This window comes from Papaver somniferum, unplaced genomic scaffold (assembly GCF_003573695.1).
Source record: "Papaver somniferum cultivar HN1 unplaced genomic scaffold, ASM357369v1 unplaced-scaffold_21, whole genome shotgun sequence".
NCBI lineage: Eukaryota > Viridiplantae > Streptophyta > Magnoliopsida > Ranunculales > Papaveraceae > Papaver > Papaver somniferum.
In genome coordinates, this window is record NW_020631041.1 from 6,330,440 (window position 1) to 6,402,528 (window position 72,089).

General features: G+C 35.1%; 6 protein-coding genes and 1 long non-coding RNA gene across 7 annotated transcripts; 2 read left to right on the plus strand and 5 right to left on the minus strand.

The window, feature by feature from the left end:
• Nucleotides 1–13,090: 13,090 nt before the first annotated feature.
• On the minus strand, nucleotides 13,091–15,138 carry LOC113340157 (protein WHAT'S THIS FACTOR 1 homolog). The gene has a single exon (XM_026585359.1). The coding sequence runs from the start codon at nucleotides 14,937–14,939 to the stop codon at nucleotides 13,410–13,412; it is 1,530 nt and encodes a 509-aa protein (XP_026441144.1). The 5' UTR covers nucleotides 14,940–15,138; the 3' UTR covers nucleotides 13,091–13,409.
• Nucleotides 15,139–15,542: 404 nt separating this feature from the next.
• LOC113340343 (crossover junction endonuclease MUS81-like) lies at nucleotides 15,543–21,979 on the minus strand. The gene is made up of 14 exons (XM_026585550.1): nucleotides 21,669–21,979; nucleotides 21,462–21,571; nucleotides 21,284–21,362; nucleotides 21,098–21,184; nucleotides 20,873–20,998; nucleotides 20,161–20,336; nucleotides 19,942–20,021; nucleotides 19,682–19,824; nucleotides 19,471–19,528; nucleotides 18,630–18,788; nucleotides 17,722–17,801; nucleotides 16,658–16,895; nucleotides 16,185–16,271; nucleotides 15,543–15,980 (listed from the first exon to the last, which is right to left on the minus strand). The coding sequence occupies exons 1-14, from the start codon at nucleotides 21,884–21,886 to the stop codon at nucleotides 15,876–15,878; spliced, it is 1,746 nt and encodes a 581-aa protein (XP_026441335.1). The 5' UTR covers nucleotides 21,887–21,979; the 3' UTR covers nucleotides 15,543–15,875.
• Nucleotides 21,980–22,536: 557 nt separating this feature from the next.
• Nucleotides 22,537–25,909, minus strand: LOC113339297 (histone H3.3-like). Its single transcript, XM_026584594.1, has 6 exons — nucleotides 25,710–25,909; nucleotides 25,543–25,589; nucleotides 25,339–25,452; nucleotides 25,029–25,103; nucleotides 24,175–24,250; nucleotides 22,537–22,923 (listed from the first exon to the last, which is right to left on the minus strand). Exons 1-6 carry the CDS (start codon nucleotides 25,750–25,752, stop codon nucleotides 22,856–22,858), a joined length of 423 nt encoding a protein of 140 aa, XP_026440379.1. The 5' UTR covers nucleotides 25,753–25,909; the 3' UTR covers nucleotides 22,537–22,855.
• Nucleotides 25,910–46,864: 20,955 nt separating this feature from the next.
• Nucleotides 46,865–49,032, plus strand: LOC113339744. Its single transcript, XR_003355110.1, has 2 exons — nucleotides 46,865–48,563; nucleotides 48,800–49,032. It is a non-coding gene; the product is annotated as an uncharacterized LOC113339744 (long non-coding RNA).
• A 5,201-nt stretch (nucleotides 49,033–54,233) lies between these two features.
• On the plus strand, nucleotides 54,234–56,731 carry LOC113339923 (subtilisin-like protease SBT1.4). Its single transcript, XM_026585145.1, has one exon. It carries the CDS (start codon nucleotides 54,296–54,298, stop codon nucleotides 56,636–56,638), a length of 2,343 nt encoding a protein of 780 aa, XP_026440930.1. The 5' UTR covers nucleotides 54,234–54,295; the 3' UTR covers nucleotides 56,639–56,731.
• A 2,460-nt stretch (nucleotides 56,732–59,191) lies between these two features.
• Nucleotides 59,192–60,208, minus strand: LOC113339498 (histone H3-like centromeric protein HTR12). Its single transcript, XM_026584758.1, has 4 exons — nucleotides 60,056–60,208; nucleotides 59,845–59,916; nucleotides 59,570–59,645; nucleotides 59,192–59,268 (listed from the first exon to the last, which is right to left on the minus strand). The coding sequence occupies exons 1-4, from the start codon at nucleotides 60,206–60,208 to the stop codon at nucleotides 59,192–59,194; spliced, it is 378 nt and encodes a 125-aa protein (XP_026440543.1).
• Nucleotides 60,209–66,465: 6,257 nt separating this feature from the next.
• LOC113339312 (chitinase domain-containing protein 1-like) lies at nucleotides 66,466–69,819 on the minus strand. Its single transcript, XM_026584605.1, has 7 exons — nucleotides 69,520–69,819; nucleotides 69,261–69,418; nucleotides 69,069–69,153; nucleotides 68,027–68,124; nucleotides 67,586–67,673; nucleotides 67,120–67,474; nucleotides 66,466–66,863 (listed from the first exon to the last, which is right to left on the minus strand). Exons 1-7 carry the CDS (start codon nucleotides 69,766–69,768, stop codon nucleotides 66,613–66,615), a joined length of 1,284 nt encoding a protein of 427 aa, XP_026440390.1. The 5' UTR covers nucleotides 69,769–69,819; the 3' UTR covers nucleotides 66,466–66,612.
• Between the last annotated feature and the right edge of the window lie 2,270 nt (nucleotides 69,820–72,089).

The following is a 72,089-nucleotide window of genomic DNA, read 5'->3' on the forward strand; positions in this document are numbered from 1 at the left end:
AGGTGAACAGGAACCAATTTATAATCCGGTATTATATTCCCGAAGAACAACCTAGAGTTATCAATAACCTCATAATAATTTTAATCGTATGGTAGCGAAACAAGATGTTGCTGAATCACAAACAATGAGATGAAGATGTTTGTGATTACTTTTTATATCTTTCCTATCGGAGATATCAATCTCAAGCCAATCAATCTGATTGTACTCGTACGATAGAAGATGCAAGATCAGATCACACAACTACGATAAAAGTAGTATCGGTCTGGCTTCACAATCCTAATGAAGTCTTTAAGTCGTTAACCTGGTTTTAGAAGAAGAAAACCAAAATTTAAAGGAGCATCGACTCTATCATGCAAACTAGTATCACACGTAAGGTGTGGGGATTAGTTTTGCACAATACTAGATGTCTCCTTTATATAGTCTTTCAAATCAGGGTTTGCAATCAATGTTAGATTAGTAACAAAGAAGTCACCGTTAGATGAAAACCTTATTTAGATTCAAGCTAATATTTCTCAACCGTTAGATCGAAAAATTAGCTTGTTACACACACTTGACAATGCACGCTTATAGGTTTGTTAACCGTACCCAAACGTATGCACTTGTTGGTTCAACAATAGTTATCCAAAAGGTTAGCCATATGAGAATTTCATATCAACCATGTTCTTCTTCACCATAACTATTTCAAATGACTTTAAATGAACTAGTTAGAGAGTTGTTCAATTGCAAGGAAATCTAATGTACTACACACGACACAATTGAAGCAAAGATGATTTGATTCACTTGAATCGGTTCATGAATTTTTATAGCCACGGTTTGCAAACTGCATTCCTTAGTCTTTTTAAGTTTAAGTTCAGAAATCATCTTCAGATATATAACCTTCTCAAGTTCGCAGACTAGGTTCGCGGACTTAAGTTACCGGGCAGAGTTTACAAACTCCAGCAGAAATTCTCGGGTTTGAGAACTTCGTCGGTTCGCGGACTTAGCTTCACGCAAGTAGTTTGTCAACTCCAGCAGAAATTCTCGGGTTTGAGAACTTCGGCAGTTCGCGGACTGAGTTCGCAGACTTGGCTCACGCCATTCTTCCGGTTCTCTTGATCAACAAAGTTCGCAAACTTTGTTTCAAGGAATAAGACTTATACATAAATGTGTTTCCACAACAATGCTTATGTCCACCATTGGTTATATAATCTAAACTCTCATTTCAATCATTGAAACGTTCTTAGAGGACGTTATATAGTTGTTACACCATTTCTCGTCAAAGAAATTCTCAAGATGATTGAAACATATCATGAATTTCGTCATATGGTAAAGATAAACTTGATCGAAGCGAAAAGATTACCAACACATATTTCGAGATATAGATAGGCGAGGTATACTCGGCTCGAAATACCAAATGTGTATAATCCAAGTCTATATATATAGCATACGACTTCTTGTCTGAAAGAGTAGGAGATAGAGTAGATAGACTTTTGAGTGATAGATAAGTTCAAGTCTTCACATACCTTTTTTTCAAGAAGTTCCACCGGTTCCTCGAGTAGTTCTTATACTTGTATGATGAATCTCCATGAAGTCCTTGGGATCAAGTACACTTTCTATCCTAGTCCGAGACTTAGCTATAATAGACTAGAAATCAAGACTTATAGTTTTGATCACTAACATTGAAAAACATGCTTGAGATAGCAACGCATGCGAGTTCGACCGAGCGATGCTCTAAAAATACTCATCATCATCGGAAGTATCATAGTCATCCTCATCATAAGTCATTAGTATACAAGGCGCATCCCTCGACAACTGCAATGCTTTCCACAATTCAAATCTTTCTTCGAACCTAGCACACCAACCCAATGATATTTCGTTGTCACCACCATCTCCCCTCCTTAATGAGGTAATGGGCATTCTTCTTTCAATTGGAGGCCGATAAAATGGCTCATGTTCACGAACCCCATGGTTACTATCCTTGTTGATTCATCTTTGGTAAAAGTACGTCTTGTTGGTGCGTATGTAGCACTATCACTATAGGAGATGGAATGAATAACGCATTGGAATGCGTGGAGAGTAGATAGCCACATATTGGCATGCTCATCCAAAATTCACTTGTAAATTTATCATTTCCCCTTAAACGCTATTCAAATGCTTCGAACATCTCTTTTAGCACCGCATCCGTTTCATTTCTTTCAAATCTCATCATCGGCTTGTAGAAATCAGGGTAAAATCGTAACTCAAGCAAACATTTTTCCCTTACATAAGTAATTTGGTCTACATTCCAATCTCTTGCATCCTCCCAAAAGGGTCCAAGTTGATCTACGAACACATGGTAACCACAATTTCCGTCCCCCGCAACATCGTCAGTGGACTTGACGAATTCATGAATAAAATATGGTAAAAAATGCATGTAATTTTTGTATACTGTGTACGTAATTCGTATATAATTACCTTCCTCATCTATAGTGGGTGATATACCTGATCCTACGTCTATATAAACCGTCTCTTTCTCACCACGAGCAACTACTTGTGGGGTGATTTGCGATGGTTCGATCAATGGTGTTTTTCCTTTGACATTATTACCTCGGTTTCTCGCTAATTTTTTCATACTAATTGCACTACCAACTTTCCTTTGGATACTACTACTGTTTTTTGTTGAACCTTGTTGGGATGGAACAACCGGTTCTTTAATTTTGACTCCACTATTAACTTTTCTTTTTGAACCTTCTTGAGATGCCACAACCACCTTCTTCTTGGGGCCTTTTAACTTCATTTCACTAGTTCGACTTGGTCCGCCTTTTTTATTTCCTTTATCTTTTTTGAACCTTCTTGGGATGCAACAACCACCTTCTTCGTGGGGCCTTTTACCTTGATTTCACTAGCTCAGCTTGGTCCGCCTTTTTCCATTTCCTTTCTCTTACCTTTGTTTGTATCCGTATCTTTCGACTCCTTGTACAACTCGTTCAACTTTTCAAAAACCGAAAGATCTCTATGCATTGAAGGAGTCAATTATGGACCCTCTTAAACCTTTCTCTTAGATTCTACCCCTACCCTTTCCCTTCACCTTTATAGGTTCAAAAATATCATCTTTAGTGAATGGACTATTGAATTTCCGCAATTCATACAACCAAAGTTGCCTTTGCGCAGGTAATAAAGAAGCATACTTCTCAAAAAGTTCCTTGTGTGCGTCGGTGTCGCAAAACATGTACCCAAGACCTTGATTGGGTAATGGATCGCTGAATGTTAGTTGTTTCCAGAATGGATCTATATCTTCGATCGAAATCATCCTTGTGGAGTAATTGGATACCATATGCTTACATGGGAGGCCCAAAGCCGACTTCATGGGACAATTACATGTCACTCCCGGTGGAATATTAGCATTCTTCCAAGCCTCCACTTTCTCCATAATTTTTAGGATTGCCCATTGGGAAACACATAAATATATTCCCCGAAGCCAAGGGTTTTCCATGTAATCGACAAGCCTTCTAGATCGGCTCTTTTGAAATTCCTCTTTGATTCTATCAAGTTCACGCTTGAAATATTCAACCATAGCTTCAAAAACAACAACAAATCCACCATCACAACCATTTAACTTGCTTTTGAATGAGTCCGCTTACGGCTCAGAAAATGAGCCGTAAAACTATTTACGGATGGGTTACCCAGCCGGCATTAAATAGCATTTAAAACTTTCGTCCAGGAAACCTAACCGCGCCGACAGTATTAAATGCTTCCCATGCACGTAGAAAATTCCTGGCCGTAATTGTTCAGTTACGGCCGGGTTATTTTTATCGTTCCATCCATAAGGTTAAATAACGGTTGGGAGTTCATAAAATTTGATCCCTATAGTAAAATAACGTCCAGGAGTTCATGAGTTCCCAGCCGTAAAAGTACCTGGCGGCTGGAAACCTAAGGTTTTCGGGACGAAAAAATCGAAACTCCTAGCCACTCTGAGCTTAAAAACTGAAATTAGAGCTAGAATAGAGGTATACCTGGTAATCTTGAGCATTTGTTTCTTTGATTTGTTATTCTTGTTGGGTTGGTCCTTCGAAATCATAGTAAGGTTCATAAGGGTTATTTTGAGTTTGAGAAAAAATTTCATGATTTTCTGAAAAATCAGTAAAGAACTGATCGTTGTTGATGGGTGTTAATATGTTATCATATTTTGAAAATGAAGGGGGTCACCTACATCAAAATTTTTGCTTGAATCACTCATTTCCAAAAAAATCCCCAAATTTTTTTTCCTCTTCTTCTTCTTCGTCTTCTTCTTCTTCTCTTCCCTCTGATTTTTTCTGTTTTGATTTCATCTACATCACCTAAATGAAAGAGATGAATTAGTCTTAATTGATATGCTAATCATGATTAATAATGTTAATCAAATGCTTTATCTAAAATCATATGGGATCATATTAGTCCTTATATAAAATATTTGATGGGGTGTCCCGGTTATTATTTCATGATCCCATTAAACCCCCAAAAGACCAAGACTTTTTAAGCTCCAATAATAGAGCTCTTTTTTTGTTCAATGTCGTTCTCAATGACAACATTTCAATTACAAATCAAAGTATTCAGAAAGTGTCCCTCAAAAAAATTAGTGTCTTCAGACCGATTGAGCAATGTACGTTTGACATAGATTATTTGTTGAGCCAAGGTTCTTCTAAGATTTCTAACTGGTAATGAAGATTATTCAGGATTTCTCCCGGATTATGATTTCCTCTCATTCCACGTTGTATATACCATACCTAGTAATAAGTTGGTGATGAGTCGTCCTTTTAGTGAAATCAAGCTCGAAATGGCCGATTGAGAGAGCTTTTTTTCTTCTTCTTTTACTATGACCATAATTATTAATCATGGGTCTAGGCCCCAAAAATCCACACAATCATGTAAGTACTAAGTACCCTTTATTTTATCCTGTAATTAGCGATCAGTCCACCTACAGAGTCTTCTAGCTCCGCCACTTACTATGATGATATAAAATTAATAAATTAACATTGGTGCTGAGAAAACATATAAGTGCATGTGAAATTTATCGAAACTATCGATTAATAATACATCAAAATGTAATGATCAGTGTAAGATGTTGAAGTTTTACTGCGAATGAGAGTACTTTGGCCGTCGTTCTACAAATGTATGTTTTAGTCGAAGTGCCAACTCTACAGCTACAACTTCAAGCCTCAGATATCAAAGATCATTTTTTTTGGTAAACTACAATTGCAATACCAATCTAAAAGGAACAAATTTGGTGGTTTTGAGCATTTTTGATCTACCAATAGCCGGACTAAATTTTCACACTCTGAAATCATGGCAACTGAAAGTTCTTTTTCTCATTTCTCATAGAGTTTACTTTTCCTAGATTTGATGGCTTTCATCTCAGGATAACTACTTCGTTGGTTGCTGCACTGCTCGCTTTTTTTTGTTGCAATTTTTTCTTTTCTTTGCTTTTCCTTATGATTTACTTGATTTTGCCAAGACGAAAGAGGTGCAAGTGCTCAAAAATGCACCCGAGAAAGTCTTGGAACTAATAAGACTTTCAACGACTGTGTTATGGAGTGATCTTCAAGTTGTTCTATCGATTGGTCTTATACGTGGGACGCCAATTCGTTAACTCAACAAAAAGAATGCATTCCTCCGTGGTTCCTTTTTTTATATAAGAAAAAAAAGAAGACTGCAGAGGGCGCAACCATCTCAATAAACTGTTTGATGTCCTGTAGAGCTAAAGATAGCACCATGCATATGAACATTATTAGAGTACACAACTTTTGTGGTGTCTCTAAGATCACAAATGTCAACTGACTGCAGCAACTTAAACAAACTTAAGAGATTTGGACCTCTCCAATTAAAATTGTCCAAGTACAAAGACTGAATAGAAAGTTTCTCTAGACTGATTGCCGACTTCTTTTTGATCATAGCCTACTTTGGTAACGTTACCAAGGTTAAAATTAATTTCTTCAAAATTTCCACCCTTCATTTGGTGAAAGCCTGGGTGAAATATACCTTGAACTTCTTTGTTGTATGCCTCCTCAGTTCCAAACCGGGTTGCTTCCTCTTGGGCTTGAAAGTGGATGCTGGCTTTTTGAAACTTCTTCCCCATTCTAAAGCTAGTTCGGCTCCTCTAGCAGCTATGTGTTCTCCACCTATGTAGACTTTGTAGTTTCTTTCTCCGACAGAGTTCCATGGAAAGGATATCTCAGTGAGAGCAAAATTAGTATATTAATATACATGACCTTCAATATTGTTGGATACGATATCCATAACACTGATGCTAATTGTGATTCCAAACTTTTCTTTGTGTTTCTTGGTTAGTCTATTTTTGACATTTTCAAGATGCCTTTGGTAATGAAGATTATTCCAGATGTGTCTTGGATTATGATTTACTCTATCATAAGAGCGTAGGTGCTAGGTGGTATTGTTTACTGTAGAATGAGCTGAGTGGGAGATCTTTTTGAAAATGAAGTCACATCTCGCTTTCCAGATGAACCAACACATTGTAGCAAAGGTGGACTTTCAACTACCAAGATGATTATCCTGAGAGAATCTTGCTCAGCCCATCATGAAAAGAGGTAAAGTCACCAAATATTTGATCATGATCACCAAACAACTTAATCCAGATAAAGCAAATGGACAAATCATCAAGACATAAGTTATATCTTTTTTAGCATTTTTATAAAGACTGCAGATAGGATCAATATAGTTGAGGATGCGATTCTTTGGGAATATTGGTGGGATGAATACCATGAGCACATTGCCATATAAACAACTAAATGGATGGAGAGGTATCCAATTTCCATATTTTCTTCCAAGCTGGGTTGACAGGGTCATTCTCATACTTAATGGATATTTTCTTATTATAGAGAGATTTTACTGTGAAGTTGCCACTTTTGTGACTCTTCATTGCCGTTGTGGTAGGTATGCTGAATATCAAGTTGATCTTCATGATAAAACCATAGAGATAAAGTGGTTAAGTCTCATTCTCCCCTAGAATTGAGAAGTTGATTTACATTTACAATAGAACCTATCTATATTAATATTCTTGGGCATTCAAAAAATTATTAATATATGGAGGTTGTTAATATAAAGAGGTACACATAATGAATCTAAAATTTAGAGTTTGGCGTATGTTCAATGTATTTATAGTTGTGTACATACATTTTCATTGCTCCATACACCAATAAATGTATATATACTAGAAATAACCCGCATCGTAACGGTACTGTTTGAGACCAAATCAATATTACGTGTAACATGATTCTCTCTACTTTGTGTCTCCTTCTCTCGGTCTCTATTTCACAAGACGTTATTACGCACATTGCTCTACTAGTTAACATCAAGCTCTTTATCGAACCATCAAAGAATTATTAGAGAATACAGAGAGATTTCTTAACCTTTCATACTAAGTTTATTTCACAAAGATTGTGCCATTAGTTAGTGTTTCACGTTTGATATGGGTACTAACATTATTTTAATCTTTTGTAGATTCAGTTGGATCAAGATACATGTTATCTCGAACAGTACACAATGAGCACAAGGACGATCACCAAAACGCAACATACAATGACTGACGTGTATGTTTATTTCTTTTAGATAATTGTAATGTTTTGTTTTATTTACTTGATTAATCGTTAACAGTCGATGATGCTTTTCCTTTTCTACGAGCATCATGTTGTATTTTCCCGTGGAGGATTTTATATCTCTAAATCTATTTAAGGGGTGTTGGTGATTAACTTACCAAATAAGTTTGATCTTTCCTTCTATTTTTTTAATCTCCTTTACATAGAAAGGAAAAAAAAATCCATCAATATATGATTTATAGTTTCCATCCTTCTAAAAGAAACTACAATCACCAAAATTAGTGTTGTCGCAATTGAAATACCTTTACGGTAATTAATCATGTGCAAGGTTGAAAAACCTACGACCAATTAAGTTTGGTATCTTCTTCCATTGGTGGAAGATCATGTGATTTTTATATATTATTTCTATTTATTTACAAGAAATTATCCGTAACCATAAAATAGATTTTCCATATGCGATGACTAAAACGGAATTTTTTTTCCCGTTGTCATTGAAATGATTTTGGTATATCGTATAAACCAATTGATATTGTTTTTCTCTCCTCCGTCAATATTAGGAGATGAGATGTAGATAAATTGGCAGTCTAAATTATTTTTAGGCCAGTATAGTTTCATTTCTTGCAAGGAACATTGATTGGTTTCTATTATTCCCTATGAGAAACCATCGTTAATCTACCACTAAGTGGATATTTCTCTACAAAGAATAACGATGATGATTTATTTATTTATTTTTCAAAAATAAACATACAAACCAACTAGATTTGTTTTTTCCCTGTCGATCATAAAGGGACAAAATATCGTTATTATGGTATTCTCAATTGCAAACACCGATGAAACTAAGAATTGTTGCATTCCCGAGGATATTAAACAATGTTTATTTTACTTTTTCGTCTTCATAGTCTCCAAAATTTGAAACAGTTCCACTTGTAATTAGAATTGGACACTAAAAGTCAAAGGGTGTGTGCCCGGCTTGTTACCCTATATCACTAGTCCTTGTGGTTACTATATTGATCTTGGTTTAATCTTATTTTGATAAAAAAAAGTTGTCTGTAATTTCATTCTAAATCAACATCTCCTTGGCCCTTGAGGTCACGAAGTTATCGGAGATTTGTTTGCATATCTTTAATGCTTTTGGTTTTGACATATCATTTTTGTTTTTTTTTATTTTTATTTGTCGTGCCAAAAGTAATCCATGGTTGATGGTAATTATGTATGTCTATTAAGACTACATTTTTTTTATGTCGAATTACATATTTCATAATAAGTATATGTCTCGAATTAATCGGATAATACTTTACGAAACTTGAAGTTTTCGTATACGAGATGAAAAACATATTTCCGCCATAATCAGGGGAGACTATACACTTAATTAACTTCAATGTTATTTCAATTTCTCTCCAATCATGATCAAATCGATAAAGCATTTATACACTAGTGGAAAATGGGCTATCTGAGACATTATGAAACGACACAAATTAAATATTACGATATAAGCTCGTATGAAAAGTGCCCTTGACTAAAATCAAAATGTCGTTTTGTTCAGACTTTTGTTGACTTAAGCAACGATACTAAGATACTGGTCGTTGACTAAAGTCAAAGTGCCTTTGTGTGAGGACTTTAGTTGACTTATGCAACGACGCATAAATCGTATTGTTTCAGTGGTAGATATTTTTAATTCAATTGTTAGGATTTGCTCTAAAAACGAGCCTCGGCCTTATCCATCCCAACAGAGAGAGAAAGAAAAGATATTTTCACCGCCTTTTCACTACTCTCTTAGAGCATCTCCAACAGTGGGTGCTAAAAATCCTACGTGGAGTTTTTTGTTTAGGCCCTTATTTATGAGGTTTTATATATGTGGGAAAAATAACAATGTTTTTTCTCATGTACCATCTTCAATGGTGTATGGTCTTATTTTTATGATTAGTTTTTTTGGATAAAGAATAAAAGTGATTTCTTTTTTCCTATTGGTTTAAAAAAAATTATTTGGAAATAATAATTAAAAAAGTTGTTAAATTGATGATATGAAGGTCATTCTCAAGGTCTAAACAAGACTTTTAATAAGACCTTCTTATTTATTTTGAAACCCTTCCTTTGTCGTAGGACCTACTACTGGAGATGGATTTATGGAAAATAGGGGTGTAAAATCCTACATGTCATGAAAAACAAATAACTTCACCCTCTATTGGAGATGCTCTTAGGCTTAGTTTGGTATCGCTGCGGCTTTTGTAAAGACACTTTTCTGTTGTGCGTTGCTGTGCTGTGAGAAAAAAGCAGTTAGGCGTTTGGTAAAAAATTAATTAAAGCTAAAGCTGATTAAAAAAGTTATTAAAGTATGTTTGGTAAAATATAAAATTCAACTATTGTTGTGTAGCAAATGACAAAAATAGACATATCTCTGAAAATAGTTTTACTTAATTTTATTATTTATTAGGCTTAAAAATAATTAGTTTGTTTTAGGCTACCAACCAAAAGTTCTGGTTGATTTACAATTTATTACATTATCGAGAAAAGTTATTAAAAAATGAAAATTAAATATAAATATAAATATATATAATATTAAAATTACTAATAATCACTATTATTATGATTGTTAATTATTTTTTTTTTTACTTAACCACTTTTTCATATATATATAATTTTCAAACAAAAAATCAAAGGTAAATTAGATATTTAATTAATCTTTACTTTTTATATTAAAAGAATTGGTATATAAAATAACTTGAATATAAGAAAAAAAAAGAATAAAATACAAGAAATAAAAAATGATTGTATATAAACTTAAGGGTAATTTTTGTTATTTTTCAAAATAAATTAGGGATAAAAATGATAAATCAATCATTGAATTTAGGTGAGACCATAGCTTATGCTTTTGTAGCTTTTAAAAGCTCCTCCTCCCCAGATTTAAAAGGTAACCCGTTATAGGGGTGGCATTCTAATAGGACAAAAAGGGTCATTACATGATCATTCAAGGTGTCCCTTATAAAAAAATACTGGAAATGACAAATTAACCCTCATAATTGATAACCTAGTTTAGTGTTAATGATTAATTTCACTTATATTAACTCAAAATCAAAACCAAAATCAGATTTTTAGAGTTAAAAAAAAAGTTTAGAGGAGAAGGTCAATCTCAATCAACTGAAGAAATTAACCAACAAAATGAAGAACCAGGACCTGAAAATGACCGGGTATATTCTGAATTAGTCCCAACTAGCTTTTTGTTGCTCAAAGTTATCTAAAGTAAGTAAAAAATTCAATTTTTTTACATTTTCAGAGCTAATTACGGTTGGAATTGTGTTCATAACCAACCGTAAATCGAAGTTACGGTTCGTAAAAGATGAACTACCAACCGTAACTGGTTAAATTTGAAGAAAACCCAATCGTAAAACCAGTTACGGTTGGTAACTAAATGCTCGATACGAACCGTAACTCAGTTACGGTTGCTAACCAAATGCTCGATATCAACCGTAACTGAGTTACGGTTCTTAACCAAATGCTCGATATCAACCGTAACTGAAGAAAATTCTCATATATAAGAACATACGGTTGGTAATTGAACTATTACCAACCGTAACAACATCAAAATATCCAGTTACGGTTCGTAATTGAGTTAAAATCAACCGCAACTCACATAAACCCAGAAATTTCAATTTTCATCTAAAACACTAGTTTTTGATAGAAATTAAACTTAAATCGAACAAAATAAACCAAATCGTAACTGGGTTTTCAAAACATACCTCATATAAGTCATTACACTACACTTTATTAATTTTCGAATCGTCGATTAATCGAGGACGATGAAATTTTAATTTTCGAATCGTCGATTAATCGAAGACGATGAAATTTTGAGTTTTAATGGAGGTTACGGTTGATGGAGGAGGAAATGAGAGAGAAGAAAGAAAACAAATTTTCAATTTAGCTTTGATTTAGGTTAAAAAATGGGGAGGGTAATCTAGTTAATTTACACCTCCTATAGAACATCCCCTAACCAACTAGAGGGACATTACTATCACACTGCCACCCCTCTAATAAACCATGTCGCTCCTGTAACAGGAATTTGACTTTGATTTTTTTTTTTTACCAAACACTAAATTTTAGAAATTATTAACATATATAAATTTTAAAAGTGCTTTTAAAAAAATAAAAGCATTACCAAACACTTAGTCTCTCTATCATTCTCCCTCACCTTGTTTACAGTATGGAGATGATGTTCTCAATTCTTAGAATGCTAAATCTCAAAGGGTGTAGCGGTGTTTTTTTTTCTTTATCCTTCTCTCGATCTCCTCCCCAGTTTCTCCGATCTCCTTATTTTCATCTCTCTATTAAGAACCAGAAAGAAAAACCATTTCTTCTCGTGCCCTTCTTCATCTCTCCGGATCCACTTGATAATTACTAAACTGAATCGACCTTCATCAACCTAAGAATTAACTCTATGAACCAGAAAGAAAGACCCTACCATGAAATCTGAAACCATTTCTTTGAAACCCTTACCTTGTAAACAAACCCATTTTCTGTTAGCAACTATATGGACGTTTGGGTCAATACGAGAGAATATCTCTCTCTATGAAGAATATCTTTTTGTGTTACATAACGGAGTTTTATGTAACAACAAAAAATTATTATGAAGAATCATGGATGTAGATCACATTGATCGAACCATGTAAAAAATCCTTGTGACCATTTTATATTTTTAACATTTCATCTTCATTTTCAAGTTTAACATGGTTAGATCTACAAATTGTTAAGGGGTGTTAGTTGTGGGATTTCCTGCAACTAGACAAGAAATCATTCTTGGTTTTTGTGGTGGCAGATGCCATAGTGTTCTTCTCCTCGATTACTTCAGCTATGATGTTTATAACAGTCCTTACAACTCGCTATACAGAAACACAGTTCTTAAAATCATTACCACAAAAGATTATCATAAATTCTTTAACACTTTGCATATCCATATTCACCATGATGATAACTTTTGCTGCTGCACTTGTTATAATACTTGGACGCCAGTTTACAGGGGCTCCGGTTATCATAACATTGTTGGCTTCAGTGACAGTTACCTTGTTTGGTTTTTTGGTACTTCCATCACTTATCCAAATGGTTTTCCAGGTATATGGGCCAAAACTTGCAATAGACAACTAGGAGTCTAGGAAGAAGAAAGCCAGTTTATAACCAGAAAATCCATTTGCCGTTTCTCCAACAGCAAGAATACCTAAAATTTCATCTGTGCATCCGTACCTGTTTGCTGTGACATCGTGCTTGTAGTTGTAGGCAGATATAAGTTTCCTGTTGCTGTTTTGCAATTGATCCAACCTTGAAACTGATGATGATCTTTATATAATTGTACTGTTTGCTAATTGTGAAATTAATTTCGTTTTGCCAAGCTAATTAATTGTACTGTTTTCCATCTAGTCATGGTATTGTATAAGAAACCCTGAAGCCTTACCAAGGACAGTTACATTATAAGACAGTGATGGCTTGAGCTTTTATTAGGGGGATCAGTCACCTTTGCCAAGATGAATAAAGAGCAACAGAGACAAAAACATGCACAATGAAACTGCTGAAAATGAAAGATTAACAACACTGGAAACTCTATTTCATACACACATCCAAAGAGATTACCATGTAATTCAAATGGAGTTGAATCGATCGTTCACACAGGTTTTATCATCATAATAACACAAAGAATGATTCCAATCATCTGACATACAAAGAGATTACATACTTGTTTTCCCTCTTGAGAACAGATTTCTAGGTTGTTTTCCGAATAGATAACAAGAAAGAGAGACTTCTTGATTCACAGGAGGTACTGATTGCTCCTGGCTTTCAGAGTTCATCAGCTGAGTGCAAAATTTCAAACTACTTCTTTACTTACCACCGTTCTCTTGCCCGACCATCTGGGTACATTGGCTCAAGGGGTTTATCATCCGTATTTCGTCTTTCAACTTGTCTAATCTTTCCAAGACTTACATTTCCATCACCATCATCAAAATCTGGTGGTGTTTCATCGTCATCTTCTTCATCACTCCAATCATCGTCATTGTCATCATCCTCATTTGCCAACAGATTATCAACATCAGACCAATCCTCCTCACCTTCTTCATCCTCCTCACTATCTTCTTCATCTTCGTCCTCATCACCGTCACCTTTATCAACCCTCCGCCCACCTCTCTTTGTAAAACGAGGAACAGCAACAAGTGAACGAAGCTTCTCCTTGATAAGCAACAACCGGTCTTTTTCTATCAATTGAGAATCACGGTAAGCTTCTCGGAGAAAAACTGAATCCCTTTCTCCTTTCAAAGACACATAAAACATATCCGGATGCCTAATCAACATTCCCCTAAGCTGTTGCGAAAACCTGAACTCTTCTCTAAAATGCGTCAAGTGATCTACCAATGTCCTTTTCTCGACACAGAAACTCAACATTTCATGAATAACAGCACAAGCGTGCCTCTCTTTCTCAATAGTACCAGCCTTCAAACCCGAGAAGTCTGCGTACGGAGATATGTAAGGAACTTCCTTAAACTTCAATATCCTTCTCAGCTCACCTTTCGATAGATTCAAACCCTTTGGCAGCTTCACCTTATTGAACTTCGGTGTTCTATCAATAATCAAATTCCTCTCTTCTATCTCTCTAGCTTCATTCTCCTCTGCAGCAATCTCAGCTGCAGATATCGCCAACTCCGGATCCCAGTGCGTCAACTCCAACGCAGGACCACGTTCCGTATCAACCACCCTAAAATACTGAGGATACCGATTACAAATCGTATCTCTAAATTCCGTAGGCAACCCGAAATCCGCCTTCAAATGTGTAATCTTCTCAATCAAAACCCGTTTCTCTAACGACATCATCAACAATTTACGCAACTTAATAACTAGCAATCCTTCCATTTCATTTCTAACTTTCAATTCTTCTAAGTAAATTCTATCAGCTTCTGGTGTTAATCTAAACCTCAACGAAAAACAACCTTCTTCAACAATCTCAAAAACACCAGGAAACCGCTTCAACAAAGCGATGAAACGACGTTTACGCGTAAGACCTAATTCTCTTCTATACCTACCCAAATCTCTAAGTGACATGATTCTATCAGGTTGACCAGTTAATATCTTCCTAATCTTCAATACAAGTTTAAGTTTCTTTTCTCTTTGGATAACATTATCAAAAGGTAACTCCTTTCTTCTCTTAACAACAGCAGTAATCACTTGCCTGAATTGAGGTTTTCTTAAACTTAAAAACCCAATCTTTTTTTCCAGACTCTGACCCAAAAATTGTGACTTTGAAGTGTTGTTTAGTGAAATTGAAACATGGGTTTTTACAGAAAGTCTGGGTTTTAGTGATGGGTATGATAGAACAAGTGATAATGGTGTTGATGATGAAGAAAATATGATTTTTGAATCCATTTTTTTTAATGAAATTACTGAGATGAATACATGAAGAGAAGATTAAGAAACATAGATTAAAAGTGAAGGGATTAAATTGACTTACCTTCTTCGATGATGATTTTAATCGAGAAGACTTAGAACTGAAAAGGGAACCCTGGTAAGGGTTTTGGGAGCAGAGGAGAAGAAGAAAAGAAGATGGTTCAAGGGTTTTAGGAGGAAGGAGGAGGAAATGTTATCCTCTGCTGGTGGGACTTAGATTTGTTTTTGTGAGATATTATGAGGGTAAAGTCGGTATAAATTTTTGAAAGGTGCCTAAGATATTTAGTGAGTGCCCAGAGTAAAAAGTACTGCCAGAAGTGGCAAACAGGGGAGATGCAGGCTAACTTCCGATAAAGGTTTTAACCGATTACTACCACGGTTTAAGGAAAAGTGATACTTTTAATTTTTCAATTTGGTCTAAAAATAAGTCAGACTTAAATGGTGAAAATTATCATTTTCCTGAAACATATGCCAGATTTAAATAGTGAAAGTATCACTTTTCCTGAAACCGAGGGAATATAAGATACTGCTGAAGCATTGGAGGAAAAATTTTGAACATAGAGTGAACTTGACAATCAATGATGCTAGTTTAAGTAGGATGGAATTGTTATACGAAGAGATGAAAATGATAAGGATAGGGTCCCCAATCCAGTTTTCAGCTATAACGCGCTGGTCTTCCTACTCCAGCACTGAAGCCAGGCTTTTGCAATTACATTTGGACAACTCTACCTTGTATAGCATGTCACAGTACAAGGCACGACAGTGGCACATTTCTGAGGCACTCTTGGCCTATATTATTCACTGCCATGAAGCTTCTAAGCAAACATTGACAGGATTTAACTAGAACATATCTATGTGATCATTTTTATATAAACGATATATACATCCTAAATAAGAACAGAAAATCACGCTCCTTTAATCACCCCAAATTAGTCGATATATGTTCCTGCTAGCAGGTCCACTGATCAGGTTGTTACTCTGCTTCTTCAGCATCTCCTCTTGTGCCTCAACATTACCATCCTTCAATAATGATGTACAAGAAAGACAAATTAGAATGTTGCAATAACGTCAGATTACAATGCTTCAAAAAAAAAAAACGTCAGATAACACGGAGATGAAAGCAAGTATTATCCTTCATGTCAACAAAGAACGCAACATAGTGCATCGTAAGAAAATGATGATTCTACAGACGCATTAAGAAGCAGAAATAAGATGAGCACTCACAAGAACGGAGTATGCACGAGCAAGTGACAGTACTGTTGGATACAAACCCAGGACACTAAGAGCAATCTCTTCAGTAACCTGAGGGACCTGCATCAGTGAAAACTCAACTAAGATAAATCCCTTCACTCCACAACCCAGGGATCCAGACAATCCAGTAGGATTCCAGTCAGCAAGGGGAGGATGTTCCTGCATCATATTCCCCGCCAGACAAGCCTGGCACTCGAGGTATGTTGCTCTGACACAACTTAATGAAGGGTGACTGGACTATTTACAAGAAATGACTTATGGGAACCACCAGATCAATTGCTCGATTCTAAAGTCCTTAGGTCCCCATCAGTCGAATGCAGTCAACAAGGGAAATATACTCTTGCATCACATTGTAGGGGAAGAGGAAGGATAATAACTCTTCGAATGCAGAATTTACATGTTCCACAATCTACACTTCTACTAAAGTCTGTAAAGGGAGTAAATACCTGCATGAGTTGGGTACCGAATAAGTCACTGACAGTTACTTTTTCCAGATCTTCACACTTCTTAATGAATTCACTGTACGAAGGGCAAGTTCCACTTTTTCTTGCCGTGTCATCGCGAGTTTTCTCCATGTAATAATGTGCTATTGCTTGTGTAAGATAACCATATTTTCTTAGCGTTTCTGGTCCATTGGCCGTTCTGTGAACATCAAAACCTTCCAGAATTTCCGTTGTGAAACAACTGCAAGCAACACAGAGTCTCATTCATTAAAAAACAAAAAGCTGCAACATATTGGTAAGGTTAAACTGGAAATAAAAAGAAGTCAATAGAAACTAGTCATGTGTCAGATCGACTGAGTTCTTTTGGGTAAGTCAATATTAGGAAACTGGGTAATACTAATAATAGTAAACTTGCACATTGATCATTAACACAGTGGAGAATGCAATGATCTACATACTAGCTTCATTGACGTTTAGAATTCCTGGTAACCTTTTTAAGCAAACAAATCCAAAATCCAGAAAGCCACTTTGACTTAAATATACCTTTGCTTCTTTTATGGTAACTCTAGCCTTTTAATTTTGGTGGCAATTATATCTTAAGGCATTCAAAAATTCATAAGATCTCAGTATATCTCAAAGAACGCATACCTTGTTGAGACAGATGAAGGAAAACAGATAACTGAAAGAGGCCTACTTCTACGTGTAAATGCTATGCTTTTGTACCAAATGCATATTAGAAACTACAACTACTTATAGATGATTTCGTAGCACCTTATCATTCCGATAAACATATAAGCTTACAGTTCAATCAACACTCTGCCACTTGCAGTACTAGTCAGTCTGTTACATGGACCTGGAGAGCTCAGAGCCCCATTGAACTCAAGTAGGAGGAGAAGAAGGAAATACAGCGACGAGTGAAACTACCTTACACCTTCGTTGAGCACATCATACTGCTCATCAGTCAGTCTCATGTAAATAATAATCTACTGAACATGCTTGATAAATATAAACACAATCATCAAATGCCGCAACCTGCAAACGTTATAAAGAATCTAATAAACACTTACGCGGTTTTGATGGCTTCAGCTGCTTCTATAAAATTTAGATCGCCTTCCACCAGATATATAAGCTTTTTAACTCCACATCTCTAGAAAATAACTTTTACATGTTAAAAGTACATATAGTAGAAACAAAGTTCGCTAATGCAAAGAATGGATAAGTAAATACAAATACAACGACAGGTAGAACTCAAGCCACCCATCATTGAACTTCTAACCCCACAAACAAAACTAAAATACAAATACAATTTATTGTCAACCTAGGCTAACCTTCAGAGACTACAAAATCCTGAATGAATTTATCGAACTTTAACTTTAAGTAACTAGCCTAACATCTTGAAGGTTGTGAGCACTCGTTACATTTTAGTTGTTTTATCAGTTGTCATTTTTCAATTTAGTTGTAATTCCGCGATCATTATGTAAATGGCTATCGAAAATTTACGCCATCAGATTTCAGATTTCCTCAATCATTATCAGTTTTTAGATATATAATAGTTGCAGTTATATTATTGTCTTCAATATGTAATACCTCTACAGTGTTTATCACCATATTTTTAAAATATATAAGGTTAGGCAGGATATCTTGTTTACCACAGATGCATTTCTACAACTGTCTCCATACATATTGTAGGATGTAATAGACATTTGAGGTATTACACTGTGACATGACTAGTGCGATCTAGGTTAAGGAACCACTGTTAAGAATTTTCCTCAAACAACAAACTACTCTGGATGACGCCATTTTTCTTTTTCTTTCAATGATAATGATTGTTAAGATTGACTTTCGAAAGACCAACACTAAGGACTTGTTAACATCACTGAGGGTGTTCTAAAATATACTACGATCATCAGCACCAAAAGTTAAACACTGACTCCACAAGAAAAAAGGTACACACAGTTCAAACAAAGACTCATACCAGGATCCTCAGTTTCTGATCTTTATATCGACTGTCTCTTATTGACATGCGTAAATCATCAATTTCCTTCCTCTCTACAATAAAGTCAAGGACAAATTCATTTTCAAGGTTCTTATCCTGAGCTATCCATATTGCATCACCAACAGGTAACCGTCTAACCTGAAGTAGCATAAGAAACAATCATCAGCGACAACCAAAGCCACACTGCACAATTTGCTGGATACCAACTACAGAAGGTAAAGAAACATTTCTACAACTAGAAAACCGGACAGATAAAATGGAAGTATAAACAGACACTGATACCAGCTCGGGTGGCTCAGTGAACAACTTAAAGAGGGCGTCAACAGCAACAAGATAACAATCTCAATAAGTGATAAATGCAACAATGGAAAAGGAAATTAGGTTACTTTGCAAAGTACGAAAAACCATGACTTAATAGTTGCAGATGAGGCATCTTTATTATATTCAGGTGGACGTGGATGATTTTAACGAAGAAGTTGAAGAAGTTAAATTTCATTTGCCGTTATACACATGGTACTAAGAATCACCAAGTTAAGTTTTGTTAACAATAACATAGTATAATCCACTTTCCCGAAAATCTAAAATTATGCAACTACGCACACGAATCCAAGTCCTTGTGAATATCTGATTTATTTAGTTTTATAATCACACTAACATCTAATTCGCCACATGCACACTGTTCCCCATTTAATCTATCAAGTCCATATTTAAGATATCCCGTTACATATTTAAGAAAGTTCAAACTGACAGAAAGTTTGCGACCTTTATATAAGAAACATTCAGTCAAACCTGAGTGATCCTAAAGTTCATCATGACTTACCTCTACTTGAATTTTGTACTCAGAGCTTACATTCTGAATAGTCTTTTTCGACCTAGCCCTGCAAATCAGAGAAAGAAGAAAATTTAGTAGTAAACAAACTCACAAGCTTAACTCATACACACTTAAAATGCAACAGACATGGTTTGCAGAATAACAAATATCAAATTGACAAAGATATGTCAAATCACAAGACGAGAGTCAGATAACTAACCAATTGTTATTCTTAGTGAAATGCTCTCGATCATCCAATATCAAGATCACATTATAGACATCCTTAAATCTCTCCCCAAATTTTAAAGGAGGCGTCATTAAGGAACTCATATTGCCACCCAGACCATCAAAACTGAATGATTTCTGCACATAAACAATATTAGTGTCTATGGGGGGAACTAGTCAACAATGAGTCATATTGAAACAAGTGCGCATCTAATTGACTGCTCTCAACATGTATTATTACTTCTTTACACATACAGAAGATGAGCAAGCTTGTGAGGCTGAACCATGCAGTGCTGAATCAACGCGGCATGAATAATCTGGAACACGTGCTACACCTGCACAAGAATATTGTTTCATTATTTCCAGCTAAACATGAGTCTAATTGACTGTAAAGCAGCAGCTACCATACGCCCATATGAATATTTTTAGTAAATAAGTGTTTTAAACTTCATTAAAACTATGACGAAAGCGTACCCATATCTTCAACAATGCAGGTGCTTGAGTATGGATGAGAAACCTTTCCCAATCTAACTGATTTCTCTTGAGAGTCTTGACTGCTTGAATCCAATGTAACTTCTTCACTAGAAAAGGGGATGGTTTTTGATTGGCATTCCTGGGCAGCTTTCACGCCTTCCGGGGTTAACATGTACCTAGACAAAAGGAAAAATCAAGAGCTTTAACGGATGCTTCTTTATCAAAAAGTAAACAAACAACCACAGCTTGCTCATTTTATTTACGATCTTGTATACTGAAGATAATAAATTATAGTTTCTTCTCATATCTTGAATCTATAGGTTGAATCAATATACAGCAATAACCAATCTTAACAATCTTCAACCTTCGAATGAATTCTATTTAAAAATTAATAAGTCGGGAGATTCAATTCAGCATCAAACACCAAGCAGCATTAACTCAAGTTTTTTAAAACTCTAAGACAGAAATTGGAATTGTCAGTTTATAGAAAGTCCGAGACACCTACAATTTTAAAAACAAGACATAACTGACATTGTTGAGTCAGTTTCAAAGTAACAAGTGTCGTAATCCTTTTAAGGTAACTCTAATCAATTCCGCCACACAGGATGGAAAGACAATTGGGAACTCTAGCAGACAAGTACAGGTTCAAAAAAGATTGAAACAAACTCTGCCGATAAACAAGTAAGAAGAAGGCAAAGCTGAGATTTCATACTTCGCTGGATTACTAGCCTTGATAACCAATCCTTTGGTTATCAGTCCGCCCATACAGCTCCATCCAGTATACCACTGGTTACCTGAATTTCCACCTTGCATAGGTTTGCCTTTTCCCCTCTCTGGCCTACAAGTCAAGTAATTCAATTTCAAAATCATTTGTTTCCAACCAAACTCATCTTTCAAGCAACAAACAGATAACCAACAATACGCTGCTAGTACATACATAATCGGCACCCTTGAAAGTCCACTCGCCTCAGTCGCATCAATAAGTTCTTGTTTCTTCATGTATTCTTTCCCATTTAAAGTTTCCCTGCCGCATATCAAAAATCATTCATCGGAATCATTCTTAGACAACTTTACATCATAAGAAACTTAAATAAAATGAGAAATTTCAATTTGGTACACTTACTTATAAAGGGTAATCAACAAAGCATAAGCCACCGAGTTCTTCTGTGGCAAATACCTCTTTTTTCCTTTACTTCTCTTTCCTAGAAACAATTCCATGAACCCAATTTCAAACAAGATAACTAGAAATTCACAAATGCTAATGCCATTTCCAATAACAATTTTAATAATCATAAACACACCTTTCTGGGAGGAACCCACTTCTTCTTCATCATCATCTTCTTGCTCAGAACAATCCGAATCCGTCTTGAAAAATTCTTTGCACAGCTTCAGAGTCCACTGTCCTATACCCCTACAAAAAAAAAAAAAAAACATTTACATTATTATTACCAACAAATCAATCTAAGAATGAGGAAAAATTAAATACAAGATAGGCATTCAATCTATACTTAATCTTGATGAATTCCAGTTGGGTTCTAACAGGTTTTTTCTTTTTGCAGATGCTTGTATATGCTGTGTAAAGAGTAGAATCTGTATATTCAGAAATCCCTTTTGCTGTTTCCTTCATTTCTTGCCTCTTCTTTTTGAAGAATAACACCAGAGGTTCATTTTCAGGGTTCAGGATTGGTTTATCATCCCACTCCCAAGGAGCAAGCAAACCGCCCATCACCTTCGATCAAACCCTAGAACAGTAGTGTAATAGTCGGGAGAGAAGAGAGTGGTTTAAATGTTGAGATCCTGGTTATTCTAGGGACTTCATTTGTTGTTGTGAGTTATTATGAGGGTAAACACGGTATTAAATATTTTAAGAGTCCGTAGGATGTTTTAGTGAGTGCCCAAATATTTTAATGAAAAGTTTTTGCTTAGTTTCATTTCAGAAAAAGTGATATTTCCGTTTTTTTTCTTTTTTTTTTGCCTAAATTGATAAGGTAAAAGTATCATTTTTTCTGAAAAAGATTCATTTTTATCTAAGTTGTAAAGGTAAAAATACCACTTTTCATGAAACAGATTCATTTGCATGTCCGCGATTTCTCTTTTCTTTCTGGCCTTTGTGAAAGCAATTTAGGGAGCATGGAAGGAGAGAGTTTCTTGTAACCTTTTACAAACAGATGCAAACTTTTAAGGTTGGGCCAAAGTTCGCATCCATTCTGGTTTACAGGCATAACATGCTGGTCTTCCTGGCACTGGAGTACAATGTTCTAAAACTGAAGTTCTAAAACCATAGTGCTGAGTGAGACCTTGTCAAACAAGGAGTCACATTTTTTGGTGCACAATATTTGTTTGGCGAAAATCCAAATAAACAACCAGATACCGAAATCATTGAATAGCAATTGCACAAAAACTAAAAAGATAATCTGAAATTCTCAACCGTTCAAACTAGTTTCGCTCTTCAATAACAGGTAAGGGCTACTACTGCATCAATGAATCAGAGAGACATTTCAAGCATCTTCTGTTACACACAGTAAAATCTTAATCTGACTACCTACCAGCTTCTTAAGACATTTCGACTGAATCCTAGTTAAGTTAGACATACACACATGAGGGGTTTACTACCAATATGATACCAACAACACAATACTAATGTCAGAGCTTGAAAACTGCACATAGGTGTTAGACTGTGGCTGATGCAGCTCTCTCACCATGGCTGAGAGCCATAGTGACCTCTCCCACCGAGCCTTCTTGCTAGCTGCCAATCTTTTTGCACTGCAACAAAAGCAAAGTAAATATCAAATAATGCCAGCTATATTCTTCAAGATCAGAATTTTCTTATTGAACGGAAGCAGCAAATATCAATTGCAAGAACGGTATTAAGAGAATAATAACAGGGACAAATGCGTTACACAAAAGAAGTAGGATTATATTAGAAACTTGAATAGGATATCATGATCGAAGCTTATCCCTAAATCTAAATTAGGTATTCGTCCCATTCTAAATATCACATGATTGAGCTTTACTAGAGACCTCAGATATAGAAAAGATAATGCTGATTAAAGAAAGTTGAACTGGAGGATGCCGTTCATTGAGTAAACAGAATATTTCCTTCACCCACAGACAGATAAACTTAATGGAAAGTAGGGAGAAATCTTATGCATCTATAATCAATTACATGAAAATTTGACAACGTGAAGGATAACTAAAAGACAGAAGAATAACAGGGATGATTGCGTTACAAAAGAAGTAGGATTAGACTAGATACTTAAATAGGATCTCATGATTGAAGCTTATCCCTAAATCCAGATTAGGTATCCCATTCTCTAAGTACCATACAAAAGAAGCAGATCTAACATGGTTTTAGCTAGAGAGGTTTACTGGAGACTTAAAAATAGAAAAGATAATGCTAATTAGAGAAAGTTGAGCTGGTGGATGCCGTGCATTGAGTAAACAGAATATTTCCATCTCCTGCAGATAAATTTAATAAAAAGTGAGGAGGAATTTATGCATCTACATTCAATTACCCGAGGATTTGACAAAACTGAGGATAACTAAAAGACAGAACAATGTGTTACTAATCAGAAGTAACTTGAGGTCGTACACCCAAAGCACTTCTCTTTCCTCTATGGTTTGAACTTCAAAATATGTTTTGAGGTTGTTTGTTGCTTTAAGGAAAAGGGGCAGAATTAGCATTTAGCATTAAGCAAAGTGCTATTTGGTAGTTCACATGATAACAGAACGGCATGGAGCAAGGTTTTAACAACATCACGGATTTCACTATATTAAGAGTGTTTTATTACTTGCCGTATTCAACAAAAAGTGTCAGTTCTGAATTTTATAACATCTGTAATGGAAGAGAATTTTTTAAGATACAACAGTTAAAACTACATTATACACGTCATTTATATGTGCAAGAAGAAGCAAAACACACGAGGATGAAGAGCATTCTGTCATGAGGATTTGACTAGGAATCTAAAAAGAAATTATGGAGAGAAACCCTCCATATCAGAGTTTTTAACTTACTGATGGTCACACGTTTCGCATGGATTGCGCATAGCTGAGCATCTTCAAATGTACCAACCAGAAAAGCTTCAGTTGCCTACAGTTGCACAAACACACAGAAAAGTTTACATATAGACACGTAATACATAGGAAACATCTTAGGAGAAGTTAAGAGGGTTCACATGATATAACATTGGTTTACAATATATTGTAGGTCAAAGATTTTTGTCTAGTTAAAAAAATATGATTGACTATTGGTAATAGGAACTCCACTTTACCAAATTTAAGTCGAATATTTTGAAAACAATGCAGCTAGATCTACTCGAGAGATATCTAAGGAAACATAAAGAATTCCTGCTCCCTTCCTTTAAACTCATTCTCAAATAAATGTTTAAGAAAAAGGAAAATTTGCTATTAAATCTTCGATCATTATTTTCCCTTTTGTATATTTTGATCCTTGTACTAGTCTGGAAAAACTGGTCTATCCTGTCCAAGTTTGCAGGAAAAATAGGTACTCTAGTTGTAACTGACTAAAACAGTGCACATTCAGCTACTTCTGAGTCACAATGACTTGGACTTGACAAAATACATAGCGCATCCTCAAACTAAATCATCTATACTAGTCTAAGCCCTGTCGTTAAACTCTCGACAAAACAGTTGGAGCACAATTGTTGAGGTAATTGTAGTCTTTATGTTCTATGATGCTACTGGTACTAGGTGATTTACATTAAATTTCACGAGCATTTGTACCATAACCTATCATAGCAACTACAGATACAATTTTGTATCACATTTGACAGCACAACAGTAAAGAAAGATGCAATGAACACCACCATAAATGAATAACTTGAATAGTTTCAAACACCAAAATATACCTCCTGAAGTGCCGTTAAAGCTTCTGCTTGCCAACGATTAACTTCTTTACTAAAATTGTCTGTGATCTCTTTCACCTAACACAAACATACAATAGAAAACATTTAACAACACACACCCATGTAATAAAATCAAAACACAGAGCACTAACTAAACCAGTAAAAACCCAAACAGATCACATTCTAGGTCAGATTCATTTTATTCAAAAACAAACCAAATCTTTAATTCAAGCATTTAAACAAACACTTGGAAAGCAACTTAAGTAAAATCAAAATTTCACACGTAATAGAAAAAATCAAAATTCATACTTACAATTCTAACAAATGGGGCTCTAGGCAATAACAGATCAATACTCTTCTGCAATTTTCGTATCTCTTGAAGTGCTTTGGTTCCTGGTTTATGTCTGTATGACCTCTTCTTACCCCCCTGGAACAACAACAACATCAACACACACAAAAAAAAAACACTAAAAAGAAAATTAGATCTTAGAAATATAGAGAAGGATAGAGAGAGTACCGCATCAGAACTAGAACTTGCTGGTGGTGGTGGTAGTTGTTGACGACCTGTAACAAAAATGTGAAAAAATAAATAATCAGGGTTTCTGGAGGAAAAAATCATCGATCAAATACCAAAATCAAGCTTTAAAGAGAGAGTTAGAGAGAAAGACACAGAGAGAGATGTACCTCCAGGTGTGTACCTTTGGGCGAAATGCTTTTTCCTCGCCATGGCGTCTACAAGAACACTAATCAAAGAAGAAGAAGGAGGAGGAGGAAATCGAAACAAAGAGAGAGGGAGATTTGATAAAAAATAATTAATTAGGTTTGATGTTACTGTTCCCGCTGGATACTCAATTTCATTTCATCAGAGGGATGGAGGGGGGAAAGGAAAGTCATTTTCATTTTTGATTTTCATAATGGGGAGGAGTTGGTGGTAAGAGGACGTTGGCTGAGTGGGTCCCACATTTGATTTTTGAATTTCTGAGTTTGTGTCTGACTCGAGAGTTTTGAGAATAGTAGCCGTTGAGCATGTGGCCCGTTGGTCAACCGTGCTGAAGTGAACTTTCGGGCCCAAAATGTCATAAAAATTTCATACGTCATTTTATCTAGCAAGCTTGGGTGATTATTCGGGAAGTCAATATCTTTCTGGCTAGTGGTATCGCTATCAGGACCAAGTTGTATTTTTGGGATTGATTCATGTCTCTGATTGCGAGTTACTGGTGGCAGGAGCTAGTTTCTGTAAAATCTTATCAACATACCCCTCACTCAAAAAACAATTTTATTTCTAACACAATTATTGAAAAACTGAGAAATGTCAGGTCATTTCAACCTCTGAGAAAGCATAGCCACCATAAACATTACACGTCACCGCCTAACCTACCCCGATCACTTCAGACCATGCATACAAGTACATGTCTCTCGTGCTCGCGAAATTGATAAAGTGATGAGACTAAGAAGGATCAAAAAGGCACATCAACTTAGTTATCGTTTGAATAACAACAGTTTGTTCAATAAGAGTACAAGTAATCAAAATACTAAAAGAGACTCGTAAGAAAAGGATCCAAAGTTCATAAACCAAAAAATCAAGAAGTGCTCAAACCAAGACAATATCATACACAGGAAAATATTAAAACTTCAAACATGTCTTACTAGATTGTATTGACATAGCTAGTACTGTGGTGTATGAAGATAGAGTTGTTGTGCAGGATAAGTTGATGTAGCAGTGTAGGATAATGAATTCTATTTTATATTTATAATATTTGCACCACGTGTATGTTGTATAAGTATGTTTTTTGTCTTGTTAGTAAATTTTTTAATCACAGTATAAATATTATGTCATTGCTATCATTATCAAACCTTTATCACCATGAACACATGTTATTATTGTATGATATAGGTTAGGGTTGCGTTTTCAACTCTTTTTCGATCCCAGTTTTCTTTTCTTTTCTTTTTTATCTATATTTTCTCATTTTATTTTATTTTATTTTAGTTGACTGTTGAATGTGAATTGTTCAGAGAAGATTTCTTCGTCGTTCTTGATTAAATCTCAACATTTGTTTTTTTATTTCTTAATCAAGATTTTTTTTATGTTGTTGATTTTGATCTCCTAATGTTGGTGAATTGTTTTTTTAAGATGTTTTATTTATCTCTCTCATCTCATTGCGTTTTTCAATATTTTTTATTGGATTCAGATTTGTAAATGATCCAATAATTTCCAGCTTCTTCATCAATGGAAAATCCAACTGCAACTTCGCTTTATCATGTTTTGAATCAACTAACTCGCTTTGTGAATCTCAAACTCAAAGAAGACAATTACATATATATACATATAACATGGAGGAATCCACTAAATCCTTTCATTCAAAAATATAAGCACATTTGTTATCTGGATGATTCATGTGTGCCCCATATAGTTTACAAATCAAAGACATCAATAAAACGAAATCGAGAATCCTTGTTATACTGATTGGATTGTAAACAATATATAGTTATCAATTGATAACTGTATGAATTGTGACAAAGTAAACATAGCTTTTACCCACTTAAAAATAGAAGTAGAAATCCTCCCCCCCCCCCCCTAATGAGAGCAACACTAATCAAAAATCTCTCAACTTAACTAACATCAGCCGCTGGATGTTTCCTCTTCAAAGTTAGACCGTTGGATGACAAAAATATTTCGTTATAGATTCCTGTCACAGAAAATTTTTCCGTGTCGTTACTTCCCGAAAATTCCCTCCATCTTCTTTTCCAAAATGAAACGCTTTCTTTCGTCTTCAGTTCCATCACCACCCATCGTTATCATCACCCCCACCATTATCATCATCACCAGCACCACCGCCACTATCATCATAACCAGCAACGCCACCACTATCTCACCACCAACAACATAGCGCTTTCTTTCCGTCACAATCAAGACCCTCTCCATGACTACCTCACCATCACCAACAATAGAGTATTATTTGATTAATTCAATTCATTGATTTCGATTGACTTAATCTTCTCCCCAAATCAAGTTTTGAATGATTTCATTTTCTCCTCCAAATTAATTATAGGTCAGCAATAACTCAATTGATGATTCTCATCTCCACCCAAATCGACTTCCAATTTGGGTTCACCGATGCGTCACCATTGTCATCATGTTATTATTCTATTTTGAAAACTTAAATTGGTTCATTTTTTTACTCGACATAGTTTTCTCATGCCACCCCAAAAGTCAGACGTTTGTATGTGCAGAATACCTGGTTATGAAACAAAATTCTGCACATAAAACATATTCGATGAAGTTCCATTAATGGTTGGCTTTCCTTTCATATCCCTTTATTGTATATACTTTGAAATTTTTTATTTTTTTATCAGATTTGGGTAATAACTTTGTTAATGCATGTAAAACGATTTCATTATAAAAGATTCACATTTACTTATTCTTCGCATGAATTATAATCAACATAAGATAATAGTGAAATCAGTTTAGTAAAACAAGACATTTTATTAATTATGTATACAAAATTCAGTTGATTGAGGTGATACTTTACTTCCCATTTGTAACAACGAACTTTAGATTTCAACATATAATGTTGAAGAAAAAAATTGTTGTTTTCTGCCAATGCAGTTGCAACTTGGATTTTATTTGTTCCTCCACACAAGTTTAATCAGTTTTTGTAAGAAACATCTTCACTTTTTGGTGATTCAAGGTAACACTAAGAATTAGTTCTTACGTTGTAGTAATATCGCAGCCAACAACTTTTCCTGTCGTGCATAATGTTACTTGGTACACATTGGCAAAAGATGAAAGTAATGGGTTTCTATGGTAGTATTGGTGGACTTATAGTTTATAAATAGAACTTACAACTTTGATGTAGTTACATTCTAGACATTAGCTTAGAAAACGAAAATTATAGCTTTATCGATATTTTGTATCTGAAAAAGAAATCAACATGGACTGGTTAGAATAATTGACACTATCCGAATTTTGGAGGAAGTGTGTCATAGATTTGAGAGTTGACAACATCCATGAAGAGATTATATAGAGTCATGTATTTATGTAGCTAAATAACACTTACAACTTTCATGTAGTTTTATTTTGTATGTTAGCTTAGTTTAAGAAAGCTTTATTAATATTTTGTGTCTGAAAAAGAAAATCAACATTGAGTTGTTGACATGTTAGCTAATGATGACACTATCTGGTTTTTGTAGAATCCGTGTCATAGCTCGAGAGATAACAAAAATTCATTAAGGGGCAGGTGCTTGAAAATATTTAACTGGATAGACGACATGAGACTAGCACTTGACATCATAAGATTCTGTCCACTTATATTTACTTGGAACGCGACTGATTATTTATCGATGTATTGGCTAGGTTGAAGTGATTGACACTTTATTCATAACCCTCACAAAAATGTCTGAGCATAAAGTTCAGCAGTAGGTTTCATGACCCTTTTCAGAGTCGGAGGGTGGGTACGCTTTGATTAATAATGCCAACGGACATAGAAAACCTGTGACTGTTAGATAATTTTAATTAATAACTATGTAAATCTCATTTGTTAAAGCTAAAAATAACACCTATATATGGAAACGCTATGGCTGATGTTCTTATGAGGTAGAGATATGCAGTCTTCCATGTCTCTTAGACATATGAGTCGCGGACATAATGCAGCCGCGCGAACCAGCAGACCATCACTTGGGTCACACTAGCCGCCAAACAACAAGACATATTATTAAATATTCCTCATAATACCCAATGGCCGAATCATGCTACTTAACTGTATGTTGTTTCTTTTATATTTTGTTCATTGTTTCGGATATGTTAAGTACAAAACAAAGGATGAGAAACCATTATTTTTATGCGAGAGTGGAGGGGATTTTTTTTAGGCGATTATAGGAAGTGTTATGTTATTTCAGGAGTGATGAAAAATGAAAAATTATTGTTTACCGACGTGCAACGCAAGTGCACTCTACTTGTCTTATTAATATACTTTGAACACTTCCACATAAATATTTGTTTATCATAGTTTTGTTTACATATATTTCTTACAAAAATGTTTTATAATTATTTGTCTATCTTTTTCAAGTGAAACTCTATATGAGAATAACCGCTATATAAGAATATTTATATATGTCTACATTGATATAGTTATATAGAGGTTCTATAGTACAAAGTTCATTTGAGGAACATATACATCAATGTCCTGATTTTTATATAGGACCAAAAATCAAACTCAGTAACTCTTTATAAGTGTATGAATGATCCAAATTGGTTTACAAAATTTGAATGAATTCCTTGTTTACTCAAGATATATGTTGAGTTATTGGTTAATGTCGTTAATAACATGTTTAGAATTCACAAAAAGAATTTAATCAAGGTTAACTTTGATATACTGCAATGAATATGATTAAAATGTGGAATAATGGTGTTAGTTTGCCGGATATATATCACAACAGTGAGGAATAATTTATGAAAGAGATGTTTGGGTGTTTGTTTGCGAAGACTTATCAATCATCTGATAAGAGGATACTTGAAATTCATCGGAAACAAACCCTTTGTTTTATTTATTTTCTTCTTGCGAAATACTTAAGATGAATGCATGTTTTTTTTATCATAAAAAGAGCGCCTCTCAATTTCTTTCTTCTTTTATACAAAAAATGGAGCCGAGTTAGCCAATATGCTTTCAAAGAAATTTGTTGTGCGAATTGCTCATGGGAAGTAATATATACAAAAGTAAAATTAATTTGTTGAACTAGTCCTCTCTACAACCTCTTCTTTTTCAATTCTTATGTTTTATTTGTTTCAGAATTTTGGAAATTGGCTTATGCGTATGTAATTTTGATTTTAACAGTAACAATGAATGTTAATTATCCTTTTGTTCTTTTCTTTTTTTCTCATATCATAATAACAACATAGCCTATGGAGCTGAAATTAAAAGTAACGACTATGATGCGAGTGATGACAACTAGACTGAATTAACTTTTAAGGCTGATTTTGATAGATTGCATATAACAGGTCTTGAATCTAATTAATTAAACTGATGGAAATGATAGTGTTAGACATGGCAGGTTGTTTTGGAAACAAGTTGAAATTGGAATTGAATGATGAAAGGATTAATGTGAGCTCATTCTCTGAAAATGTTGATCTTTGTACTTAGCATTCTACTACTCCAAGGTTTGCAACTAATTCCAAATTTGATCCATCGCACATGTATCTAGTCTTTTAGTTAATGTATCCAGTCTTTTAGTTAATAATTAACAGTCTAGTTAATCAATTTGTTGTTATTGTTGTTTTTTTTTTTCTTTTTCTTCTTAATTTTTTAAGGCTAGAATATGATAAAAACAAAAGTTAATGATGACATATAGGAAATCTGTGCGGGTCTTAGTGTCGTGGAGGAGAGTTCCAACAAGCTAGCTTTGTGAATGGGATCACTATCGTCGGGGGTGAAACCTGTGTAGATTATATCAGTAACCAGGTCGTAACCTATATGGTAAATCATGTAAGTAAGGACTGGAAATTTAATCTTAAGAAGAAGTCCTTGAAAAGTTCTCAAGAGAGTCTCGCTAAGAATTATGAACTACTACAAGACTTCCTAGATAAATTAGGTTAGTCTTTGAGGATCAGTTGTTGTAATGATGTTATTGATCCTACGTAGATAGGTTTGATTTTACTCAAACTGAACCAAATCTTTCATTCGATCATTCAAAATAACACATTGATAACAATTAATTATGTAAAAAATGAAATTTAAACTTGATAAATCATAATAATTTAGACCTAAATAGAAGAAATAAAAAATTTAGAATTGCAATTCTAACAAAATGGACAATAGGAAAGGAAAAACCAATCATTTTCTGACATTTTTGTAGGGAACCGTCAGTCCTTGTGGTGAAACACTTTTTTCTTGACATGGTTGTGTTGATACAACATTAAAGGAAAAATGGAGATGAAGATAGAAATCAAACACCAGAAAAAGAGAGATATTTATTAGAGAGAGAAAATGGAGAAAAAAAGAGAGTAGAGGTTTTGGTTATCCCACATGGTACTCTATTTGGGATCCTACAACAACGTTTATTGGGTCGGGCATTGGGGATTGGTGAGTGGTAGGACACTCGACCCATAACAACGGGTCCTGGTGGGTTTTTGACCCACAACCACGTATTTAGAAGTCATTTTGAAATTATATACCCAAACAACTTTCTGACTTTTTTTTTCAGAATTCAAAACACAACTTCTTGAATGGTATCCTAGCAAGCTAGAAGTTAGTTTAGAGTTATTATTTCAAAACGACTTATATAAGCAAACAAGTTAACTATTGGTGAAGCAAAATGTTTTTGTTTCTTTTGGAGAAAAAGAAATACTTCAACTCCTAGTATCCGAATAGAACAAGACTCTAACCGTAATCGAAGTCTCTTCACTGCCATTTACTCCTTCATATCTCACTCTTTATTTAGTATAGTCTATCGTATACCTTTTCCTCTATCTTTCTTTCATTATTTTTCTTAATACAGAGATGTAGTAATTTATTCTTAAGTTTTATATTTTTTGACTCAAATGGAGGATCGATTAAATGAATTGTATTATAAACCATCAATCTCATATACAGTAAGAAGTTAATCATCGATTTAATAGAAGAGAAAAAGAAACAAGACAACAACACATAAACTATTTTTTTTCTTTGGATGCAATTTTATACTGTGTTTGGATACATTTGAAGAAGTTATTTTTTGACTTCTAGAAATAAGAAAGCTGGAAGTTAGATTGACGATAAAATTTCAAAATGGTTTTTAAAAACAAGAATGTTACCTTTTTGTGAATTGTTTCACTTCTGGTTTTTAAAACGCTATTTCACTTCTAGAAGCGGGAGAACTTCTTATTTAAGATGATGTTTAGATACCCAAAGTAGAAATACTTCTTTTTCTCTAAAAGACGAATTTAATCTTAGAAATCAAATGCACAAAAAAAAATTCTTCGCAAAAATTTAATTTGTTCTTCTCGAAATTATGTTGAATCTTGTTGTCAAACTAAGAGCATCTCCAATGCGTATGGGTCTTAAAAAATATTGATGCCACCTAGGATTTTAGAAACTCTCGACAAAAGAAACCTCTCAAGTGGTGGTTGGATAATCAAAATTTAATATGAGGTGGAAGTTTGAGTTTGGAGGAGAGTATGGGTTTTTGGAGACTCCCATCCATACCCACGTCATCAATTTGTTACTATTTTAGTTAATTTTTTATATTTTGTTTCTATAAATAAGCGACAAGTATGTCAAAATAGATATGATACAACTACCACTGGAGTGCTTATCAAAACAAGATTTGTATTTGGATTCTATGTTATTAAATACCTTATTTTTAGGTCTCCACATATGATAAATACTCATACTCCATTGGAGATGCTCTAACTTCTTGCCTTTTAACTTTTAGAAGTCCGAAAAGTAATTTCTCAAGTTGTATCCAAACACTCTGAGTATCCAAACATACTTACTTAATTTATGGTGTGTAACTTATAGTGTATGTACAACATGTAAGTGACAATTTTCAATATCTGTTCGACCAAACTGATAGTTATTTCAAATCCTAAACAATTTTTTTTTACTATTGGGTATAACTACACAATAAAAGCCCAATTTATTTAACTAAGGAAATCTTAAACCACCCGATAAATTGTGACTAATGATGTTGATTTTGGAAAACAATGTTTTCTAGGGGGTGATCGAGATAAATTTCTGGTTATGAAAGGATTTTATTTAGTCAGTGTATACTGAATTACGAGGTAGATTTTGGGGTTATGATGCTTAACTTGGACATGGGAATATTTTCATTCATAGTAGTGCGTATTTTGAATAATCATGAGTTCTAATGTTACTACTCCCCATATCAGCATTTTGAGTCATTAAGCGAATTTTGACCAGCGATTGGTTTTGGCAAGAATTTGTAGTCCACATTGAAGATATTAATTTCAACTTAGGAAACAATTGCATGTCCAACAAGACTTTTCAGATCTTCATTATTATGACGATCATTAGCAACTCCAAATATTTTTCATACTTTATTATCCAACTTATATAGAAGATAATCTAAAATAGGCATCTAATTTTATTAGAATTACCCTTGTAGTTCTTTTCCGCCTTCTTTCCACACCTTGGATCCTTTGCTCTGATTCTCATATATACTTGTTACACATCTCGCCAACCACTTCAAATAGATTAAGCTTTGTTTGCTCTTCGGAAGAATTTGAATATGACACCTTTAACGATCTACATAAAATAGTAACATGTTAACACAATAGAAAAAAAAGGCACAATCGACATTTCTAATTTTCAAACAACTACCAGCAGACTTTGTTTTGTTAAGCTGTCTATTACAACTTAATCGTTTGAGTTTAAATTTTCATTTAGTTGTACAAGTACCATAATTGGCAAAAAGTGATAATCCTAATGCTGCCAATTACATGCTAAAAACTTATTTTTTTCTTTTACTTTGGGGCTATGTTCTCGATTATTGCATAGGAATTCAAATTTCGAAATTGGCATAAAAAAGTTTCAATTGGGACTATTTCATAATTAGTGGGTTTTAAAATTGACAAAGCTACCGATTTTACACTGATCTTAGAACAGAAGTATAAACTCGGCAGGTCAAAAATGGGGTTTTTGCCATGTTTTTCCGATCATAACCTGTAAATTTTTATGTTCGAGTTCCTTAACACAATACCTGATTATTTGATGTATTTGGGTCGTGTGATTCTTCATTTGCTTCAAAAAAAAATCATCATTTCGGGTTTGAGCAGAAAATTTGGATCATTGAACATATACCCAAATCATCATCTCCCAGCACGATCTTCTTCTCAGGATAAAAATTCGCCTATTCTTTCATATTTCACCATATTCATCCATTTTAACCGAAACCACTGATACCTAGTTTTTTTTTTTTTTTTTTTTTGCATAGTTTCCCCAATTTCTTCTCCAACACATTATCTCTATTATTGATGAAGGGCCTAGATTGGCAATGTTTTTATGAAAGAGGTATAAGTGTGTATGAAGGTGAACACTGAATTAGCGCTTTAATATCTAATCCAAACTTCTCCACCCTCAAGTTTGTTTCTGCTGCATCAAGAGCTTGCTAGATTGGCAATGTTCATGAATTGAAGGCATAATAACCCAATGCATATTAAAATTCAATTACTGAAATCAATAATAATATACAAGTCTGTGTGACAAATGTTATGAACTTGATTAAATTATAAATTGAGTTCACTGTAATACAAATTTGTCTCGTTCTAAGAAAGAATCAAGAGCCTTTTCGACATTATGAAAAATTGTTTCAATGTGGAATTTGAAATTAACTTAAAACCATATAGTTTCGAAATTTGACATTTTTTAGTAATCATATTGCAATCGTCCATACCGCAGCTGAGAGTTAACTGGAGATTCTGCACCATATCCCCCCCCTGGCTGTGAATTTCAATGCCCTCCACAGGCATCCTATGAACTGGCATACTTTGGGTCCTCGTACCCATATACATATCCCTGATTTGCTGCAGGAGCGGTTAGTTGATAATTAGGGGGATGCCCATGGCCATACTCCAGACCACCTTGTGGGTGCGCTCCGCCATAATAGCTTCCTTGGGAAGATGAGCCAGAGACACAAACATGGGTTGCATTGTAGACTGGAGCATGTGTTGGAGCATCATCTGCATAATCACCACTTTGGCCTTGCCCATGGCCGTAGCAATTGTAAGTCGTAACCATTACCACCATTAGAACGATGAGGCTGTGCAGGACCTGAAGATCTTTGATGATCCCAACCACCATTGAAGCCACCCCCTCTCCGACCAGATTGTGGAGGTTAGCCACCATAAGAGGAAGGTGGGCACATCATGCGGATTATGAGATGGATGCAGTCTTCCCCTACGCAGATAATCATAGACAGATCCATGTGTAGCTGCGGGAGCGCAAGGACCACACCAATAATATGGACCACAGGCGACCCCACGAGGACGAAAACCTTGCTGATTATATCCACCAGAGAGAGGTGACCCCCTCACAGGAAGATGTTAAAATATAGAGAGTCCAAATGGTTTAGTCAAGACAGGCAATAAGCGAAATTCAGAAGTCTGACGTTTTATTAAACAAACGTGACTTGCTCTTGGCATATTCAAGTCAAACAGCCACAAGAGATCTTTGGATTCACATCATGTCTTGTAAAACCAATGATATATTTCAAGCAAAATATATACAACATTTTGGATCAAGCTCAGTTCACACATAATGTAACATTAAGTCTCTAACATAAAAATATGACACAACTCACAGAAGCTTGCATCTTGCATTCAAGAAAACATGGCATGAAAAGTGACCTAATATGGTTAGACATGCAAAATGAGGCACAAAGGAAGTGCAAGGTGACATATGTTAAGAACTAACTGAATAATGTGCTTACAATAAACTATCTTCAAAGCACCTATTATTTTTGGACCAATATACACATAGCCGAGAAAATGCTCCATCAATGTTACAAATTAGGAGGGTGTATCTCACGCGATAAGGATACTGAGACAGCGGACTGGTGCAGTAAATATTGTTCATGTTAGATATTGGCTCGATTCTAGGAAACAACTAATTGGTTTCTTAAATCAGTTTTGACTAATTTCTAGAATTATGTTTAGACTTCTATCTAAACAAGTGTTTCCTATTCTTAGTTAGTTTATGTTTCCTAAATTAGAGTGCTTGGTTTCCTAATCGAAGTATTGTAAGCCTATAAATAAAGGCATAACCTTTAGGTTATAGGTATCTACATCATCTACACAAATCTTGTCTAAACCCTTAGGTTGTAGACATCTCCTCACAAAGAAGAGAAATAATCTCTCCATTAGCAATATGTAGATCCTCTCATGGTTTTGGGGCTGGGAGAGTTGCGGGAAATTTGAAGGTGAGTTGAGAATGTGAAGAAGAAGAATGGGTGTTGAGTGTCATGTGCATTGTGTATTCTCTGACATATGCACAAAGTGAATTTCTGCTGCCCGTGGACGTAAGCCATTGCCGAACCACGTAAATCTATGTGTCTTGTATGTTCTACGTGCATTAGCTTCCGTTGAATGTTTAATTTCCGCTTCTGATGCCAGATCCTGGAATGCCTTGAGGAACAATATGAACCTCTTGGCACAACAAACTGGTATCATAGCTTAGGTTTAGCTTCTTCAAATCTAGGGTTTGCTCGTTTGAACTGGGCCAGAAACGATATGTTAAGATGTCAAATAAGATGTCAAATTTGAAGAAGAACACAAAGACAAAGTGACGTTTTTTGACTGAAATTTGTGGTGAACAATCGTGATAGTTCTGAAAATTTGTGGTGAAGGTTGGTGACAGTTTTAGAACTATGGTGCCAGGTTGTAACAGTTCCGTCAAAAAAACGTGGTGTATTGAATTAGCAGTGGATTTTTGGAAGAAGACATACTTATAGATTGAAGTAAAAGCCTAGAATATGCATCAATAGGCTTGTTGTAAAATCAAGTTATGTCGGTTTGAAATCAGAGTTACTTTGGAATTCAGAAAATCATTGTGTAGCCTTATGTGAAGAATCTTGGTAACAAGGTCGTTTGATTTGCATCAAATTGAAGAGATGGACTTTCTAGTTTGACAAAGCATCGTTTGAAGTATCAATTATTCAATGAAGAATGTAGTTGAAGTGTTTCACATCCATTAATTGATACACTTTTGAGGTTGAAGCTCTACTTGAAGGGAGGATTTGACGTTGGTATACTTCTTGAAGCATAAACCCTATGTATTTTGCATAGCTTCGGGTAAGTAATTCCATAACCTTATTAAGTAGCAAGATAAACGTGTTTGGTTATTTTTTTCATCTTTACCTCATTTATTTGAGACTTTTGTGGACTGTTTGGGATTACCTTGCTGGATTTCCGTTTGAATGTGCTTGCTTTGCAAGCCAAGTTGAAAGGAAACAAGAGTATTGTGTTTGAAGTACAAGTTGAATGGTTTGTACTTTGGAAGAGGTAAAGATGCAAAAATTGAATTCGTCAAAGATCCTTAAAATTGTTCGAAGTACCAACGGAGAATAATTGTGAATGTTACTGGTTGTCATTAGTTCGATCATGTTGTCCTCGACGTAGTCGAAGGAATTGAAGAAGAAGTTAAACTCAAGTTTGCCTCAGTTGCATGGTGTAGCGAGAATTGCATAAATCTATTAGTAGGTTTCATGTGAGAATTATCGATCGTTTGAGTTTCTTAGTGTTGCTAGGGCACTAGTGGAAGGTTGATAAATTCTGGATGAAGAGTTTGATTTCACGAAGAATTGTTTGAAGCAGCTGGCTATGAGCATATTGAATTGTTGATGATCGATTGCAGAGACTCGGTAAATTGGATTGCATATATGAAGATATTGTGTGTGGTGGAGCTGTAGTTTCTTATTCTGTTTTAAAGAGAAGACCAGGGCTTAACCCGTGCCGTAACGGAAGAGGCACAATTCTATTTGATATCAGTTTCCAGTGTTCTGATATTATAATTAATACTTATTATTTGTCGTTTTGTCCTCTTTATCAAAAGTAAAGAAAAAAAAACTGATTGATATTTACGGTCTTTAATCTATAAATCCTTTTTCATATACTCATATATGATTTATTTCTAGTATGTTTGACACTTTTACATCTTCCAAAATATGTTAGAGTTGTATCCTCAAGTCACGAATTAATCATAATTAATTTTACACTCTCTTTCCAAAAAAATAAAAAAAAATTGTTATGTGTTTTAAAGTTTACAAAGGTATTTTATGGGTCATTTGAAATGATATTGCACTTCCGAATTTACCTTATTTTAATGACCGTGCAAAACAGAAACATAGATTTACGTCGCCTGAGTTCATCCGTCCAAATTGTTGGTTAGGCCTTAAAAATGTCCAGATCCTTATTGACTTTTTTCCCCTAAAAAATAGTCCAAAAATATTAAAACCTAGTATGGACTCAACAATAAATATCACATTTTATGTTCTTACGAATTCAATAAGATCTCATTTTCCTCAAAAACCCATATACATTCTACGATCTTGACATTCCAAATGTGCGGTTATTCCCTGCATAAAAAATGATGAAACCATGGTTAGCTAAATAACGTCAAAAAATTGAATACCAGTAGACTCTGTTATCCATCATTGAATAAAAATAATGTTAAAACATTTAGTAAGGGATATTTTTGTGTGAAACGCCTTATAAATCTCTTGAATTCGTAATAATTCTTACAATCAATTGGCATTATTTTTGCGCTTGTTGCCTCAAAAATTAAAATCATGTGAGATCGCCCGAGAAATCCTCTTAATAAGGTAGGAAAAGAGTCTCGATGACAAAATAATAGTTGTAAACATGTGTGCGTTATCAATATCTTCTTTGCATTATCTTATAGAGTTATAGTAGTAAACATGTACGCAAAAGAAATAATTGTTCTATCATTTATAATAGTACTGTTTTAAAACCACGGTATTATGTACACAAAAGACTAACATTTTAAAAATCCATAACAACAAAGTTGAGATAAAATATTTAGCAATATGATCAAAGTTTGAGAATATAAAGAATAAAGCGACCATGGAAAATACATGTACGGGTAAATGAACTTCAAAATAACACAATCCATTAAAAAATTGAGATTAAGCCCATCGCCACCCAATTGTGCTTGTCGAAAGCTTGGTAGAACATCCAAAATAAAACCATACCATGTTCGATGAAATAACCATAATTGTCATTTTTTGTCGTTTGTTTTGATTGAGGTTCAAAGTCATATAAAAATAAGAAAAGTAAAAATAAAAAAATGAGAGTAATATAAGACTATGCAACTATCTCGATTTGGAATAACAGAAAAAAAAATTAATCAAATACCTGCTAGTGTAATTGAAGGACATAAGTGCATTTTACTTTTAACTGGCCAAGGTTGTTCAACAATAGTTACCAACCCGAAAACACCATCCATCACCACTCTTGCTACCGAAATAGCTTCCGCAACTACCGTCCATAACACCATAATATTTTTGTCATCTCCACTGCTCATGAACCCCACCACAGCCACCATTATGGCCATTTATATAATTATTACCAAATCTAAGTATTAGTTAATAAAAATGTATTTAAATAACCATTAGTAGAGTAATTTATTTACTATTATTTTTAACATGACATTGCACCACCCAACCAATGACAGTGCGCCACCTGTTTTCTCTAAAAATATTTAAGTAATAGATAACGACGTCTAATATGACACAGTTGTCTTCATGGTTCTCATTGTTCATGATGATGTTCACGAAAATTTTTGTTTATATAGTCATTACAGTCTAGTAAATATATGATAAATTCCCCAATCAATTAACATAAAATCCCAATCCAAACAATTATAGTTTCAATTATACTTTGGATCCTAATCCTAAATCGAAAGAAACATTCGATTAACTATCGATTGTACTTTGCTCTTCATTTTATAAATCTACAATAGAGTCTTACACGATTGTATTGGTAGATTTTAGAGAACTAATTGTATGAGTAGTAATATGTGGATGGTGATTTTAGTTTTGGGTTCGAAACTTAAACCTTTCTGTTTCTCTTCAGAGGTTTTCTAAATTATAAGCCCTTTTTCTTTCTTAATCATATTTCCACCAATTTTCTTCCACTCATGTTTTCACCCTCTTTTGAATTGTCGTTCTCTCAACTTAAAACAAATCTTTCGTGAACTTAACATTTTTTTTATGTGAACACATGAAACTGGATTTGTGGTTTTGGATCTCCGCGACATTCCCCTTTTTTTTTAATTTTTTTTCTCAAAAAAAGAAAGAAAAAATGCACTCATTATATAAAAGTCCTTGTTTTTACGATCTTTAACATGTTATTTAAGTTTATCAGAGAGGAATAGATATAAAATCATCTTTGAAAAGACAAAGAACCAAAGAAAGGATAGTTTTAATGATCGACAATGACGTTAGGTGAATATAAACTCGTCATGAATTTACAAACAAAAAAATATAGCGAAAAACAGGTGGCGTACTGTCGTTGGCTAGGACAGGAAGAGACGGAAAAATACGGGACATGTGATCTGAGCCCGTTAGATGCATTTTTATTCCCAATCACAACCATCACTTATGAGAAACAAACATTAACATTTTCAATTGAGTAAAATTATTTATTAATGAAATTATGTATTTATTAAATTAATCAAGGGAAATAAAAGTTTAATAAATCATTCATCATAAACAATTAATAAGACCCCAATTTAATAAAACACTAAAAATATCATTTAAGCAATTAATGGAATATACATTTATTAGTTTAATTAGGAGAAACAAAATTTAATAAGCCATTTATTATGAGAAATTAGTGAGACAACACCAATTACTAAAACATTTAAACTAACACTAAAGCTGAACAAATCATGACCGTAGATTTATCTTTTCCCTAAACAAATCCTGACCACTCTTTACCTAGGCAAAATTATCCAAACTGTGCTATGTTATTTCTATATAGAAATTAAAGATGAAGTTGACACAATCTTTGACATATGCACCTTGGGCAGAAAGTGAACTAGTTAGCTGGAGTAAGTTAGGTTGTAATGTGAACTAGTTACTGGGTTAAGAAAAAACCAGAAAGTGAATTCTCTAGAATTGTAAGAGTGGTCAAAAGTTAGGTAAAAACTAGATAGAGTTAAAGATAAAGATCAGAAGACTCTAGTTAGAACCAGAGTGTGTGCTGTCGGTTGTATACTGCCTATAAATAGGCAGTGATAGTCTCATTTGTAAAGCTGACCAAGAATACGAATAAGAACGAGAATTACAGAGAATACTCTTGCTTCAACTATTCTAGTTTTTCTAGGAGCTCTATACGAGCAACTATAACTATGCTCGTATATCTCCGACCATCATCGAGTGTTTAAGTTTCTACATTTTATCAGTAAGGATATTGGGAAAGTGGCAATCCCAATGTGTTTCTTGTCACCCGTAACTCGCACAATTCTGTCCTTCGATTGATCACTGTCAGGAAGACGCTGTGGAATAAGATAAAAGAAACAGAATGTTAGATAATTGGTGGACAAAGCAGACAACTACTCAAACAAATGAGAACCATACGGATATTTGTTATCTAAGTCCTTGTATTGCATCTCAAGGTGCACTGCAAATAAAGCCTAACATAATCAATTACCTGAATTTTTGCTCCAGATATTGTCTGTAAGGATTTAATAGTTTAACCTCCCTTTCCAATTATCAAAACCAACCTGCATATAAAATGTGCACGTAAATTAGACACTGTAAAGTTGTTGAGTGACCATATCCACGAACTTTGGTCAAAACTGCTCGTGTACTAATTTACTGATTAAAAAAAAAGTAACAAGGACCAAACCTTCTCATTGGGAACCCGTATCTGAATTTGATCAGCAGGTCCACTAGCCGGCACAGTAATAAAACCTCAGGCAACAAGGGATGGAGAACTTCCTGCGCCAGCCTAAGAGAAAGCAGGAAGGTATCAATAATACGCCCATATATATTGATATTTGAAATGATGTGAAGAGAATATCAAAGGACCAACGAAGAAACCAAGAGAAATTATGTTACAGTAGGCTACATTAAGAAAAGATAAAAATGGACAATATACCTCTGCAGTAATATCCCTTATCAATTTCTCAGTCTTATCCATATTTTCAAATTTCCAATAAATTCAACGGGCCTGGTTGCTGCGTGCTGTCAGCTTCAGCATCTCTTGATATTTGAATTTTAGCTCCTGAATTATTCTGCAGTAACCAAATGGTCTCTCCAGATTTTCCTATAAGAACACCAACCTGCCAAGAAGTCAGACACTTGTCAAGACTCATACACTTCACTACTCTTAGATGGCAGAAAAAGTTCCAGTGAGTAAGACTAAAGAAAAATAATATATCACCCATTTGAAACACAGACCTCCATTTTACGAAGGCAATAAAATATGATACGGTAAACAGTGAAATGCAAGATGAAACATCTAGAGGAGTCCGTCTATGCTCGGAATGCACCAGAGGTTTAGAGTTATACACTTCATATACCTGATTACCAGGACAACCATGGAACTGCTGGCCAACATTCTGTCCCGTCTTTGCTCTCAGACCTAAGCAGGAAGCCAGGAACCAGCATTGCAGGAGGATGGAAGATCAGCAACTGAAGTATTTGATGCAGACAAGAGTTGCTGACGAAATGTCATATCACTTAAAAAATCCACAGCCTCCATTTTCCTGGTCCATCAAAATGTCATTGAACCATACTTAAAATACATTTCCCTCCATTTTCCTGGTCCATCAAAATGTCTTAAGCTTGGGAATATAATTTTTATTGGACCAAAAAATAGGCTTTCGAGCCAGCAGGTCAGGGGTGCAAGTGCACACCCTTGCAGTGGGTTGGCTCCGCCCCTATATGTAAAAGCTCCTGTGATGAATGTATGTGAAGATAGCTGTTTAGACGTTTATTTTTCCTGAAATTCTTCTCCAACCCCAACTCTTTGGAAAGATGACATGGCTTAGTTTTTGGTGAAAGTCTAGTTTAGACTTTCACCTTGAAGATGTCAAGTTGTCATAGTAAGCTTTTGCTTAACTAAAATTAATTTCAGGATATTAAATAACAATTTTTAGTTCTAACAAAATCTTAAAATTACTAAAGATAATATTTATATTGAATAAAAAAATAATCACAAAAAACACCATTGGAGATTAATTATTTTGTTCCCCTAAACTCAAAGAAAAATTGGAATAAAAATGTCTTGTTTGTGTTGTCACATAGGAAATACAAAATAACCATTGAAGAAACTCTAAGAGTCCACTCCTCCGGATCCTTCAACCAACTCATCTTCTTCCAGTTCATTATTTCCCCCTCCACCATTTGATAACGCCCGCCCTCTTTTCTTTGCTCAACGTTGATGGTGGATTTTTGACAAATGCGGAAATCGTAAAATTTCCTCTACCCAACTGTAGAAACATAAATATATCATAATTTTATATGTCATCGATCAGGTATGAGAAATATAAAATTTTTATTTTTATTTTATGTTCCGTATGAGATTTAAAAATATAAAACTTTTTGTTGCAGACGTCTCATGTTGATCATGTAACTTCTCTAATTATATACATGTATATATAGTTGATATTTCAATATTTTATATATAGTATGACTTAGTATCTATTTCTCTATTCAAAGCTCACTTTGTTGAAACCTTAAAATATCATTGGTACTTGTTGCAACATTTTTTAGAGGTTTTCTAATTATACATAATATATATTCAGAACGCGGTACGGTGCTACTATCATCTTCTTAGAGCATGGCTAGGTTGAACCCGCCAAGCTTTAATATGTCAAGATTAGTTGTCATATTTTAATCTCAGAAATCAAAATCGTTTGATTAGAGTACTAAAATAAACTTTGTTAGGTTAGACTACGAAGTATAAAAATGTTGAGATACACAAGTATTACTTTGAAAACCTGGATAATCCGAAGACATGTCGATATCAACGAACACACCATTCTTCCACTTGAGGATAATAATACAACACTTGACTTGTTTTCATTTCTATACGCGTTACTTTCAAGTCGTTTAGATTGAAAACATAACATGAAAGTTATATATATGAAGATCTAGTATTAGAGGCTTGATCATCTTATTGTGATCAAAGTGTCAATGAAGAATAAACAAGTTGTATCACAACTTTGGTATACTGAATTACGAAGTATAACGCTTATCTTTTGAACTTCGTAATTGTGACATGGACAATATCTTAAATTGTTACTAGATTGTGTATTGAGCTTAGGATTGATTATATATATATATATATACCTACTATGTTCAATTACATGAATTTAAGGAAGTAGACTAACAACTTGACCCAAGAAGTAAACTATGTTTAGTTACTGGATTGCTGCATCCAACTTCTACAGTCACATGATCAGTGGGGAACTAAAAATGTTGTATGCGGTGGACTTGACTAGTTTTGTACCAAGGGTCAAATAGAAATATGTAGTCAAAAAAATTCTTTAACCTTCATTCACTACAAGAAATCGAGGAATTTTCAATAACCGTTTTGTTAATGGTTATTTAATTTTTTCGGAACGACGTATCATCGTTATAAAACTTTGATCGTTTAGAAATCGTTACAGTAATGAGTATCGGCTATTGAGTTTCGAGAAGGTTATGGCCAATTACCTTCTTATCCTCAACTTAAAATGCCAAGTTATTTTCTTACCCCCTATTACAAATATCTCCGCGGAATTTCTTCTTATGCTCAAGATGAACTCCAACATCCCAACAATTTTCCTTTTTTTTCTCCAAAAATTTTCACATTATAACTGCTCAATTTAATTATCAAAAATCGGAAAAGAAAATCAAAATAAATTTTTCATTTCTTGTGTGTGAAAATTAGAAGAGAAAAAAGAAAATATGTCAGGAACATCTGAGAGCTAAGACATAACTATATCAATTTCTCATTTCATTTCATCCCATCGGTTTGAGCTTTGAACTTTCTGTTAGTTGTCTATATTTCAGAGAGAATTGGTAATTTTGGATTTAATTGGATATATGAGTATCTAAAATATAGAAGTTTTCCTAGTTTAAATATATGAGTTTCTAACTTGAAGGTTTCCTGATTCAGACATTTGAGTTTCTAATTTGAAGAGAGCTTATCTTTAGAAGTTATTTAAGCCTATATATAACAATGCATGTGACTGTCTCAGAAATATATAATTCTTTAATTTATTGCTATCTCCTAGTTCTGTTAATTAAAATGTTAGATATGTATATATAAAATTCAACTAAGGAATATATGCGCCAATTTCCTGATTTTATATAGGATTAACAATCAAACTCAGTGGCTCCATATGGGTTTATGAACCCATATTGATTCATAAAAAGTTTGAATCCGTTCATGGTTTTCTCAATATATTTGATGAGATGTTGGTTAATACTTATGAATACGCACCAGTGATGATGAAAGGAATTTGATTAAGGTTAACTTTGATATTGTAATTAATATGGATAGCGTGCGTAACAGTGGTGTTAGGTTGCAAGCTGAGTATTATAATAGTGTGCCAGAGTTTATAAAAGATATGTTTGGTACTTTTTTCATGATGAGAGACTCATCATCTGGGAAGGGGATGTAGCTAAGTTAGCCAGTTCCTTTCGAAGAATTTATCGTTTGGATTGTTCATAGGAAGAAAATATATACAAACTATGGTTAATTTTGTCGAACTTTTCTTCTCACTACTATAGTAGAACCTCCATATAGGAAAACTCTACATAGCAACAACCTTCTTACAAGAATGAAATTTTGTGGTCTCAGTTTGGGCTAGTTTTACACATTGGAATAAGTAACTTTTTTTTAAGTTCCATTTTAATCATTTTACTTCCATATAAGAATAATTAATTATTATAGTAAAAAATATATAGTTGTCGATAGATAATTGTATGAATTGCGACAAACTTAAACGTAACAGCCACGTTCTTTTAAACAAAATATTAGGGTGCGAACCCAATCCATTTGGATTGGATGACTAGAAGTAACACAATGTGGAGTGTGAATCTAGTTGTCGTTGTGTTTCGGTTGAGAAACATTTGGATTTTGCTTGAGAAAACTATATTTCTCTTTGTGTGAGCCTGCCCATAGCGTGTGCGGACGTTAATAGAGTTTTTATACTCTAATTTGCGACAAAGCGACACCTACCATGAGTATGTGTGGAGTTAAAATTACACGAGGGGCATTTTAGACATTTAATCTTATTTAATAAACGTTTTCTGATGAATTTCAATTAGAATTCATCCTTTTATTTTTCACTCTTGATTTCTCTTTCTCCTATAGAAAATAAAAGCAAAATTCCATCACAAAACTTGGAATTTGAAGCTTAATTTACATCGTTTAATTCCTTTGTAGCTTTGGATTCATTTGCTACACAAAGGTAGGGGGAATCTTCTTTGAAACTGTTTTTGGATTGATTTTTATGATTTCAATTCTCTGATTTCCTTTGCAATGAAATTGAAGCTTATTGATACTCTTATGAAACTCTATATGATGGATTTTTGATGTTTAAAACGAATTCATGCTTGTTCCTTTTGAATTTGATTTTAGGGTTCATGAAACAAGTTTGGGTTGTCTTCTAATTTGATATGAAAATTGTATTACTTCTAAAAATTATCCATGGGTATTCTCAATTTATTGGAATTGGTATTTCCTTTCTCTTGAAACTCAATTTAAAGCATTTCAAAGATTTCTAAAACAGTTTTATGTCCTGTTTTTGGGATAAATTATCACCATGTTCATGTGACTCTTGTTTTTAGTTATATTTTTTGGGTAAAATATGGACTTTTCTTATTTAATACTATCCAAGAATCATTGATTTACGATAGGAAATGAAATCTGTGTGAATTTTTGAGTATAGACTTCCAAAACTTTAATTTCTGAAGAGCTTGGTTACTGCCCTGTTTATTTGAGACTTTTCAAATCAAATATATACCGTATTTCTTATGGTTATGATTTTTATGTCAAAGAAGAGTTCCTCATGTTTCTAACAAGACCAAGTTTGCTAAATTCCATTGTGTAATGAATTTTACACGAATTTTCGATTACATACAGTACTATCAAAACTGAAATTTCAGAACAACTGCACATCTGTCCTGGTTTATTGAGATGTTTAAACATATATATGTGCCTTATTACTTTTGGCTATAATTTTTATGTTAAAGTGGGGATTTCCAGCTTTTAACGGAACCAAAGCTTCAGAATTTCAGTTTGTAATTAATTTTGTACGAGTTTTTGAATGTAGACTGCCAAAACTGCAATTTTCTGAGAAACATGATTTCTGTCCTGTCTTGCTGAAACACTTTGACACATATATAAAACTCATTGATTTTTACTATCATTTTTATCTGAAATATTATGTTTTCTTCTTTAAAATGAGCGAAGAAACACTCATTTTCGTAGTGTAACGAAGTCTACACAATTCTTTGAAAACAGGCTCTGCAATATGAATTTCAGAAACGTTCTACTGTTGTCTTATGCCCAAATATCTTGTTATCTAAACTATTTGATTTTCTTATTTTTGTTAATGCTTTTTTTGTGAAAGGAGGTATTCTCCATCTTCTAAAATGGTAAGATTTATCAAATTTTGATTTGAAACGAAGCCCATGGTAATATCTTTGAGTAAGTGGTTTAAAACGATATTTTTGTGCAAACTCTTGGTTTGAATGAATTCATTGATTCTGAGATTATTCCCAGCTCTATGATTTAATACTTTAGTGTATTTATGATCTTCTTTATGTGGGAAAAGTTAAGGTAAGTCGCTTTCTTGATTTATGAATCAATATTTGTTGATGATTTGTTCGATACTCGTATTTAACGATGTTTGCGAACTATTTATGAATTGCGTTGAGCATCCTTTTGGTTATGAACCCTACTGATGAGTTTGTCGGGCCCACAAGGGGCAATCCATATTAATGGTGACCTGCAGAAGATCGTCCAGGACGATAGGGTGGTCTTCTGATAAACCTCGACAGTTGGTTATTCGGACCCTCACAGTAGGTTATTGCGAACTCACTTATTTTAGATGATTTCGATTGTGTATTGGCTTACAAGGCCTATGATACTTTGATTCAGATGTGCTCAACAACTTAACGTATTGTTTATGCTTTATTCAGTTTGATATCTTATCGTTATTGTATTTGGGCATTCTTTATACTCGTGTTATCGTATCGTTAACTCTCTACTGGGATGTGGCTCACCCTTTTGTTTTGTTTTGTTTTGTTTTCCATAGAGTTTGAGGTCGGATTGAGGTAGTAAGCTTGCATAAGCTTGGTGAGCTTTGGGGTCAAAGTGAGTACATCACTTTGTGTTCATATATATTCATATGTATCTGGGTTGGCTTATGAAAAAAAGATATTGTATTTCCGATTGCTTTAGTTTGTGAAAACTCATACTATCGCTTCTTATCGAAGTTGTTGTTTGTAAAGAGAGTATTATTAATAGTAAGTGTGGGTCATGTTTAAATGGTTTCATGTCTCATATCTTGTATTCCACACTTTTTGGCAAACTGATTTATGTAAATGAAACTTCTTTTGTTATGTTTAATAATAGCATGACTTTTACTCTTGCTTACAAACTGGTTTTCAATCCGTGCATTTCAAATGGCAGCTCGAAGAATTTGGAACTTGCCGGTTGACCGAACTCCACGGCCGATCGGAAGGGAAAATTTTTCTGGGCCGTCACATTAAACCTAGTTTTTACGCACATATGTTACAAAAGAAGTAGAAATCTTATGAATATTTTAAACAATTCTAGATAAATATTTGCTTATCATAATTTTATTTGCATGTTTTTCTTACACAAATGTATCAAAATTAATTGTTTACCTTTTCCAAGTGAAATTCTATGTAAGAATAACTTTTACATAAGAATATTTTTATATGGCGCAATTGATATTCTTATTATAGAGGTTCTATCGTACTTCTTCTTTTTCAATTCTTATGATTTTATTAGCTTCAGAATTTTTGCTCCTGCTTACGTTATTTGGCTTTTAAGGGTAATAATTAATGTAATATATTTTGTGTGCTCATGTCATATAGCCACATAGGAGTTTACAAATAACATGACCTAAAAAAATGAAACCAAAAGTGAATACCAGGATGAGAGTGATGACAACTGGACATAAGTAATTTCTGAGCCTAATTTTGGAAGTTTCAACATGTCAATACTTGATGAATCATATGTAATTTATATGATGGGTAGGAGAGTGTTAGACTTGGAAGGTTGTTTTGGAAAAGAAAGGTTGAATTATAATTAAATGATGAAAATATTAATGTGAGTTCATTCTCGGAAGAGGTTGATCTCTATATTCTGCATTCTAGTATTTCGAGTTCTGTAAATGAATCCAACTTGGGCCCCAAAACTTAGTCCCCTAATTAATTATCACTCTGGTTAATTATTTTTTTGTTTTTTTGGAACATGAGGATAAAAACCAGATCCTAAGAAAAAAGATTAATAACACATGGAAAAACTAGTGCAAAGGCTTTATTCTTTCAATGGAAAAGTTTGAATTAATACAAAGTCTTCGAGAAGACTCGAAGAGAACTAGTAATGTGGATACAAATAAAAGGATTTTAGACATTCCTAAACTTGTGGATGCACTGCGGTTAGAAACCAGGAATGCACTTTGATTATCAATGAAGGAGATTAAACGAGAGCTATTGTTGTAAGTGCAATAATTACCCATTTTAGGTGTCTATCAATTGAAAGTTTATCGGGAGATTTCCGTTATAGGTCGTGAAAACTATGGTGTTTACCCATTGATGAGTAAACCGCCTAATATGAGATCAGACGCAAGTGAAAATGGTTGAGATGAACGACAAGTGTAAATAAATCATGCAGATTCATGGACTTCCAGAACCAAATAACATTCCTAGACTTCCAATACCAAATGATAAAAATAGTGTTAATGTTAAGAAGTTGTTATATAACTCGTAAATGATATAACATTGAAGATTACTAATTGACTAGTGGGATGTGCACTATGCAATACAAAATATTTATAGAATATTTGAAAATCCAACATATCATCGTGGATTTTAAGGATCGGAGTGATAACATAACTAACGGTAGATCTTGAAGTGATATTTACTCAAAAGAATATGGCCAAGACCGGGAAAGAAAATGAAGGGTTTGAGAATATGCTTGAGCTCAAGAAGATGCAAGATGATTTTGAGCGATAACGTAATTATTAACAGTAAATTTTTGAGGTGATATTAACGTAACATGAGAGACACAATGTTTTTCTCATCGAGAATTTTCTTTCACCGCTAATTCTTAAGTATACCTATCCATTCTTGTACCAATATTCTTTTTTCTTTTTGAGGAAACATTCATTCGAAATTCCTACTCTGTCAAAGGAATATGAAGTTAGAAATTTCAATCAAGGTACTGATTTTAAGTCAGTAGTGTTATTCCAGTCTTCATCTTTATATTAATATTACAAAAACATTATGTTTTCAATATTATCATCTCATTTTATTCTATTATTTCATGGGTTTGCAAGGGAATTAATATCAAGTGATTATAAGATGATCAACTCAAGAGTTGGAACTACAGTAAAGATCACCAAATCTTCAGTCAAAATTGAAAATGTAGGATTCTTAATTTCAAATTCAATCTGGGTTTGAAATGGCTCCAGTTAAAATTGAATTTTCATTAATGAGGTTCACATCAATTCAAGCAAGTGGATTCGGAAAACAAAAATTCTTCGGTTATCGATTGTGTGTTACAGATCATGTTCTGAAATGGGTTGTTGATTTGTTTGGGACAACCAATTTTGTCCCTACCTGTTCATTATTTGCATGGAGGTCCTCTCTAGATCAATCTCCAAAGTTGAGGAGATGAAATTTATTCATGTCAAATATATTATTTGTTGTTTGTTGATGACTTTCTCATCTTCGGTTCTGCCAGTAATGTTGAGAGTGCCAACATTTTGAAAGTGCTAACTGATTTTAGCTCGGCTTCTAGCCAGCTAATTAACATGGAAAATTCTGGAGTTTTCTTTAGCTTTAACTCCCACCAGAACATAGTAAGTGATGTTATTAACATATCATGTGTAAAGAGAATATCTGATTAGCAACTCAAAATATTTTACATACTTTATTGTCCAACTTATGTAGAAGATAATCTAAAATTGGCATCTAATTTTATTTGAATTACCCTTATAATTCTTCTCCTCCTTCTTTCCATACCTTCGATCCTTTGCCCTGACTCTCATACTTATTACTCATCTCGCAAACCACTTCAAATATATGAAGCTTTGTTTGCTCTTCGGAACTAACACAAACATCAAGACAAAGAAAACAATATGTATGACACCTTCAACGATCTACATACAATAGTAACATGTTAACACAATAGAAAAAATAAGGCACAACCGACATTTTTAATTTTCAAACAACTACCAACAGACATTGTTTTGTTAAGCTGTCTATTACAAACTAATCGTTTGAGTTTAAATTTTTGTTGAATTGTACAAGTACCACAATCGGTAAGAAGTGATAATCCTAATGTTGCAGATTACATCCTAAAAACTAGACAGATTTTCTGACAACAAAAACTAACATAATCAGTAGGTTTACATTATTTGCTTACTGGTTGTGGAACTTCAAAATTCGAGTTTGGATGTATTTTTTCTTTAGTTTGGGGCTATGTTCTCGATTATAGGACTTCAAACTTCAAAATTGGTATAAAAAGTTTCAATTTACGACTATTTTATAATTAATTGGTTATAAAATTGACGAACCTACCGATTTTACACTGATCTTAGAACAGAAGTATAAACTCGGCAGGTCAAAATGGGGTTTTTGCCATGTTTTGTCGACTATAACCTGTAAATTTTTATATTCGAGTTCCTTATCACAATACTTGATTATTTGATGTATAATAAGTTTCATTTGGGTCGTGTGATTCTTCATTTGCTTCAGTAAGGAGGAAGTCAGGGGCTCGATCCCCACCTTAGAGGTTTGTATTTAAATTTTGTTGTATAGAGGAGTTTGGCGGGGTTGGGTCTAGCAGTGGGGTTAGTCCAACTGGTTGGATTTGGGTAGGGACCTGAGTTCGGCTTTAGCCTATCCAAAAAAAAATGAAAAAAAGGAAAGAAAAGAGACTCCTCCACCCTCAAGTTCTGTGTCAAGAGCTTGCTAGATTGGCAGTGTTAATGGAATGAAGGCGTAATAACCCAATGCATATTAAAATTCAATAACTGAATTCAATGTAATATATATATACAAGTTTGTGGCAAATGTTATGAACTTGATTAAATTATAGATTGAGTTCACTGAAAAAACAAGTTTATCTTGTTCTAAAAAAAAAATCAAGGACCTTTTCGACATTATAAAAAGTTGTTATGACGTGGAATTTGAAATTACCTTAAAATAGGGGTGTAAAAAATAGCCGAAAATCTGTCTATATCCGCCTGGCCTGGCCTAGTTAGTTTTAAATGGGAGGGCGCGGATTTTCCTAAAATTTAATAACCTGACCCGCTACTTGCCCGTATAGTCCGGCCTGGTATACGTTTGAATTTTTAAAGATTTTTGTTCTAATGTTAGAGAAAATAATTATGTGTTTTGGTTATATTTTGGACTAATTTTTTTTTTATTTCAGTTTTACATTTATAAGATTAATTATTTAAGAATATTTTAACTTACAATTTATTCAATTTCCAAATTATAAAAAAGTTAAATCAGTTATTACATAATCCTAAAGATTCAAAACTCGAAACTTGTTTGGCTTGACCTGTTTATAGAATGGGTTTGGATAAAATTTTGGTTTCAAAATAAGTGTTTCTACCTGGCCTGCCCGGCCAGATGGATTTTTTGGGCGGTTGATTCTGAGGCCTGTCTAGCCTACCCGGCGCGACTGATTTACACCGGATCGTAAAACTACATAATTTCCTTTACCATGTGGACCCATTTTTTATCGAGATAACCCCAAAATTTGCCATGATTATTTAGTACATAAAGTTTTTTTTGTTTCGCAAAATCCAAATAAACAAGTATATAAAGAAAATCATTAGATTTTTTTTTTGTTTTGTTTTGAAGCAAGATCATCATTAGATAGCACCATCAAAAAAATAGTAATAAATAAGAACAGGTAAGACAAATAAGTATCAAACTGGGGCTATTTCATCTCTCTCACCAGTCGCCACCGCTCCTGCCAACCCTTCTTGCTAGCTGCCAACCTATTTGCACTGCACCAGAAGGGGATATTCTTCAGCACTTCAAAATAGGAGTTTTCTTATTAAACGAGCATGATTTATAAAGGAATAGCCTTGCTTGCGGGACTGATACTATTTGAGCGATCCAATTATCAGGATATGTTAGCATTTGTTTGTCCTCTACGTAATGGTATCACCTGTTAGTATAGTATAAAATATTTCCATGTCAAAATTAACTTGGAAATGTATTCCTCGGTTCCAAACTCTATCTTTAAAAGCATGGGCTTCTAATGTATCCTACCAGTACCAGAAGTTTACTGTAATCATTAGTAACGCTTACTGTAATTCCCATGCTCGTGTTGGGGACTTCAAGAATGTTAGTTGTTTCTCATATATGTACACAGTAGTAGATTATAATTAGTTGAGTAATTAAATTAACATACAAGTTGATCATCACAACGTATCATAAAATAATCAAATAAAATTATGGTTTCAATATTATAAGATTTAGAATTGTCTATATATTCTACCTGATGATAATGAAGAAAACATAACAAGCATCAAACAATGTCGATCAATATCACTCCATCTATCACCATTTTCTTTACCATTTTATTGTCTCTTCTACTTTCTTCCTCCTTTTCATCATCATCATACAATGATGAACAACCAGATATCTACATTGTACAAGTCTCCAAACTAGACAAACCATCCATATTTTCATCCCACCTTGATTGGTATACTTCAGCACTTGAATCTCTTCCTGCTCATCTTTCTCTGTCGTCTCATCCTCGAGAGGTTATCGTCTATACATACAACCATGCTATTCATGGTTTCTCTGCTAGACTCACACCTTCACAAGCCTCATATATCCGCAGTTTCCCCGGAATACGTTCAGTACTCCCTCAACAAATTCGCCAAATCCAGACGACACGTACTCCTAGTTTTCTCGGTCTGAATCCAAACTCTGGTCTATGGCCCGTGTCAGGATACGGCAGTGAGATCATTATTGGAGTTCTTGATAGCGGAATCTGGCCAGAAAGCAAGAGTTTCAATGAGTCGGGTTTAACAAATCCTCTACTGACGAAATGGAGAGGTGTCTGTCAGACTACATCTGATTTTCCCGCGACTTCTTGCAACAAAAAGATAGTCGGTGCTCGATTTTTCAACAGAGGAAGTGTATTAAGCAGTAAAGACTTGCAATCACCAAGAGATACAGAGGGACATGGTACGCATACAGCATCTACGGCAGCTGGATCTCTTGTTCAGAACGTTGGATTCTATAATTATGCTGTTGGAGACGTCAGAGGAATGGCTACTAACGCCAGAATTGCTAGTTACAAGGTGTGCTGGAGTACAGGATGTGCTGACGCAGATGTTGTTGCTGGAATTGATCAAGCCGTAGCCGATGGAGTTGATGTGATTTCAATGTCTCTTGGCGGATCAGAAGGTGCGTATTATCTGGATACGGTTACCATTGCAGCGTTTGGTGCTGTAGAGAAAGGAGTACTAGTTTCTGCCGCTGCAATGAATGAACGTCCCAATCCTTCCACAGCCAATAATCTCGCACCTTGGTTTCTAACTGTTGGAGCTTCTACAATCGACAGGCAATTTCCCTGTGATGTGATTTTAGGAGACGGCAGGACCTTCAGTGGTGTTTCATTGTATTCCGGCCAGTCTCTTGGAAACGTAAAAATAGCTCTAGTCTATGCTGGTGATATCGGTGGCGAAGTTTGCGAAGCAGGAAAGCTTAATCCAACCCTAGCTACAGGAAAGATTGTTCTTTGTGCTGGTGGAGATATCGTAGCCCAGGGAAATGCAGTCAGAATAGCTGGTGGTGTTGGATTGATTTCAGCAGATGGACCGCAGAGAGGAGTGTCAGGAGAAGGATTGATGGCTCATTCACCTACCATTCCAGGAGCTAAGGTGATCTTCCCCAACGCGCTTGCAATTGTAGACTATATCAGATCTCAACCAAACCCAGTAGCGTCACTCGTGTTCAGAGGAACTGTGCTGGGATCGCCACCTTCAGCTCCTAAAGTTGCTGCGTTTTCAGGTCGTGGCCCAAACCATTTAACACCAGAAATTCTCAAACCAGACGTTATCGCACCAGGTGTTAATGTCTTGGCTGCTTGGACCGGAGCTGCTGGTCCATCAGATTTAGATTTCGATACTAGACGAGTCGCATTCAATATAATGTCTGGTACTTCCGTTGCGTGCCCTCACGTGAGCGGATTAGCTGCAATGATTCGGAAGGTTCATCCTAACTGGACTCCAGGTGCAGTCAAGTCTGCTCTTATGACTACAGCTTATAATGTAGACAATGGAGGTAAGCCAATTACTGATATGGCTGATGGTGGCATTTCAAATCCTTTCCAGCATGGTGCTGGCCATGTTGACCCCAACAAAGCCACAAACCCGGGCTTGGTATACGACATCCAGCCAAGTAATTACGATGCGTTCCTCTGCTCCCTTGGGTACAGTCAGACACAAATATCTCTTTTTGTCAAGAACAGGATTGTGGATTGCGCGTTAAACAAATTGGCTGCAGGTCCGGGAGATCTGAATCTCCCATCATTCTCCGTTGTTTTCAAAACATCCTTAGACTCAGTTGTCAAGTACAAGAGAGTAGTCACTAATGTTGGAAGCCAGGCAGTTGCAAGTTACAGTGTGAAGGTTACCAGTCCACCTTCTGTTCAAATCAGTGTCTCGCCAAGCGTACTTCAATTCACCTCGACAAACCAAAAGTTGTCTTATGAAGTCACATTCACAAGCTTGATTAAAAATGATCCTACTAATGCTAAAAGTGAGTTTGGGGCGATCGAATGGAATAATGGTGTTTACATTGTGCGCAGCCCTGTTGCTTTAGTCTGGAAAGCTTCTACTACCATTTTGATTTCTTCATTTTGATTGCTTGCTGCTGATGCTGTATGTAACTCACTGAAATCGGTCGCCTATGTATGCTGTCCGATATAAATAAAACTTGGCGGAATTTTCACTTTATTCTTTTTCTTTTTAGAAAATCAATAATTTACTAAAACAAATCAGAAATGTTAGAAGAAAAGAGCCCAAAACAACTCAGACACAAGGCACATGCTGCAACACCGAGGCCACCAGATTGCCCATAGATAAAACCACCAAGGCTGCAGATATAGTGATATACCCATAACCAGCAATACCAGGATTACCTTTGGATGCTCCATTGCAGCAGAGAAGGGTAATAGAGAGATGAATCCCGAAGAAGTTAAGAATGACAAGACACAAGTTCTTGTGTGTTGTTCCACATGCAACCATTCAGTCTGATGCTACACTCCTGAGTAAACTGCAACACTCTTCTTTTGATTTTATTACCAGAAGGATAAATTGTCGAAAACAATCTTACTTCTTCTGGTAAACCAAATCTCCACCAGAAGAATGAAAGCAGCAACCATCCAAGCATGTCTGATGATGGGAATTTTATGCTTGTTTGTTGACAACATACCCTACGGAATTCCAAAAACTCAAGACGTGTATGCACATGCAAGATGAAGCATTACACAATGTGCACAAACACACAGAATAGTTTACGTATAGACACATAATACACAGGAATCATCTGAAGAGAAGTTAGAGGTACATGAAAAATGGGTCTACAAATATTCTAGGTCAAAGATTCTTGTCTATCAAAACTGCAGGATTGACCTTTGGTAATAGGATCTCCGCATCAGCAAATCTGAGTTGAATATTTCGAACTGAATGTTGTTATGTTAGACCAATAACTCAATAGAATATCATGGAAACTTGATGAGTTCCTGATTCCTTCCTTGAATCTCATTCTTAAATCAATTTTTAAAAACAAAACAATTTTTGAAAGCAATACAGTAAAGTCAAAATCTTAAACCTAATAAATAAATGGAAAATAGCCATACATACAGTTTCTAATATAAGGGGGTGGCAGAGGCAAAATCCAGGAGCAATAGCATTTAGAGAGATATGGGAAGATCGAAAGAAATGGAGAATACTCGGAATAAACTTGTGCTATCTTTTGATAGATCCATATCTCTCCAAAAATGCCATGTTCCTCGATTATGCCTATACCACCCAGACATCCTCTCGAAATGTTTTTTTTTTTCTCCCATGATGTTGTAAGGTTGGAGAAGAAGAAGACGAAGATATCGAAGGAGAACGAGAAACATATATATTCAGAAAATCCAGTGGTCGTGGATACCTAGGATTTGTGTCCCACGACTAACCACGGTGATTGGATAGGACGTCGGTGACTGGTGATACCTAGGACTTTGGGTCCCACAACAACACATAGTTTGACTTTGATTTTTCGTGTATCTGACTGGGAGTGGGAGTAACAATGTACGCAAGCTAGAATAACATATTTAATATTTTACTAATGCATCTCTATTCAGCATTATGTCTTCCCTAGCAATATTAACCGTCACTGAAAAAGAAACAAACCAATGCCACCCCCATTTTGGTTTTCCGGCATAACACACTGGTCTTCCTAGCACAATGTTCTGAAACTGAAGTTCTAAAACCATTTTGCTGAGCGAGACCTTGTCAAATAAGGAGTCACATTATTTAGTGCTTAACATATTTTTACGAAAATCCAAATGAAGAACCAACATTAAATAGCAACATCATAAAAACTAAAATGAAAAACTGAACCATTAAGAATAGTTTCCCGTCTTGCTAGCTAAAACATCAACAAAAACTTCTGCGCCCCTGCAATAAAAGGTAAGGGCTACTGCATCAATAAATCAGCATTTCATGCATCTTCTGTTCATAAGATTTTTCAAGTAAATCCTAGTTGAGTTAGACATACACATGCCGAGTTTACTGACGATATGACCTTGAAAACTGTTGGAATATTTTCAACACCGCTAACCAAAGGGGGGTCCTGGGGGCATCGCCCCCCAGGCTGTGGTCGACAAAAGCCTGTTCGAAAAAGCCTGTTCGAAAATTTGGCCGATAAAAGCCTGTTCGAAAATTTCGAATCCAAAAGACACCATTGATGTCTGTTGATGAAGGAACCTGACGTTTCGTGAATAGAAACCTGTTGGCGAATAAAAAAACCTATTCCCAACAGGTGCAAAACCCTTTATAAATAGCTTCTCCCAGTTTCGTTTAACATATAAGAAAAATCAATCTGTTTTCTCTATTTCAAAAAGCATCATCAGAAATCAGAAATCTCTTTGTGTGTTCTTGATTGGATCAAGGGGTACAAACCTTGAATTCAGTTTTCGTTGCAGGGCTTTCATTGTATCCTGAAGTCAATATTTCGCATACCTGTTGTAATCGCCAATTGTTATTGGGAGGGTAGAAATATTTGTCTAAAAGAAATTTATACAAGCCTTGAAAGTTTTGGAGTGCAACAATTTCTTCTCTGTGTCATTCATCCTTTGTGAAACCCATTTTTTTTCCAACAAAAACCACGCATAGGTGTGTTAGACGGGGGCTAATTATTACTTATTAGCTCTCCCACCATGGCTGAGAGCCATAGTGACCTCTCCCACCAAGCCTTCTAGCTAGCTCCCAATCTTTTCGCACTGCACCAAAAGTAAAGTAAATATCAAACAATGAGCTTTATTCTTCAAGATTAGATTTTTGTTATTAAACGGAAGCAGCATATCACAAATATAGGAACGGTAGTAAGAAAATAATAACAATGTAAAAGGGGCAGAAGCCTGAAAAGCTTGTTAACGTTAAGAAAAGAGCTATTTGGTTGTTTGTTGTTCATATGGTAACAGAAAGGCATGAATCAAGCTTTCAACAACATCATCGTTTTTATTAAGAATAAGAATAAGAATCTAAAAAAGGAAATCCTCCATGTTAGAGATCCTAACTTACTGATGGTCACACGCTTTGCATGGATAGCGCATAGCTGAAAAACTTCAAACAGGTTAACCAGAAAAGCTTCCGTTGCCTACAGAAAATAATAATTAGCGTTAGATATAATTTACATTACAACTTTGACGAGCACTTCCATAATAACCTTTCATAGCAGCTACATATACAATCTTATATCACTTTCGACAGCACCATACAGTAAAGAAAGATACAAGACTGTGCACATGATCAGCAACATGCACGATAAATGAATAACTTCCATAGTTTCAAAATACCTCCTGAAGTGCTATTAAAGCTTCCGCTTGCCAACGTGTAACTTCTTTACTACATTTCTCGGTAATTAATTTCTTTCACCGAAGACAAAAGTACGATTTAAAAGTTTAACAAAGCACACCCATGTAATAAAACCAAACAGAATAAATCAAAATTCAGATAAAAACAAAATTTTAGAGCCAATATAAAGAAATCGAAAAAATTCATACTTACAACTCTAATAAAAGGGGCAGCAGGTAATAACAGATCAGTGCTCCCCTGATATTTACGTATCTCTCTAAGTGCTCTTGCTCCCGGCCTAAGCCTAACCATGAGGAGTATAGGAGAAGAAGTAGCGTAAACGTATAACTTGGATTGAAGATTCATTTGATATATTGAAAACTAGTGCAAATGATAATAATGGCGCATGTGTAGAATTCTAGAATACTAGGTATATAGGTTTCACTGTTTCCTAAAAGAATTATCACTTGAAAAAAGAAATAGCTAAAGAGGGAAACTCTAAATTAAGAAAACAAACTAGGAATATAAAGGAGGTTTGACTCATGTCAAACAGGTATGACCATCAAGAAGAGAACGAAAGAGCAAGAAGAAAAGAAAGAAGTGGATACTCAATTTCTTCACAGAGGGAGCGGGAAGGCCCGCATATCAAGTTTCTTGATTTTATTTTTGACACTGTGCCCGTGTCTGACTCTTCATGAGTCGGCTTATAAGGCCTATTCCTATGCACATGCCAAAAAAAATGGTGTTCGGCATACCAGGTGGCATCGCAAACCAATTGCGCTATTATGAAAAAATTGATTAGCGTTAGAGTTTCTAACGAGCGATGTTAACTATAACGCCAGCAATAAAGTTTTTATCGTCAGCGATATAGTTAATATCGCTCGATCTTAATTAGGTCGCTTAGGTCGCTGGTGTTATAATCAATATCGCCAGCGGTTTATATTCTAACGCCTATAAATATCGCACCAACAACATTCCTCTCTTCACAATTCCTTCTGAACTCTTCTTTTCCCTTCTCAAACACAATCACTTCTTAAACAAAAATGGAGAGAAAAATAAGAAACAAAAAAGCCAAAGGATGTACTAGTGCCCCACAGCTGGTGGAATAAGTTTTGTTGTGGATATAAATTATGAGTTTAATAATGTTAGACAAGTAGCCGGTAAAGGTACTTCTCTAATCACCTATCTGACCATGATGAGTGAGTTAATTCGGTAAATCTAAGAGATGGATGGACTGAGTTAAAAACGATTTATGAGTTACTTCCCCCAGTTGTTCAAGAGAGAGTTAGAAGATATCCTTGGCGACATATATATTATATTCAACCCAGAAACCATCGGACTCAAGGAGTTCAAGTTATATTTGAAAGATGGTGGAAGACTACAAACACGTTCTTTTTCAAGGACTTTGAATGCGGTAAGTTAGTTTTTTACAGTAATTTCTTTTTTAAATTATGTATTTTGTTTTATAAAAATCAACAAACGCTAATTATGAATAATTATTATTAATAGGAGTTTCCCCGCTAGATTTGTACATGTTAACTGGAATTCCATGTGAGGGAACCTTACTTCCATTTAACACACTAAATTGGTTAGCAGAAGACAAAGGGAAACAAAGACTTCCTTTATACTCTAGTGAATTAGAAGGAAATCCATCACATAGACGAATTAAAGCGAATGGGTTAAAAGTGTCTGGGTTGAATTTTTTTTTTACAACGTTATGCTAGGAATATGGAGGAGAACATGAATGCTGGTAATCAATATTTGTTCCCTAACCATTATGCAGAGCTCGAAAGGGTGTTTATCTTGTGTACACTAGGCCAATGTCTATTTCCAAATGCTAGCTCAGTGGTCTTAATTGGTTTTCTCGAATCATTAGAAGATTTAGAGCAAGCACCAACATATGATTGGGGGTATGCTAGTTTATCAAAGATTTACATGGCACTTGGTGATAAGTCGACGTGTGTGAAAGATATTTTTAATGCTTTTTGGGGGGTTCTGGAGGTAAGAACCAATATTTTTCCAAGTATTTGTTTGTTATTTTCACATGGAAAATTTAATAACCAACAATGTTATTATTTTCAGTATTGGTGGTATACATGGTTCCGTGTTGCGGAACCTTCTCTTAAGAATCATACCAATGTTTTTCTGATCATAAGGAAGTACGATTCCGAGAATTGGCAACCTATACAGATTGAAGATGGTCAACATACTGCTGTTGTTCATAAGATTCAGCAGTTGAGTAGAACAAGCCATAACTTTATTTCTGATTCGTATGAAAGAATACCTGAGTTCGAAGAAGAACAAGCTCAGAGAATGTTACAGATAAGCCTTACAAGGATCGTGTTATACAAACCTATTTCTCAAAAGAGTGTTTGTATTATGGTGAAAGACAACTTCTTCAGTTACAAAGAAGATCAGTTATATCCGTCAACCCTTATCAAACGTCTGAGGTTTCTGAAGATGACTACTTCAAATTGTTAAGGGAAGGTCATCATTGGCAAGAAGCTGATCAGTTGATCGGGGAGCCAACGGATAGAAATGATTACCTATTTTGGTTTGACACTATTTTCAAACCCAATATTGCTATGCAACCGCAAAGTTTGGGTCGAGTTGATTTCCCAGCTATAGGTAGGATGCCACTTGCTGATGATTATCTTCCTTCCCAACCTCCACCAGAGACGGGCGACGCATTTGCATATCCTTCTCAAAGTTCATCGTCAGCTATGCCACCATTTTCTTGGGAGGTACAGACTATATCCGCCACATCTGGAGAGGTTGTTACTTACCCAATTACTCCAAGTGCACCTGATCGGAGTTATCCATACTGGGGGTCAATGCCACACTGGTGGAGTTTCAGACTCGGTGTAACAATTATGAAGTTCTACTTTAGGGATTTCAGAGATTCCACTTGGAGGAGTTGCAAAAACAGAGGGACAACATGATGTTTGACATGAGTCAAGGATTTGAGGGTTATGATGGTTCAGGTAGTAGTAGGGGAATGAGTCACAGTGTTAGGGGAATGAGTCCCGGTGGTAGAGGAAAGAGTCCCAGTGGTAGAGGTGGTAGAGAGATGACTCATTTGAGTCCCAGGGGTGGAGGAATGATTCCAACTAGAAGTCATCAAAGTCGTGGAAGTGAAAGAAGATTGAGACATCGTATGCAGGAGGTACCAGAAAGTTCTACTCCAAACCTAGTGTTAGATACTCAAGTAGAACGTGGAGCTGATGAAAACGTTGGCATGGATACAACTCCGGCACGTCCGCTTGGACAGATGGACATAATGACTCCGGGAGGTGGTGTGAACTTAGAATTTATTAGGCAATCTAATTTGTTTATCCCAATTGCCTCCCCCCCCCCCCCCCCCCCCCAATGGCCTCAAGCTCTTTAGCGTTTCAGTCATATCAGCAAACTCCTCCACCATATCAAGAACACGCATTTCAAGATTTGTATCGTGTTCCCTTGCATCCTATTAATTTTCAAGGTTTTGCTGCTTCTGATGAGACTCAACTACCAAGTCAGTCTCAAGCCGAACAAGGCTCGATAATTGAAATGTTGAATAGTACCCTTAATCCAGAAAATGTAGGTGATTGGGTCTTTGGTCAAGGAAGAAATGGTGAAGGAAACGGTCAAGGAAATCAGTAGTTTATTTGCATAATTTAGTTTAAATTTTTCAAATATAATATTTTTATTTTAATTAATGAAAACTTCATTTTAATTAAAAACTAGTTTTACATTTCAACATAATATCTCAAATCTATATCCCTTGCAACTGAAACCGAACATCGAATTACAAAAATATTTTCTTAAATTGTGAATTGAACTCGGGTTCGAGTGTTGGATGATGAATTATCATAATATTTTCATAGATTATAATCGTGAAAAACTGCAGCCATTGGATGATGAATTAATCAGCGATAATCATAGAACCGAGCGTTGACTAACGTTGGCGATTGACTGACCAACGAGCGAAAGGAAGACCATCGAGCGATGGAATCTCTATCGCTCGATGGAACTCTGTCGTGTATGCCTATATGCCAGTCCTGGCATATAGGCATACGAGTTTGGCAGTTTGACATACCCATAGTAGGTGCATATATGCCAAATTTCATGTTTTGGCATGTGCATAGGAATAGGCCTAAGGAAGGTAAAATGGCATCATTCATTGCTGCCTATTTCCCTCTCTATTTTTTCTGAAAGACTAAGGCCTATTCATATGCACATGTCAAAACCTGATATTTGACATATATGCATCCACTATGGTTATGCCAAACTTCCAAACTCATATACCTATATGTCAGTCCTGGCATACAGGCATACACGACAGAGTTTCCAGCGAGCTATAGAGATTTCATCGCTCGATGGTCATTCCAGCGCTCGCTGGTCATTCAATCCTTAGCATTAGTCAAGTTTTCGCTCGCTTGTTTGATTATCGCTAAGTAGTTCATCATCCAACGACCACTCCCCCTATAAATACGTAATTTCAAACTCATTTTAACTCACATCAGAATTTCTAAACCTCTATAGAATTTATCAATCTCCAATTCTTTTCATTACTCTTCCAATTCCTCAGCGAGCATGGATGATAATATGAACATTGCTGAGTTCGGTGAGTTTGTAGCAAACCAACATGCTGCCGCAAATCGAAGAGTTGTTGAACGTGTCAATGTGGAAAGTGAAATTAGGAGACGTCAATTTGTGAGGCGAAAACCAAAATTCACTATTGCGGAAGATGAATGTATTTGCAGGAATTATATTTATTTTACTGAGGATGCATTTAATCCCCAAACATTGTGGCAAAGGATTTTTGAGAAATTTCAAGAACAAACAATGAACCTCAGCAGTCGTGATGTTTCAGAGTTGATTCAGCGCTTCAGTACAATCAATCAGGAAGTTACTAGGTATGTTTCTTTAATTCATCAAGAAGGTCGAAACATGATGAGTGGTGAAAGCATGATGAAATATCGTCGCACCTACAGAAAAGACTTTGCATTTGAAAGTTGTTTCGGGATTTTAAGATACTTGCCCAAATATTGTCCAATGATGTTTTAATTTCTTAATTGTCCACTTAGTCTAAGTCCTAAGTTTTAATATTTGTTTAAATGCATCTATATTTTAAGATTGGATTAAATAAAATTAATTTTCAAATTAAAACTTCGAATTAATCATTAATAGTCATTTTACAAGACATAAAACTAGACAATAATAATTTGAATATAGACTTTAAAAATAAAAACTTGGGACAATGTTCTTCATCTTGTTCATCTTCTTCATTTCACCAAACTTCCAATCAATGCGCTCATGAACGGAGTTTCCTTTGTTTATCTTCTTCTTTGACTTCAAATTTGTGTTGCCTTGGTTTTCCTTGCCTTGAACTTTTCTTTGCCTTTTCTTAGTTGCTGTTTTGATTTGGTTAATATCCAAAACGTGCAGACTTCTTTGCTTCTTACCAATTTCTTTATAACTATCACAAATCTTCTTAACGGAATCTTGAAGCACTACTCCAAAAAAATCAATTTGTGTTGCCGAATCAAGTTGGGTTAATTGTGACATTTGGAGAAAATAGAAGAAATAAATTAGATTGAGAAAAAGAGAAATTTTTTGTGTAAAAATTTTGGGGTAAATTTTAAGTTTGAAAGTTACATATTTATAGAGATAAAGAACTAGCCGTTGGCGCTAGAATCAAAATCGCTGGTGTTAAAGACATTGACGCTGGCGATAAAGACTTTATCGCTGGCGGTATAGTCAATATCGCTCGCTAATAAGTCTATCGCTTATCGGTTTTTTCATAGTGCCGCAATTAGGTTGCCATACCACCTGGTATGCCAAACTGGTTTTTTTTTGCATGTGCATAGGAATAGGCCTAATTGATTACGGAATTTTTTTTCTTTTTTCTTTCTTGTAGTGAAGGGATTGCAGGCAGACTCTATTCCAATTTATTTTGCTTTCTTTCTTTCTTTGAAGCATAGGTGGATTGATTGAGTTGTAAACCATCCCATCCTTAGAGCAAGGGCTATGGGTAGTGTTAGTGCACTACCAATTTGAGCAAATTAGGCTCTTCTATGGGTAGGTTTCAACCCACTTTTTCCCCAAATCTTTCCACACACTCGTTCAGTCGAACGATTAGTTGGGAGTTTCACACTAGACGGGGGACTATCCCTATCAGGAAAAAGAAACTTTTAGTATAAAACGGGGGACAGTCCCCCGTTAAAAACTTTTTTTTTTCGTTTTCTTTTTTTGACGGGGGACTATCCCCGTCTATGCAGCCTTTTTCGTAGTTTTTTTTGTTTGACGGGCGATTGTTCCTGTCTAAGAAGAATATTATTTTTTTTGGACGGGGGACAGTCCCCCGTCTGGTCCAAAATCCAATTTTTTTTTAACTAAACGGGAGACTGTCTCCCGTGTAGTGTCTTTTTTTTGTATTTGCCCATAATAGCTTCACTCGTTCATATGGACGAGTAGTCTTTCATATAAAAGAGTTAGTCTCCATTTGGAGACTACCCATAGCCTTTGCTCTTAGTCCCATTAACTGCAAGCAGTAAACTGGGATAAGATGCTAAAAAAGTAAAAATAAAAAAATGTCGGATAAAGGGTGTCCTAGTGGATAGCAATCGACTCAGTTACCCTTTGATAAAACTAGACAGTAATACAGATATAATGTTTAAAAGGTAGATTATAAGGATGAGATTTCGACAACATTACAATCCAAACTAAGAACTGAAAAGTGTTCGTACATAATTTTGTTCAAGATAGTTTCTGAAAGTGATCAGAAACTAAAGAAGGTCAAAGAAATAATCCAAACCTTGACCTATCTCCCAAATTGAAATACCGGCACCCCATTGACGAGCTTCCTCTAATCGCTTTGAGACTGACATTAACGATGGGTAGAAAACAGTGTGTTTGATTCCTATGTTATCAGTGTACAAAAACATGTGTTCCTCGCTCTTCTCATCCCACTGTAGAGCAGGTTTGTACTTCTCCAGCAAAGACAAGTATTCCTTTCCAACAATAGCTCCACCTCCCCCTGCAAAATCCAAATCATTTTCATAAACATCAAATCAATAAAAGCAAATAAAAGTTGCACATTTTAACATAGAAATTGTGCAATTCAACCGTAAAACTCATTTACTCAGATAGACATACTGGCAACTTAAGAGAAAAATCCTGAATTCTATGGTTCAGTTTTCTTCTAGGGCTCATTTGACAAAAAACATGGGTCCGAGCATTAATAACAGAACTTGTTCAGATAAATGTCTTGCCCACTATGTAAAGCAACATACCTTCTGAGACAGCAAAATCATTCCCGTAAAAATTGATTCCAAGGAATATCTTGTGGGCCAAGTCCTTTGAATTGCCACCGCTACCACTAAGAAGCACTTGAAGTACTGACGTAATCCACTTCAAAGGTGCACTGGGACCAGGCTTTTGAGGACCTGAGAAGTCGTATGTCATCAGTGAAAAACCATCAACAGCATTGCTCAAGCTCTTAAGATCTTCAGGCCCAAAATCATGTTCTTGTAGGTTTATCGAGCTAGGTGGACCAATTACGTAAACTAATTGTAGACGACTCTCATCGTTCCTCTTTGAAGTCACTGAGTGCAGTGCTTTGCCTAGTTCTTTGACAAACTGCAGTGCCTGTGTCGTGTACAAACAAATATTTTTCATGAAATTTACGTATTAACAAAACTTATACAGTACTGGGTCATAGCCATCCAAATTTGAATGCATGAAAGAGCTTGCAGTCACCTTACTTCGCATTTCTGGATCCTGCAAAATGCCATATGCTGCCCACCTTGACCAAGATTCTAGCACTATACCATCATATTCCATCTCCCTAAGCAGTATAAAGTAAATTTGTAATGGTTGAAACATGAACTATTATACAGTACTAGACTAAAAGCCTGTGATTTAGTTTCGTAATTGCATGGAAGAAAAACTCGTCCTAGTAAGCTTTAACAGTACATCAAGTTCATGATCATGCATAATCATACAAATTCCAGGACATGATTAAAGAATGCAGTGAAGACTTCTTCTACTCCAAGCATAACATGGCCTGAAGCTCTAATCTGCCTAACTTTTTCGGTATGTTCAAATTGAGGTTGGAGGATCAGTTCTGAGAATTTTAGTGTCCTGACTATAACACTAACGACTAGTTGAGGAGAATAAAAATTGAGATAGACAGCTTACTTGCACTCTTCCAAAATAAGATTTATTGCTTCCTCCCTCCGTTTCTTCTTTTTAAGCAATTCATTAGGAAACGCTTCTAGAACAATTCTAGGTAATACCTGTTAAGCAATATCATGCATTACAACAATATCAACACCGTGACTACAATGGGAATAGAAGAAGAGGACAACTACAAAAACGAGTCAAAGCATAATCATTCTGCATATTCATCAAGATTAGGTACAGTATATCAGCACCAGAAACCTACTGAAGTATTTCTGACCTATTATTTTACTAACAGGGGGTTACTTATACAGCAGAGAGGCTCAGATTTACTCTTACAGCCGAAAGACTGAAATCATGTCATGGACCTGTCACTTACCTAAACATATTGTTTTATCAAGTGCTAACATTAACAGCAACTATTTCTTCCCTAATTGAGAATGTGATGTGATGTAAATCAAGCTCTAAACCTCCCCTCACACGTGGCACCTTATATGGCTGAGCTATGTTTTGCATTCACGAAGCCGCACTCAGTTTGATGAAAGAATGTGGTAAGCCAATTTTAACTACCACCCCTCCCCCCCATTTGACTCGATTCATTCCGTCTTACATGCTTCCACACAGGCCATTTCAATGTCTCTTTTTAGAATTTTAATTCAATTTCCACACAATGCACAACCTACGCAAGCAACAACTTCTTTCCTACTCGAGAATGCAGTGTGACATAAAATCAATCCCAAAACATCCCCTCAACCCAATTTTGTTGAGCTTTTTTTTTTTTCTTTCTTTTCCATTCACGATGCTACACTCAGTTCGATGAAAGAATAAGCTAAGCCATTTTAATTGCTACAACAATTGACTCAATTCATTCCGTCTAACATGCTTCCACACAAGCCATTCTAAAGTTCCCTTTTAGTTCAATTTCCACAAAATGCGCTACCTACCAAGCTAGTATAACATGTTTTCCGTTCACTACTTCCTTCCATTTTAGTTCAATTTCCACACAATACACAATCTACGCAAGCTAGAATAACATATTTTAAGTTCACTACTTTCTTACCAGTGCATCTCCACTCTTTCTAAGATCCTTAATCCACCCAACATCAGCATTATGTCTCCCCTGCAAGATTAACCGACTACCTTCACTGAAACAAACAAACAAACAAAACCAATTTCACCTCATAAACCACAACAACGAAACATCAATCACCATGTCTGAACAAGCAAGAATAACAACCCCAGCGTCACATACCTCTTCAAGTCATACCAAACAGGTGATAAATGTGTAAACTTAGAGTTAAACCTCTTAGCCAACTCATAACCTTTTGCATTCCAAGGTGTTATATAACCCAACGTAGGAAACGAATAACGCCTCCGCCCCAATGTATTCTCAGAAACCCTAGAATTTTCCTGAATTTCTTCACAAAATGAAATCTCATAAGAAATCAAACACTAAAAAAACACTCGAAACAACGAAATTAAAGATTAATAGATAGAATTTATGAACTTACAGTGATGATTTCGTTGTAATTAGTGCTAATTCTAACAAGACCACGTTCGTATACGGAGAGATCGATTGGTTTGATTGGAATGCGTTGTTTGAATTGGTAGACGACTAAGGAAATGAATGGGATTAACACTGTGAGGAGGATGATGATGGTGGTGGCGGTGGTGGTGCCGGAGCAGCAAGCATCGCAACAGTCTTCTTTTTCAGGAGGATCTGAATCGGTTGGGACTGGCTTCGTTTTCTTTTTCGCCATTTTTGAGTTTGGAACTCGGACGATTTTTGCTGCAAAAGTCTTTCGAGCCAAAGCAGGATGATGAAGTAAGAGAGTTGGCTATGGGGGGCCAGTCAGTGGTTCCGGCCCGACTGTCTAGGTTCTGTTAGGTGGCATAGGCCCAGCTTTCGTTCGACCAGAAAACGTTTTCTTCTATTTTCTTGCCGAACTTCCAATTGCGGTGCCACTGGGTTGCAGCGACGTGGACTCGGTGATGCATACATGATGAGAGCTGACGCAGACAAACAAATTCTTAAATTAAATATTTGAACCAAAAACTAATCCATTGGAGAAGAAATTTTTTCTCTTTTAACTCTTCCATCTTCTTCTTCCTCATCACCTCCATCGTTTATTTCTTCGATTTATCGTTGATTCTAAAAATAATTCATCATCGATTAACAAAATAATTCCACCCGCAATGACTTCAATAAGGTAAAAATTAAAAAACTCATAAAATTTCATTAGTTTTACTGAATGAATAGATAGATTCGATCGGATTAGGTTTTTGAAAACACAGTTTCAGAACTGTTTACAGTTTAAAATTCTTATTTTCTAAACCGTAGACATTGTTTAGGGTTTGAAAAACTCATAATTTGCATACGGTTTGGAAAATTCATACTTCCAAACCGTAAGTTTAACTGATTTTGCATATGGTGTTGTCTCTTAACCGTGAGTCATCTACAGTTTGGAGTTCTTAACTTCCAAACTGTAGATTCTGGTTTCAAAAATCCTACAATTTGAAAATTCATACTTCCATATCGTAATTTCTACCGACGGTTGGGTCGATAAATAATCCCAAACGTAGATTGGCTTACGGTTCGAATTTGGGGGTTTTCAAAAGAAAAAATAAGTGATGGGTTTTCTTAGTTTTTTCTTTGTATTCATGATAGCCAATAATTTCATCGCAATGGAGAAGAAGGAGAGAGGAAGGAGAATAATAGGTTTTGTTTATGATCATCATCTTCATTATGATGAAATTATGATCAACTTCATCATTATTTATGAATGAAAAGAGAATGACAAGATAATAGATTTAGTTCTTTTTGTGTATGATCATCATCTTCATCATGATGAAAATATGATTTCATCTTCATCATACACTAATTAATTGAGGGTATTTTAGCCATTAATAAAACTAGTAAGATAAGGGGTTTTAGAGATTACTGTTCAATGGTCCCGTTTTGTCACTTTGTGAGCCCTCAAAACTAGAACTTGGAGCCCCTATAATGGGTTTCATATTATAACTGTAATTTCTCAACAATCCTAATATATAATAAACTATGTATAAATAAGCATATATACTAATAACACGGTAAATATACAAAAAATTAAGACACTTTTATACTAAAATAGTTAGTGACATATGCATGTGATGTCACTGATGTGTCTACCCTGCAGATCATGCGATTCCAAATGTAGGACGTAATCTGACGCGGACGCATAACCATTTTAGACGCGTCTGCATGTGCTACGCAACAGTGCCATTATCAAGTCTATCATGAATACAAATATGGACGACGATTGTTATTCTTTTTTACAATACTCTATACCCAGTTATAAACAACGAATGGAAGTAGGAATCAAAGCCTATAGACATAACATCAAACTTACAAAAGCTCTTTGTCCTAAGACATCAAAGGTACTGCAAGAAATGAATCAGGTATCTTCTATTTCAGTTGTACATAGTCTCATTATGCCATGCTATGTACTAAACTAGAATTTTGTCATGCAGTTGGGATGGTCAGTCATGTTGATGAGATGAGAGTCAAATCTGAATTTTGATTGTTTTCGTGCTAGTGGGAGATTGTCGGGGTTATGCCCAAAAATAATAGTTTGACATTCGCATTTTACTATTCACACTAAACATTCTACATGAGACATAGTCAAATATGAAAAAGTGGGGGTCTAACAACATCACCCAATATTTCTCTTAGCAATCTGTATGGACAAACTCGAATATAATTTTAAGAGAATCAATAAGACTCAATCAATTAAAAGTACATCAACGAGTTTATATCTCTCTCTCTCTTGATTTGATTTCCTCAAACAGAAACTGCGAGTACTAATCAAATACAAGGAATAACTTGGATGGTACCAAAGACCAATATCCAAGGATCAATCAATGACAATCAACAACCAAAGGTTGGATTGCTCTAATTGATGATCTAACGTACAGCCTATATTATTTCAATTATAAAGATAAAACAATATCATGCGGAAACTGAAATAACACAGACACCAGAAATTTTGTTAACGAGGAAACCGCAAATGCAGAAAAATCCCGGGACCTAGTCCAGATTGAA

Coding starts and splice junctions, on each gene's coding strand:
- LOC113340157 (XM_026585359.1), bottom strand. CDS start 14,939: ATGGATTCAAAAATCATATTTTCTTCATCATCAACACCATTATCACTT.
- LOC113340343 (XM_026585550.1), bottom strand. CDS start 21,886: ATGGGCGGTTTGCTTGCTCCTTGGGAGTGGGATGATAAACCAATCCTG. Junction 20,337..20,872: donor AAGGCTAGTAATCCAGCGAA/GTATGAAATCTC, acceptor CCTTTTGTCTAG/GTACATGTTAACCCCGGAAG. Junction 16,896..17,721: donor GCTGAAGCCATCAAAACCGC/GTAAGTGTTTAT, acceptor TGTTGCTTGCAG/TTGTTTCACAACGGAAATTC.
- LOC113339297 (XM_026584594.1), bottom strand. CDS start 25,752: ATGGCGAGGAAAAAGCATTTCGCCCAAAGGTACACACCTGGAG. Junction 25,590..25,709: donor CCAAAGGTACACACCTGGAG/GTACATCTCTCT, acceptor TTTTTGTTACAG/GTCGTCAACAACTACCACCA. Junction 25,104..25,338: donor GAGCCCCATTTGTTAGAATT/GTAAGTATGAAT, acceptor TGTTTGTGTTAG/GTGAAAGAGATCACAGACAA.
- LOC113339923 (XM_026585145.1), top strand. CDS start 54,296: ATGTCGATCAATATCACTCCATCTATCACCATTTTCTTTACCATTTTA.
- LOC113339498 (XM_026584758.1), bottom strand. CDS start 60,208: ATGAATCTTCAATCCAAGTTATACGTTTACGCTACTTCTTCTCCTATA. Junction 59,917..60,055: donor CTGCCCCTTTTATTAGAGTT/GTAAGTATGAAT, acceptor CTTCGGTGAAAG/AAATTAATTACCGAGAAATG. Junction 59,269..59,569: donor TGCAAAGCGTGTGACCATCA/GTAAGTTAGGAT, acceptor CTTTTGGTGCAG/TGCGAAAAGATTGGGAGCTA.
- LOC113339312 (XM_026584605.1), bottom strand. CDS start 69,768: ATGGCGAAAAAGAAAACGAAGCCAGTCCCAACCGATTCAGATCCTCCT. Junction 69,154..69,260: donor GTTTGGTATGACTTGAAGAG/GTATGTGACGCT, acceptor TGTTTGTTTCAG/TGAAGGTAGTCGGTTAATCT. Junction 68,125..69,068: donor GAAAGAGTGGAGATGCACTG/GTAAGAAAGTAG, acceptor ATTGCTTAACAG/GTATTACCTAGAATTGTTCT.